The sequence below is a fragment of the Oncorhynchus masou genome, chromosome 7 (genome assembly GCF_036934945.1).
Source record: "Oncorhynchus masou masou isolate Uvic2021 chromosome 7, UVic_Omas_1.1, whole genome shotgun sequence".
NCBI lineage: Eukaryota > Metazoa > Chordata > Actinopteri > Salmoniformes > Salmonidae > Oncorhynchus > Oncorhynchus masou.
Window position 1 is genome coordinate 14,433,535 of NC_088218.1, and position 52,009 is coordinate 14,485,543.

The following is a 52,009-nucleotide window of genomic DNA, read 5'->3' on the forward strand; positions in this document are numbered from 1 at the left end:
AGATTTGGAGCCATCATATAAATGGGATAAATGAGGCAGATAATCGTGTTGAGGTGACGAGTCCTACACTCCAACATGTGTGTCTATGTACCTGCAAATGGCTGGAGGTTGATCTTTAATGAGATCTGACTGGCATCCGTGCCAAGTGTGGAGAAGTGTGAAAAAATGAATATGCACATTAATCTTCCTGTTACACAAAAACATGCCATAGAAATATAGATAGCGATCTCCACAGGGTGAAAGTTCAGATTGGATCTAACTGATCTGACGAAGTACCAAAATCAGACAGTTATGCAGCCCTTGTTACATGTGCATGGAATGTGCTGCTTCACATGCACATGTGCAGAGACACACACACACTCACAGTCTCACTACAATACACACTCACTGTCTCAATACAATACACACTCACAGTCTCACTACAATACACACTCACTGTCTCAATACAATACACTCTCACTGTCTCAATACAATACATACAATACACACTCACTGTCTCAATACGATACACACTCACTGTCTCACTACAATACACACTCACTGTCTCAATACGATACACACTCAGTCTCACTACAATACACACTCACTGTCTCAATACGATTCACACTCACAGTGTCAATACGATACACACTCAGTCTCACTACAATACACACTCACTGTCTCAATACAATACACACTCACTGTCTCAATACAATACACACTCACTGTCTCAATACGATACACACTCACAGTCTCACTACAATACATACTCACTGTCTCAATACAATACACACTCACAGTCTCACTACAATACACACTCACAGTCTCAATACGATACACACTCAGTCTCACTACAATACACACTCACTGTCTCAATACGATTCACACTCACAGTCTCACTACAATACACACTCACAGTCTCAATACGATACACACTCAGTCTCAATACGATACACACTCACTGTCTCACTACAATACCCACTCACAGTCTCAATACAATACACACTCACAGTCTCACTACAATACACACTCACTGTCTCACTACAATACACACTCACTGTCTCAATACAATACACACTCACTGTCTCAATACAATACACACTCACTGTCTCAATACGGTACACACTCACTGTCTCAAAACGGTACACACTCACTGTCTCAATACAATACACACTCACTGTCTCAATACGGTACACACTCACTGTCTCAATACAATACACACTCACTGTCTCAATACGGTACACACTCACTGTCTCAAAACGGTACACACTCACTGTCTCAATACAATACACACAGTCTAAATACTATACACGCTTTCTCAGATGAGCAAATCACATCTGGCTGAGGAGGACATTACCAGTTATCATCACTCTGGTTGTGTCTCTTGTTATGCAGCACCAGACCCCAGTGTCAACTCACCTCATTGGTAAACAGAACTGTTGTTGTCACCAAAAGGAGCCACACAAAGCCATGCCTGTACTCACTACCCACCCCACCTCAGCCCTTTCGAGTCCTGTACCCCCTCCTTCCTCTGCCCTCACCAGGGTTTGTGACCAGTGCTCACCCTTCAGCTCCTCTGCTCTGTCCACACCCAATCTACCATTGGGCATCCGCCCCCAATCCCCAAGAAATAGGAGACAACCGTGTGTGTGTGTGTGTGTGTGTGTGTGTGTGTGTGTGTGTGTGTGTGTGTGTGTGTGTGTGTGTGTGTGTGTGTCCTCACTGTGCCCTGCTGTTATCCTGGTGGGGCAGGATGGGGGTGATTAGAGAAACCCAATCTGGTGGGAGCAGTTTGGTAGTGAGGGATGAAGGGAGGGAAGAACAGAGTAGGGAACAGAGAGATGAATAGAAAGGAAAGTGTTTCACCTCGTCCACTGAGCCATTCAGACAGAAGGGGAGTGTTTGGGATGGAATACTGTACACTGCTACAATGCAGTTCAACCAAGGTGCATGAACAAACTGGATCTTGCAAGCACCTGGATGGGGGTGGGATGGGGTAGGGTTCAATGTTTATTTATTTTATTTTATTTCACCTTTATTTAACCAGGTAGGCTAGTTGAGAACAAATTCTCATTTACAACTGCGACCTGGTCAAGATAAAGCATAGCAGTGTGAACAGACAACAACACAGAGTTACACATGGAGTAAACAATTAACAAGTCAATAACACAGTAGAACAAAGAGTCTATATACATTGTGTGCAAAAGGCATGAGGAGGTAGGCAATAAATAGGTCATAGGAGTGAATAATTACAATTTAGCAGATTAACACTGGAGTGATAAATGATCAGATGATCATGTACAGGTAGAGATACTGGTGTGCAAAAGAGCAGAAAAGTAAATAAATAAAAACAGTATGGGGATGAGGTAGGTAAATTGGGTGGGCTATTTACCGATGGACTATGTGCAGCTGCAGCGAACGGTTAGCTGCTCAGATAACAGATGTTTAAAGTTGGTGAGGGAGATAAAAGTCTCCAACTTCAGTGATTTTTGCAATTCGTTCCAGTCACAGGCAGCAGAGAACTGGAAGGAAAGGCGGCCAAATGAGGTGTTGGCTTTAGGGATGATCAGTGAGATAAACCTGCTGGAGCGTGTGCTACGGGTGGGTGTTGCCATCGTGACCAGTGAAGTGAGATGTGTTTTGTGGAGTGTTTAAGTGTAGTTTTAGCAAAAAATTCAGATTGTGTTAAACATTCCCCGAGGTCAACATTTTGACCACATTTGAGTGTAAAGACATCAAGACCTAGTTTGTGCATCCACACACCCAAAAAAAAGTATAATCACCCAATGTGGGATTCGCTGTTTGGTTAGAACCACAAGAAAGCAAAACAAAACCTCTTTTGATAAACTGACTGAATGAACTCCTCCTCAGTCAGTATATATATACACACACACACACACACATAAATATATTTGAGCGAAGCAGAGAAGGATGCAGATCAGCACAACATCTATGGCTTGTGTGTTTCTTATACATAGGAACATCCGCTCAAGACTCACTCAAACTGCACTTGTTGTCACTCCAGATTTAAGCTCCGCACCGATACTGACGTCACGTAGGTGAATCCACAAGTCCAGGTGTGTCTCTGAGAGCGCTCAGAGCACATCAGTTCTAGTCAGCGTCTCACCCTAAAGGCCTCTCCCTGGAGCTCTGTTGGATCTGACTATGGCAGAGTGAACCAAGCAGCCGAAAGTGGGGGTACATGGAGCCTCCCTGACACTCAGGAGAGAAAAGGTGAGGAAGACAGGCTGATGTGTTGTTCTGTTCTCTGTCAGCTGACTTCTTTTTCTCTGTTTATTTCATTAGATGAAACATTTTAAAAACTTTGGAGACATGTTATGTAAAATGTATTTTTGTTATCACATGATGAAAGTATTGTGGGGTTGAAAATAATAATTTCATGCACAATGTCTTGTATTTACCTATCATAATAATAATAGATGTATTTTATATAGGGCTTTTCATTACACATTGAATCTCAAAGTCACTTTTAAAAACAACTTATGAAGTGAATAAAAAAAAGAACACTTCAACTTATTGATATTTGATTACTATAGCATGTAAACCCCATTGATGTGAATATTGTCTTCGAGAGGTGAATGTAACGTGCAGTTATAGTGCAGTTATAAAACTTAGTCGGCTATATAGCTCAACTGTCCTCTTAGGGGGAACCTAAAAGGGTTCTTCGGCTGTCCCCATAGGAGAAACCTTTGTAGAACCCTTTTTGGTTCTAGGTAGAACTCTTTCGGGTTCCATGAAGAACCCTTTCCAGGGCTTGACCTGGAACCAAAAAGGGTTCTACCTGGAACCAAAAACTGCTCTCTTATGGGGAAAGACAAAGAACCCCTTTTTTCGAAGAGTGAAGTACATTAGAAATGTTGGCTGGATCAATAGTGCATTATAACATTGGCACTGGTCTAGCCAAGCAACTGTATTCAGTTCTCTTTCTCTGTCTCTCTCTCCTCCTCCTCTCCTCTCCTCTCATCTCATTCTTATTCTCCTCCCTCTCTATTTATTTTTTTAACCTCAACTTTCACCTCCCTTCTCCTCTCCTCTCTCCCTAGAGTAGAGTGGATTGTTCCTGGGCAGCAGAGGAACGATGAGCTTGGGGACCCTGTACCTAATGTTTTTATTATTTATATTTTTTGATTTTACCCCCTTTTCTCCCCAATTTCGTGGTATCCAATTGTTAGTAGTTACTATCTTGTCTCATCGCTATAACTTCCGTACGGGCTCGGGAGAGACGAAGGTCAAAAGCCATGCATCCTCCGAAACACAACCCAACCAAGCCGCACTGCTTCTTAACACAGCGTGCATCCAACTCGGAAGCCAGCCACACCAATGTGTCGGAGGAAACACTGTGCACCTGGCAACCTGGTTAGGGTGCACTGCGCCCGGCCCACCACAGGAGTCGCTAGTGCGCGATGAGACAAGGATATCCCTACGGGCCAAACCCTCCCTAACCCGGACAACGCTAGGCCAATTGTGCGTCGCCCCATGGACCTCCCAGTCGCAGCCGGCTGCGACAGAGCCTGGGCTCAAACCCAGAGTCTCTGGTGGCACAGCTAGCACTGTGATGCAGTGACCACTGCGCCACCCGGGAGGCAACTAATGATTTCTTATCTCCTCCTTCCTCTAACTTCCCTCCAACTCTACCTACTTCGATCCAGCTCTCACCCCCTCTCTCCTCTGGTCTCTCCCCAGGGTAGAGGTGTGTGTTCTGGGCCAGAGGAGCAGGAGAGATGACCTGGGGGACCCTGTACACCCAGCTGGCTGGTGTGAACCGCCACTCCACCAGCCTGGGGAAGGTGTGGCTGTCTGTCCTCTTCATCTTCCGTGTCACCGTGCTGGTCCTGGCAGCCGAAAGCGTCTGGGGGGACGAACAGAGTGACTTTGTCTGCAACACCCTGCAGCCGGGCTGCGAGAACGTCTGCTACGACCACTTCTTCCCCGTGTCCCACATCAGGCTCTGGTGTCTGCAGCTTGTCTTCGTCTCCACGCCTGCTCTCCTCGTCGCCATGTACGTGGCCTACCGTAATCACGGCGACAAACGCCAGGTCCTGCAGCAGGGTTCAGTCGGGGGGCGTTGCCGCAGCGACAAGGCCCAGGCGGCCCAGGAGGCTGAGCTAGAGAGTCTGAGGAGGCGGAGGCTGCCAATCGCCGGGCCGCTGTGGTGGACGTACGCCTGTAGTCTGGTCTTCCGCCTGCTGTTCGAGGGAGGCTTCATGTACGTACTGTGTTGGCTCACTGAGCAAAGCCTAACAAGTCTTTATTTCAAACCGACAAGTTACTTGAGTGTAGCTCAATGAACCACCTCCATTACATACAAACGCTTAAGAATAAGATGTCGATACACTTCCTCAAGATTCATGACATCCCCATGTACAAGTGTAGGATCTTAATTTGATCACCCTGTTGCAGGAGAATGTTCCCGCAATGCAGGAAATGTAAATCTTGTAGTGTATTTGAGGTTAAAAAGGCTTCTGAAGTTTGTAATTTCCACTTTAAAATGTCAGACATGATTTTCCCTTTACGAAAAATATATCAACCCCTACAAAAATGTCCATTAATTATAATCAACAAAATTCACATTTCCTGTTGCTGTAGGATTATTTACCCGCTGTTGCAAACTGGCTGAAATAAAGATGCTACATCTGTAGTTCTAAGCCTTTATCTTCACCTTCGTTCTCCAGGTATGCTCTATACGTGTTGTACGACGGCTTCCAGATGCCCAGGCTGGTCCAGTGTGACCAGTGGCCCTGTCCCAATGTGGTGGACTGCTTTGTCTCCCGCCCCACAGAAAAAACTGTCTTCACCGTTTTCATGGCCGCCTCCTCCTGCGTCTGTATGGCTCTCAACATGGCCGAACTGGCCTACCTGGTGGCCAAGGCTATCGCTCGGTGCCCGTCATCACGGCGCAGAGGGGGAAAACAGAAAGGGAAGGGTGCAAACTGTTCCTCAACCTCTTCCAAAGACAAGACTCTGCAGCAGAACAAGAAGAATGAGAAGTTGTTGTCGTCCTCTTCGTCTGGGTCCACCTGCAGCAAGGCGGTGTGAGGACGGGGGAGCTATAGACATAGCGTACATATGCACACACAGACGTGCAAAACATAAGTAGCCTACAGTACACACACAAACACACTGAATCATAAATATGTGTAAACACTGTGAAGTCCACTCCAGACATGCACAGATCTCCTTCCCCGTTTCAGTCATTGGAGTCACTACGCCATCTAGTGGCCAATATTCACACATGGCCACTGACCACTCACAGACAGACAGACAGACAGACAGACAGACAGACAGACAGACAGACAGACAGACAGACAGACAGACAGACAGTTTGTATTGCTCCTATGGAATTGTGATGTTGGTAATGAAGAGATAACATTGTAAATACACTGACAATGGCATTCACAGAATCACAGTAGAGTACTATGAGTAAAGGCTTACACAATGATCTACAGAGGATGTGTGTGTTTTAAAAACGTGTGAAATAAAAACATTAGATATTTGATATACTGTCTGATCATTGAGACACATTTTAGCAAAGCTACATTTCACAATTTGGGTGATGGTGGGTTGTCAGATGTTTGTAAATCATGTGGTTGTGTTAGTGGGCCTGAGGAAGCACATCCCAGCACTTACTTAATCATGAGATGTGATGTATTATATATATTATTTTCAGATAGCACAAATGTAAAATAGAGTACTACAAAAAATATACAAATTACACAAAGAAGATGTTCAGATAGTACAGATAATATGGGAGAGGAACATCCAGTCCTGTACTATAACTCATCTATATGCATTTATGCCTACTCTCAAACATAGTCAAGGCCATCATTTCCCCCCTGCGCGCAGAGACGCCATGCACAATTTTGGAGTCCTGGTGTGGAATTTCGGAAGAGCAGGGTGGCAGGGTGGGATGGGAGGTGACGGGGGGTTGACGGGTGGGCGACGCCGCCCCCACCCTCCCCCACGCGTGCACTCATGGATGGTCACACAATGTGACAGTGGCGATGGTTGGGCACGGGACGCAGCCGCTGCGCTTTGCGGGACCCAATCTCCAGGTTCCACACGCGCCCTTAGACTAGCATCGCTTTGCTCACCCTCACGCTGTCTCTCTCTCTCTCTCTTGTTCGCTCTCTTTCTCTCCCGCACGCCTGGCCTCGAACCCCGCGGGAGAAAATAAGAGAACGCAGATCGCGACGTTTCCGGGAAAAGTTTTTGGCCGGCCGCTGTCAAAGGAGATTGGTAAGCTGTCAGGGATGGGGAGTGAGGGGGAAGGGGAGGGATCTTTCTACCTGGGAAGGTCTGTAGGATTTTCCAACCCTTTCATTTGGATAGCTTCAGTGACCACCGGATATTGCTTCAAGTGGCCAAGGCTTGGGGAGTCTATCCATGCACCCCGTCCTTATGCTTATTTGGGAACGCCAAGTAGACACTTTTACGCTCACCAATTCCAATGCGAGTGATGTTGACTTGACTTAGCCTGCAATAAATTACTGTATCAATAGGTATTCTGTTAGGATATCTACTGCCTAAGGTTAATATATTTAAATAACTTGGGTCTGTGTGGTCAAATAGTTAAATGGTGCGGCCGCTGGAACACAATGCCGCTGATCCCCGTCAATAGCCAGTGCCAAGGAGCACAATGCGCGTCTGGCAGCTTCTCTATTGTCACAGGTGACAGACGGTATTTCATCAAAACCTCAAAAGGATCAACACATATACTGTGCAGCTCGACACATACTGTCATTATAGAGGGGTATTGCACCACTTTGATACCAGCGCGTTATTGAGTAGGCTAGGCCAGGCATAACGACCATGGAGTCATCTATTGAAATTAATATTGAACTGTAGAAGGCCAATGATTTGAGTTGAGCTAGTATGGGCTACAATCAGCAACAATGCAACACCAATCGATAGATTGGGATACTGTGGTAATCATAGTGATCATAGATTTTACAGTAACAGCCTGCCTGTGTTTTAACATGGGGAAAATAGGTCCTTGTTTTCAAAGTTTGTAAAACCACATCATGTCCAAACAGGAGTTTGTAACAGGTGGAGTAATGCAGCTGGGATCTGTTTTTGTTGTTGTTGTATCTATGTATTGGTGATATAAAGCCCTCTGTAAATGCATATCAGTCGATCCGGGGCAAATATTTCCCCTGATCAGCAGTTGTGTGTTCTGATGATCCGAGCATTCCTCCCAGGCTGTTATGTACTCATCAGACTGCCACAGATGGCCAGCCATTGTAACCCGCTTGCCCAGCAACACACAGACAGGCCTATGGATGGATTGTGTACATTCCTCAATTAAATCTGCCTTTCAAAACAAAACACATATGTCTATCAATTCTGTAGCATTCAAAGGGTTCATGGTTCCATGTAGTCTGTCCAATTAGAAACACCAGTCACCTATTTCAGAGAAATAGACATTTTGGGGGAAGATAATGGAGGTTTTTGACTTTGAAGACATGATACATTTTTATTGGGGGCCAGTAGGCTTGTAGCCAGTCTAAAAAGATTAGAGTTTTCCACTCATCTCCGAAGTGTCTATATCGTAAGTTGCATGGACAATAGGCATAAGAATGGTTAATTAGGGTATTTGGGTAATGTGAGCATATTTAAATGACATTCTAATTGTAATTCATAACTGATATGATTTGTTTTTTGCTTCCAGGTATTGTATTTCTTTTGCACCACTAGTTGATGGATTTATCACTGACAATACAACAACATTTTAGTAAGTCCACCGTCTGTCACTACTTTAGGTGCTTTTTTGTGTCATTGGACATCTGGTCCTTTTTTCATCTGCTTTGCAATGTGTTTAAAAGTTGCCGTGGGCACTTGATTCTCAATTGTAGCTGATTTGAAATTACAATACAACTGTACAATGTCAGCACCGGGAAAAACGTTCCTTTGAATTGCTGCTAATGATTCTAGTAGGCCTGTAAGAAGCACAATGGTGGTGCTCAGGATTTGTTATTGGCAAGTTTAACCTCAGTCTCCAGTACTGTGATTAGAGAATGTATTAAAAGAAGTATGTGGCCGGTCGAGAGGGAAAGTGATCAAGGCAGCTTGTTAGTCCCGTATGACTGACTCGATGGCGTCCATCCTGTGTCTGAGGGTGGTTGTTCGGTGGTCTCCACAGCTGTTCTGGGCTGTGCTGAGTGGGATGCCACATTACAGAACCTCCAGATAGAAATATATTACAACAGATATGTATCATTTACGTAGAACAAGGAATCATGCCGCCTCCTAAATGCAACCCTGCTGCCTCCTTCAGTGCCAAACGCATTGGCTTTGACTGAGAAATTGTGTGACTTCACTGAGTGATGTCGGGAGCAGAAAGTGCATAGGATGGATACAATGCGTGTGTATAATATGAAAGTAATATTTTGTAATATTATGGCTTCAAATCAGAGGTCAACTCCACCAATGTTTGTTTTGGTTTCTGAACCTGTACATTTTCATTCAAAGTTTTTATTCCCCTCTTCTCTCATGTCCCCCTCTCTCATTTCCCCACCTCCCTTTCCTGTTTTCTAATCCTCTCAGTTGTTACTCACCCGTGCCTGTGCTCCCCCTCTCCCTGGCCTATGCTCTCTCATTCTGTGTGTGTTCTCTCCCCACCTCTCTCTTCCCTCTCATCCCCAGTCGGTGCCTACACAGCCCTATTCCCTCTCTGTTGCTCCCACCTCTCTCCAGCTTTCCCCCACCTCTCTATCTGCACCTCTCTCCAGCTTTCCCCCACCTCTCTATCTGCACCTCTCTATCTGCACCTCTCTCCAGCTTTCCCCCACTTCTCTATCTGCACCTATCTCCAGCTTTCCCCCACCTCTCTATCTGCACCTCTCTCCAGCTTTCCCCCACCTCTCTATCTGCACCTCTCTCCAGCTTTCCCCCACCTCTCTATCTGCACCTCTCTCCAGCTTTCCCCCACCTCTCTATCTGCACCTCTCTCCAGCTTTCCCCCACCTCTCTAGCTGCGCCTCTCTTCTGCTTCACCCAACCTCTCTTCTGCCTCTCCTCCAGCCCCTCCCCTCCTCTCTCCCCCAGCTTCTCCCCACCCCTCTCCCCCAGCCGTTCCCCACCTCTCTCCCCCAGCCATTCCCCCCCAGCCTCTCCCCACCCAGGCCTCGCCCAGTTGCTACTCATCCCAGGCTGTGCTCTCTCTCCCCAGGCTAGAAATCGTGTGAAGCATGGGTGACTGGAGCTTTCTGGGGCGGCTGCTGGAGAACGCTCAAGAACACTCCACCGTGATTGGCAAGGTGCCTGATTGATCGATTGATACATTTATACAGTTATTTGATTGATTTACCCTTTTATTCCTGTGGTATATAGCCCCTTATGCCCTCTTATGTGGCGTTATGTCCCTTGTGTTCAGGTGTGGCTGACAGTCCTCTTCATCTTTCGTATCCTGGTCCTGGGGGCGGCTGCGGAGGAAGTGTGGGGTGACGAGCAGTCGGACTTCACCTGCAACACGCAGCAGCCCGGTTGCGAGAACGTGTGCTACGATGAAGCCTTCCCCATCTCGCACATCCGCTTCTGGGTGCTGCAGATTATCTTCGTGTCCACGCCCACCTTGATCTACCTGGGACACGTGCTGCACATTGTCCGCATGGAGGAGAAACACCGGGAGAAGGAGGAGGAGCAGCGGAAGGCCAGCCGGCACCAGGAGGAGAGAGACGCTCTGTACAGGAACGGAGGAGGAGGAGGGAAAAAGGAGAAGCCCCCAATCAGAGACGAGCACGGTAAAATCCGCATCCGGGGGGCTCTCCTGCGCACATACGTGTTCAACATCATCTTCAAGACGCTGTTCGAAGTGGGCTTCATCCTGGGTCAGTACTTCCTGTATGGCTTCCAGCTCAGCCCCCTGTATAAGTGTGGTCGCTGGCCCTGCCCCAACACGGTTGACTGCTTCATCTCACGCCCCACAGAGAAGACCATCTTCATCATCTTCATGCTGGTGGTAGCCTGCGTCTCCCTGCTACTCAACCTTCTGGAGATATACCACCTGGGATGGAAGAAGGTGAAGCAGGGGGTCAGCAACGAGTTTGCGCCCGACCGAATGGCGCTCCCCCTGGCCAGAGACGAGGCGGTGGAGTCCAACATGATCCAGGAGGGGATCGCCCACCCGGCCCTCAACTGCCTGCCCACGTACGGTGGCGTGAACGTGGTGTACCTGCACAACGAGCAGGCAAACGCCACGTCCGCTTTATCCGAGCAGCAGGCAGCGGCGGCAGAACTCAAGATGGACCCTTTCCATGAAGACTTCCTGCTGGAGGCTCCTCCCACGTCCTTCTACGGCAGCGAGGGCAGTGGCCAGCAGCAGTCCGTGGAGCAGAACTGGGCCAACATGGCCATGGAGCTGCAGACTCTGGACGCTGCCAAGTCTTCCTCCTACCCTCCTCCTCCCTCCTCCCCTTCTCCGCCACCCTCCTCCTCCTCCCACACCTCCTCTGACCAAGAGCAGTCACCCACTCCACCGGACACTGCCCCTCTTATCCCCGACTCCCGCTCCTCCACCCTCCCGCTGGGGGAATCGAGAAGGAGTGAGGAGCACCAGCAGCAGGAAGAAGAGGAAACTGAGGCGGCGCTGCCGCTGACGCACGTTGATGATGTCACGGTGACCCGGGTGGAGATGCACGAGCCGCCCGTTTTCATAGCGGCGGACGCCCGCAGGCTGAGCAGGGCCAGCAAGACCAGCAGTGTCCGAGCCCGGCCCGACGACCTTGCCGTGTAACACATACACACACACACACTCTCACACACCTTCACACAATCACATACAAACACATGCAGACCCCTATCCACCACCGCACCCCAACGCCTCTGGGTTCTATACATTATATATCTTTGAGGCTCAGGTGTCAAATGTTGTGTGAAATACAGAGGCGATGTGGGAGGGGCTCTGGAGTTGAGATGCTCCTGACATGACTCTCTACAAAAGTTGCGTTATCTGGAGATGCATTCGGTGAGGTGAGGCATAGCTTAGTGCTTCAACGTTATGAGGTGCCAACACGTGTGTGGAGAGGGAACACACACATTCACTGTTTGCAGCTCAGATGCCATGAAAGGATTAGAGATATTGGACTAACTCGTTTGGGACATTAGCAACATTTGGGATGAATATAATTCTGCTGTTTTCTTTATTCTTTGATGGTAGACATCAGAAGAGGGTTTGCGCTTTCGTTAATTTTTTTCTCTCCCCCTTTCTCTTTTCTTTTCTTGTGATGGACCCTTTAAGATGAAGCCGATGTGTCCTACTGTCTCTTCCTGGTGTCTGTCTGTCTGCCTCGTAGCTAGCCGTCTGTCTGTTCCATGCTCACCCTTCCTATTAAGCTGAATGAAGAGAGGGACGCTCTGACAGTATGGTGGAGTGGAGAAAGACAGGGATAGGGTACCTGGGTGGCACTTTATTCAAAATGACTTGCTATTTACTTACAAATAAGATGTTAATCACACACGACTAGGCACATTTTGGTACCAGGTAGTTAACAATGAAGTACCCTCTGATAAAATGTAATGTACCAGTAAATACCAGGTTAATACCAGTGCATAAGGTAACGTCCTACTGGTTACTGTCGTGTGTAGCCATACTAGTGTGAAGCGTCAACCTATGTCACCACCGCGAACCCAACCTGAGGCTTGGTCTTTAGGATTCACAGGCTTTGTGTGTGTGTGTTTCTGTGTATGTGTTTCTGGCTGTGTGTGTGTGTGTGTGTGTGTGTGTGTGTGTGTGTGTGTGTGTGTGTGTGTGTGTGTGTGTGTGTGTGTGTGTGTGTGTGTGTGTGTGTGTGTGTGTGTGCGCGCGCAATAGATATATTATAGAGTCTTGTTTCAATGTCTACAACAACATTTAGGCAGTTACATCAGGGTAAATAATATATATATGTAAATATATTACATAGTACATAAAGGGTATATTATACATATAGAATTATGACTTATAAAGAACCCATACTGACGCTTGTGTTTGCAGTGTGTTAAAGAAGTGTGTGTCCTTATCGTAAAGAAATTCAGCAGATTTAATACTGTAGGCCCCCACTGGTAGTCAGTATGGGAAGTTTCAGTATAGTGCTTAGAGAGAGTAGGCAATAGAATTGCTAGAAGATAGATAGATACGGAGTATTATTTAAGGCAAAGACATTTCTTTATTTGTTACTAAGTCATAATAGCAAAATCAATAGGAATGTGCATTTGCGTATCATTTTCTTAAACTCCTGCCAGTTTTTTAAATCAGAAAATGGCTCTTAACATGCAGTTGTATTTCTTTTAAGCTTCCTGTTTTTTTTCTCTCCAGATTAATTCATTTTATTGTCATCTAACATTCAGGAAAAAAATCATAGTTATCGAACAATGTTTTGGACAAATCTCTTTTGCATTTTGTACCTCTTTATGTTTTGAACAACGGTATATTCTGTTACTGTGAAACTACAACTCACTACTACTGACTCCCTCAAGCACTTGACCTTTGACCTTGTTATGATGAAATCATATGTTATCATTCCACCACCACCTGGGGTTATTACCATAAAGCAACAAGAAGCAGGGGGCACTTCAATTTTGCCACTTAAAGTAAGAACAGAAAGTTGTGATTCTTACAGTACATTTCAACAATGTAGATAGGCTGTTTGTTCCCATTTCTCTCTCTATCTCCCCCTCCCTTACCCTCACACTCGTCCTTCTTTTCTCTCTTTCTTTTATTCTTTCTCTCTCTCACACACACACACACACACACACACACACACACACACACACACACACACACACACACACACACACACACACACACACACACACACACACAAACTGTACATTGGGGTATATCTTGGAGTAGAGGGTTTAGACCGAGACTGTGAATGGGCTGTTGCTGTGCTCTGCTGTATGATGTGTTAAAATGCTTAGAGAATCAGGTCTGCTGCTTGTTGCATTGCCACACACACAGAATCCAAGTGCCTCACAAATCGTTTACATACCATACACATATACAGTATGTTAAAAAAAATCCACCAGGTGATGGGATCGAGCTGTGACATTGTAATCCAAAAAAAACGAAGAGCAGGTCAGCTGTCCACCAAAGAGAGAAAATCTAAAATGGCCACCAATAGAACTCTGTTAAGAGTTGTTGAAAACAGGTTACGGTTCTGTTAACTCATAATTTCTGTTTATAACCTTGTAATTTCGATTGTTTAAAGTTGACACTTTAGCATGTAGATAATGATCTGGACAGTTAAGACAGAATGGTGTTCTAAGATAAAATAACAAAGGACATCTCAAAAAGAGGATGTCTCAATATTTTAGAAAGTATTTATATTTATGAGAGAATTACCAGATTACCAAATACAAAAAAAGTTGATTTTGAAAAAAAGATTGCATCTTTGTTGACTTTTTTGTCGAAAAAATACTGGAGAGGTGTTTGGCTAGGTTAAAGTTATACTCCATTGTTGTGTCAGGCACCCCCCCCCCCCATCAGAAAACTGACATTTGTTGGACTTTTGGAATCTCTGGCGTGGAGTGAGATTTCATTGGCCAGTGAGGCAGGGAAGGAGATTTAGATATCCTCAGACCAGATACCCCATTGTGAATTCACTGTCTATGAAGAGAAGTGCCTTACGTCTGAACTTTTGTAAGAACATGTTGATGTAAATGTTAATTTACCTCAAATGTTTACAAAACTGTTACTGAATAAACTTTTTGTACCGTATCTAACTTGTCGCCTGGGGGTTTTGTTTGGTGAAATAAAATAAGTACTTTGGCTTCCCACAATGCAGAAAGAGATAGTAGTTATGCTTTTTGAGGACATGGGGGTATGAAGGGAGGGGGAGACAAAGTGAGAGGAAAGGAAGGGGTGGGGGAGATAGGAGAAGGGAGTGAGAGGTTGGGAAGACACACAGGCACACGGTTTTCACACTGTGATGAGGAACGTCCATCAAAATGTAATTTAGTTTCCTTTATAACATGCAACTGTAGCCTATCTGACAGGCTGTAACCAACACCAATGGGGAACAGTTGGGTGTGATAGTGAAAGTCAAGATATCTCAGTCACTTTCAGTACTTAGCCCTTACTGGTTCAGTATTCACAGAGATAAAAAAATACAATTTGGGGAGGGGCCTGAGGGAAGTGTAGGGGTGAAATGGATCACAATCTTGGAGAATTGGGGACGTCTGGAGTGAATTTGGTGGATTGAAGAAAAGATAGTGGGCGAAGTCTTGGACTAGGAGAGGAAGATTTTAGTCCTTGGAAGAGTACAGACAGCATATTCCATCCTTAGCTCTCCCTATTTTGCTCTACATACATCTCTCCTACTCTTCCTGTCTCTCTCTGTCCCCCAAACCCCATCGTGTAGTGTGCTCTCTCCCGCTACATACCTCCCCTCCCTCCACATCTCCCACTCCCCCGCCTCTCTCACTCTCACTCTGACCCCAAAACCCCACCCTATACTGTGCTCTCTCCCTCTACTTACCTCACCTCCCTCCACATCTCCCACTCCCCCGCCTCTCTCACTCTCACTCTGACCCCCAAACCCCACCTTATACTGTGCTCTCTCCCCTACTTACCTCCCCTCCCTCCACATCTCCCACTCCCCCCGCCTCTCTCACTCTCACTCTGACCCCCAAACCCCACCCTATACTGTGCTCTCTCCTTCTACTTACCTCCCCTCCCTCCACATCTCCCACTCCCCCGCCTCTCTCACTCTCACTCTGACCCCCAAACCCCACCCTATACTGTGCTCTCTCCTTCTACTTACCTCCCCTCCCTCCACATCTCCCACTCCCCCGCCTCTCTCACTCTCACTCTGACCCCCAAACCCCACCCTATACTGTGCTCTCTCCCTCTACTTACCTCCCCTCCCTCCACATCTCCCACTCCCCCGCCTCTCTCACTCTCACTCTGACCCCCAAACCCCACCCTATACTGTGCTCTTTCCCTCTACTTACCTCCCCTCCCTCCACATCTCCCACTCCCCCGCCTCTCTCACTCTCACCCCCAAACCCCACCCTATACTGTGCTCTCTCCCGCTACATACCTCCCCTCCCTCCACATCTCCCACTCCCCCGCCTCTCTCACTCTCACTCTGACCCCCAAACCCCACCCTATACTGTGCTCTCTCCCTCTACTTACCTCCCCTCCCCTCCCCCACATCTCCCTCTCCCCTGCCTCTCAATTCAGTTAAATTCAAGGGGCTTTATTGGCATGGGAAACATATGTTAACATTGCCAAAGAAAGTGAAGTAGATAATATACAAAAGTTAAATAAACAATAAAAATTAACAGTAAATATTACACTCACAGAAGTTACAAAAGAATAAAGACATTACAAATGTCATAGTATGTACTATATATATATACAGTGTTGTAACAATGTGCAAATGGTTAAAGTACAAAAGGGAAAATAAATAAGCATAAATATGGGTAGTATTTACAATGGCATTTGCTCTTCACTGGTTGACCTTTTCCTGTGGCAACAGGGCACAAATCTTGCTGCTGTGAAGGCACACTGTGGTATTTCACCCAGCAGATATGGGAGTTTATCAACATCGGGTTTATTTTCGAATTCTTTGTGGATATGTGTAATCTGAGGAAAATATGTTTCTAATATGGTCATACATTGGGCAGGAAGTTAGGAAGTGCAGCTCAGTTTCCACCTCATTTTGTGGGCGGTGTGCACATAGCCTGTCTTCTCTTGACAACCAGGTCTGCCTACGGCGGCCTTTCTCAATAGCAAGGCTATGCTCACTGAGTCTGTATAAAGTCAAAGCTTTCCTTAAGTTTGGGTCAGTCACGGTGGTCAGGTATTCTACCACTGTGACTCTCTGTTTAGGGCCAAATAGCATTCTAGTTTGCTTTGTTTTTTTGTTAATTATTTCCAATGTGTCAAGTAGTTATCTTTTTGTTTTCTCATGATTTGGTTGGATCTAATTGTGTTGCTGTCCTGGGGCTCTGTGGGGTGTGTTTGTGTTTGTGAACAGAGCCCCAGGACCAGCTTGCTTAGGGGACTCGCAGGTGATAGGTGTAGGAATCGCTTCCTTTTAGGTGGTCTCTCTCTCTCCCTCTCCCCACTGTTGTTTTTTCATTGCCACACTAGTTCATATCATGTGATTGGCAGAGGATTGCCTAGTTAATCTCTGGCTATAATTCCCCCTTCGCCACTGGCGTGCCTCTGCAGACCTAGCCCACTGACCATGCTGAGAGCAGCACTTCCTTTATGCCCCCGAAAACACAGGGGATTGAGCCCTAACAACAAAAACTAATCACTCTCCTCCCCTCTCTTTCTATCGCCCGGCCACTAGCCTGGCAATGTGTGTGTGTGTGTGTGTGTGTGTGTGTGTGTGTGTGTGTGTGTGTGTGTGTGTGTGTGTGTGTGTGTGTGTGTGTGTGTGTGTGTGTGTGTGTGTGTTTTCATGTGACACACATCAGTCATGTGAAGGTTAGCTGCCAAACTTTTCTCTGTGACCCTTTCCAGGAATCTGGGAAGACTATCGTTGCTATGCAAACATTAGCACACAGACGATAAATTGAGTGTATCAGGCATCTGCCTGACAACTTTGGTAAAGAGACACCAGATGCTGGGTGCATTATTTTGTCACTGAGCTTGTCCAGGTAGAAATGGACCTTTGGCATAGATCTAGAACCAGTTTACCATCACCTTAATAACCATTAAGGGGGAACACAAAACTGACTTAAGATCATTCATCTGCAATGAGGATAGAATACCAGCTGTCATAAACAGGAATGACAGCTTATGTCAGCTTATAACCAGTTTATGTGGGCTCAGTTCAACTATGCAGGGAATAGGGGTTTTATTTTACAATCAGCTACCTGTCGTTTTTAGAAATTATACAATACATAGGGAATAGCGTATTATACTGCCAGGCATCTGTGTCTGTCTGGCGTCTTTTGTCATCACAATGGGCAAAAATGTGGCTACAGGGCCATTTAGTTGTGTGGAGGTCCCTGAATGCCATCGTTGTCACATGACCAGTCTCAGCCATCGTTGTCACATGACCAGTCTCAGCCATCGTTGTCACATGACCAGTCTCAGCCATCGTTGTCACATGACCAGTCTCAGCCATCGTTGTCACATGACCAGTCTCAGACATCTGGCACAAAGAGACCAACCATCCCTTTTATCACCACATGAACCCCTTCCCTCCACTTTACCCCCATAGGATGCATGTGTGTGTGTGTGTGCATAAACTTTGGACCATAGACAGAGTGACTGAGTATGAAATCTGCCCCAGGCCTAAATGGCATTAATGATTATATAAGCAATAAGCATAGTGAGCCTACCAGTACCACTGCCAAGTGGAGTAATACTCCTATTGGCATAGTGTTCCCACCTTGGGAAGGGAACCAACATGCTGCTGTTACGAATATCAATAATTTAGATAGTAAAGTGTCAGGGGCAGCACACTGAATCTTCCCATGACATTGACCTTGAACATGTGTGAGTGAACATGTTGAACAAAGTGGACACCAACATCAGCATCAGCATGCCACCGTGCCATGCAAAAACTTCCCGACATCCCTGAGCTTGTGAAAGTCTTCGTATACCACCTAGTGGCCAAGGGGAAAACCACAGCCACGTTGAAGACCTTGTGTCAACGGTGCGCGCGCAGTCATCGCCATTTTGAATTACAGCCGCACTTCGCTGGCTGTTGACTGAAAGGAGGCACGATTTCTTCGTTTCTGAAACATTTCTGCGCATTCAAAGCTATACTTACTGGATACATATTGTGAGAGATTTACTTCGCTCTAAGTATGGCTCACCGAAATCTTAAACAGATCAACATTCAAAACAACGCACCGTCGCCGAAACCACCGCAGCAGCAGCAGTACCACCAGCAGTACCACCAGCAGCAGCACACAAAGCGCAACATGGACTCTCCAGGCATGGAGCGAAGGCCGAATGTTGCGGATGGGAAAACCCCACCACCAAAGCCGCCGACGGCTGCCAGCCCTGCTGCAGAGGGGGAGGGTGGAGCCGGAGAGTCGCAGGAGATGACGCTGGATATAAAGAGTTTCAGGAGACCCGGGGAGAAAACCTTCACGCAGCGTTGTAGGTTGTTCATCGGTAACCTCCCGACAGACCTCACGGAGGATGATTTCAAAAAGCTGTTTTCCAAGTATGGCGAGGCTAACGAGGTGTTTATCAACCGAGACCGAGGATTCGGCTTCATTCGACTGGTAAGACTGCGTTTTAGAGTAACGTTAATCTGTAATATCTAACTCCGTGGTGAAGGAAGCTCCTTTTGAATGTTGGAGTTTAGGTCGCATTAGTATCGATAGCCATCTGTTTCCCCTAGTTAGTTAACTTCGATTTATTACTCAGGCGGATGGGTTTGCCTGACTAGTTGTTAAGCCTACTCCGCCACCCGAAACCATTCATTACTTGATACATCGGGTCCCTTTGAAACATACTTGACTAGAGTTTATGGTAACACTATCTAGGTGGAAATTCTCATTAATCAACCAAGACTGTATAAAAAAACGTTTGAAAGTTTGCTATCAATAGAGTCTAACCTTTGACCTGGTATTCTAGGAAACCAGGACACTAGCAGAGATTGCCAAGGCAGAGTTGGACGGCACAGTGCTGGGGAACCGACCTATTCGGATCCGCTTCGCCACGCACGGCTCTGCCCTCACGGTGCGGAACCTTTCCCCCGTGGTCTCCAACGAGCTCCTTGAGGAGGCCTTCTCCGAGTTCGGCCCCGTGGAAAGGGCTATCGTTGTGGTGGACGACCGCGGAAGGCCCACTGGGAAGGGCTTCGTGGAGTTTGCCAACAAACCTTGTGCTCGTAAAGCCCTGGATCGTTGTGCTGACGGGGCGCTGCTGCTCACCACGTAAGACAACCAACGACTGCATTTACTTAGTTACCTGGTTTACGAAATAACCCAAACACGCCAAATCAATTCCAAGCAGTGTAAGTGATCACTCCCATCTCACCATCTTGTCTCCAGGTCTCCTCGGCCTGCCATAGTGGAACCCACTGAGCAGCTGGATGAAGAAGATGGACTCCCAGAGAAATTGCTTGTGAAATCTGTACACTACCACAAGTACGTTATACACACGATCTCCTATTGGGAATTTTACACTCTGTACCAGTCTTGACAACTGGAGTTCTTTATCATAACCAGTATGAATTTGTTGATTTATTCACTTGCCTGTTGTGTGTGTGTGCACCGTTCCACTTTCCTCATGGTCTCCCTGCAGGTCTTAGTTCAGCCACTAACCCCTCTCCTCCCTGTCTCTCCAGGGAGAGGGAGCACCCCCCGCGGTTTGCCCAGCCGGGGACATTTGAGTTTGAGTACTCGTCCCGCTGGAAGGCCCTGGACGAGATGGAAAAGCAGCAGAGAGACCAGGTTGAGCGCAACATCCGAGAGGCAAAGGAGAAGCTGGAGCAAGAGATGGAGGCCGCCAAGCACGAGCATCAGCTCATGATGATGAGACAAGGTACACACACTCAGAGGAACCTCTCACACACACTGAGGAAGACGCTCACTTCTCAAGGACAAAGTTAACATGTTACCTTTTGTGTTGTGCGCATATTCAACATTTGCAGACATAGCCATAGGCCTACTTCAAGTGTTGTCAGAAACTGTCACATGTGAATACAAAAAAACATTAATACCAAGCCAACCCCGTTCTCTCAGACCTGATGTAATACCAAGCCAACCCCGTTCTCTCAGACCTGATGTAATACCAAGCCAGCCCCTTTCTCTCAGACCTGATGTAATACCAAGCCAGCCCCTTTCTCTCAGACCTGTTGTAATACCAAGCCAACCCCGTTCTCTCAGACCTGATGTAATACCAAGCCAACCCCTTTCTCTCAGACCTGTTGTAATACCAAGCCAACCCCGTTCTCTCAGACCTGATGTAATACCAAGCCAGCCCCTTTCTCTCAGACCTGATGTAATACCAAGCCAGCCCCTTTCTCTCAGACCTGTTGTAATACCAAGCCAACCCCTTTCTCTCAGACCTGTTGTAATACCAAGCCAACCCCGTTCTCTCAGACCTGATGTAATACCAAGCCAACCCCGTTCTCTCAGACCTGATGTAATACCAAGCCAACCCCTTTCTCTCAGACCTGATGTAATACCAAGCCAACCCCTTTCTCTCAGACCTGTTGTAATACCAAGCCAACCCATATTTCTCTCATCTCTTCTTTCTCAGACCTGATGAGGCGTCAAGAGGAGCTGAGACGTCTGGAGGAGCTTCGCAACCAGGAGCTGCAGAAACGCAAGAATATAGAGATGAGGTATGTGTGTGTACCTCCCACTCTATTTTCTTCTCGTCAGAAGTGGGTGTGTTAAACGTTCTCTCCTGTTTGTAGACATGAGGAGAGGCGTAGGCAGGAGGAGGAGATGATGCAGCGCCATCGAGAGCAGGAGGAGTTGAGACGCCAACCGGACGGCTTCAAGCCAAACTATGCAGACACCGTGAGTTCACCGGACAGACACACAATCATGCACACACAAAGGTCAGACCGGTTCAAGCCTAACTTCATGAAGAGTGTGAATATACTTGGAGAACACACACACAGCCAACATAGACATTCACATCAGTACAGTCAGTATCACTCATTTCTAGATTTCTGAATACACAAACTATCACACTTTTCTTCTTCAATTCAGAGAACCAGTGTTCACACACGTTCATTCACATGATTCTGCTGAGGGTCTGCGTTTTATATGGGGATTTTGAGAACATTCTTGGATATGATGTGGATTTTTCGGGTCCATCGATCATGTTGGGTGCTGAGAAGAGATGCCTAACAGTCCTACTGCTCTACGTCACACCGATGATGATCAAGCATACTAGGGACAGGCACGGTTAATTAAATACCCAGATATCTGACCGAATGTTAGTATTCAATTACCTGAGTGTTAATTTTTTTAGATACATATTTATTTAGACTTATTTTAACGATGAAAAATCTTTGTCTATGTTACGTCATCCTTGTGATATTTTTATCTACAAAGAAATACCAGGACATTTGAAATTCTTAATTAAATTACAAATCTTTAGTTTCTATAGCGGTGCGTTGGGCTACTGCTGGATATTTAGCCCTCCAGGCTGCCCCGACTCGTTATGCCATTTCCCCCACTTCAAATAGCAATGACAGGCACTCCCTTGACAGAGTTTCCACTATACCCGACACAGATCAATGCAAAACACTCACCAGAAAACCTTTTTCGTAGCAGAATCAGTTCTATCTCCTCTGTTTACCTCTGCCATGTGCATGTGCATTTTTTGACTATCCGGATATCTGGAAAATATAAGTGATGATATTATTTGAATGGTAAAATAATTTTGAATAGCCATTCCTAAAGCATCCCAGAATGCTGCCTTTTTCTTTTCAAATAGTGTCCCATATCACTATAGGAGCATATCTTTTCTAGGTAACTACAGATGAACATAGTGTCCCATATCACTATAGGAGCATATCTTTTCTAGGTAACTACAGATGAACATAGTGTCCCATATCACTATAGGAGCATATCTTTTCTAGGTAACTACAGATGAACATAGTGTCCCATATCACTATAGGAGCATATCTTTTCTAGGTAACTACAGATGAACATAGTGTCCCATATCACTATAGGAGCATATCTTTTCTAGGTAACTACAGATGAACATAGTGTCCCATATCACTATAGGAGCATATCTTTTCTAGGTAACTACAGATGAACATAGTGTCCCATATCACTATAGGAGCATATCTTTTCTAGGTAACTACAGATGAACATAGTGTCCCATATCACTATAGGAGCATATCTTTTCTAGGTAACTACAGATGAACATAGTGTCCCATATCACTATAGGAGCATATCTTTTCTAGGTAACTACAGATGAACAGTGTACCGTAGTCCTGTGAGTGAAAGTCTAATAAAAATGTATTTTGGGTTGGTCTAGTTTAGGGTAGCCTACTACCTATTTAGTGCTATTTCTTATGTAAGTAGCATGTCACAATACCAACAGGGCTCTAGGTTTGGTTTTGGTATCTTCCAAAGACTTTCGCTTGGAAGACGCAACCCTGATCTGAAATTGACCTCAAGCCACTATTCATTCTCCTTCTTACGGGACTGATAGGTGTAAGTAGTGCAGCGATTGCTCAACCCAACCCTCCAATGGGCTTAGGGTAGCAGCTGACAGCCACCATCTTGTTTACACCCATCTGGTTTCTTCAGATCTGCTAAAACCAAAAGTGAAAGGCCGAGGTTTTTTTATATTGGTTCATCGTTGTTTTACTGTGGTTTTCAGGGCGTATTTTTCTCACCAAACTGATGTCAAGCAGTAGCAGCCCTTCTAAGCCGTGTATCCACAATACTATCCTCACAGCCAGCGACATAAAACACCATGTAGCTGTCCCACGTTATACGTATGTCATCAATTCAAATGTCTGTTGTATTTACCTGGGTTTTCAACACCTATTTTACTAAAGTAGTATGGGTGAGGGACACCTGCTAGAACAAAATACTGCTCTATCTCTGCTGAGTTGTCTGAAGTCATTTAGATCCTGTAACTGACAGCTTGGCTTTCTTGTGGGAACGTTAAGAGGGGAGAGGCTAATGATTGACAGACCCTTTCACCACAATGCTCATTTGTCATGCTTGAGTGTGTTCCAGATGAGAGTAACTTCACTTCCAGAGAGAGTCCTCAGAATAGTTAGTTTTTCCATGAAGGCGATAGGGTAACTTGAATGTCAATCTGTTAAAATTTGAATGGCATGTCTAGAAATGGCCACTGTGCAAATGCTGTGTCCTTTGGTATCTTTATCTAATCACTTGACAAAAACACAGGCAGAGTGTGAGGAATCTGTCATCGGCTTTTTTGGGGTGGATTTTAATCTTTCATTTCAGGCCTAAGTCTTGGTCCCAATTTTCAGAATTTCAACAGTCTCCAGTCAACTTTTTCATCATTGCAACTCTGTGATCATGGGTTGGGAAACATACTGACATTCTCAGGAAACATGTGTCTATCTACCTAGCCCTTGGTGCACTTGTATTACTGCATGCCTGTGGATGTGATGTGTCTTATGATGTTGATGCATAATAACTTTTCTTCTCTGTTTCTATTGTGTGTTGAGAGGCCGTAGAGAAAGAGGACCAGCTGGAAATATCGTACAAAGCACCCTCTGCTGTTACAGCCACCCTTACACTACTCCTAGCATGTAACTGTTGCATTAGAGCAAGAGTTCAACTCCTACAGCTTAACCTAAAACAACCCGCACAAGGATTAACTTAGATCTATTGTCGTTACCCTTTACCATTAGTCTTGGGGGGTGGGGGCAATCTCAGAACATGTTCGTAAGTGTGTGTGAGGCTTGCGAGCAACACGTATACCTAACACACTTTTTGGCTCCCTCTTACATTTTAGTAATTAGGCAGACACTCTCATCCAGAGCGACTTAGTTAGTGCATTCATCGTAAGAAAGCTAGGTGAGACAACCACATCAGTCGTAGTAAGTACATTTTTCCTCAATTAAAGTAGTGATCAGCAATGTCAGTGCTAGTAGGAAAAGACGAGTGCAAGTTAAAAAAATAAAATGATGCTCCATCACCGAACAATGTGCTATCGACCGAGGAATGAAACCCAAAAGGGGTGGTTGAATAGAAGTCCACAAGACAAAGCTGAACTACAACTTAGAAGTCAGAAGTGTCTGGCAATAATAGAACTTTTAAAGATCTATCAATTGGGCGCCACTTTGTATTCAATGTGTCCCGTCATCCAGAGTGCCAAAGTTGTGCTCATGTAAAACATACACAGGATTACAGTATATGTAGGCCTACTATTATTAGTGGCACTAGCAACAGTCTTCGCTTTAAATATTGTTTAAAAAAAAGTTTAAAAACACACCAATTAAAAAACAGACTTATTGTTATGTAGCAGCACACTACTCCTCTAACACTTTTTCAGATAGAAATACCGTTCAAATGTAAAAATGTGTAGACTGGTCTGGATTAAGTTGCTTGCATGCAGGTTTTTTCATGGCATATATACCAATTTTTAAAAGTTTTTTTTTACCCCCCCCCCCCCCCCCCATTTTCTCCCCAATTTTGATCTTGTCTCATTGCTGCAACTCCCCAACGGGCTCCGGAGGCGAAGGTCGAGTCATGTGTCGTCTGAAACATGACCTGCCAAACCACGCTTCTTAACCCCCAACAGCTTCATCCGGAAGCCAGGCGCACCAATGTGAGGAAACACTGTTCACCTGACGACCGAGGTCAGCCTGCAGGCGCCCGGCCCGCCGCAAGTAGTCGCTAGAGTGCGAATAGCCAAATGAAGTTCCCCCGGTCAAACACTCCCCCTAACCCGTATGACGCTGGCCAATTGTGCACCGCCCTATGGGATTTCCGATCACGACCGGTTATGTGATACAGCCCGGGATTAAACCAGGGTCTGTAGTGACACCTCTGGCACTACGATGCAGTGCCTTAGACCGCTGCGCCACTCGGGAAGCCCTGCATATAAACTTTTTAAATTATTCAACTTTTTGTCCTTTGTAAATCAAGGTGACTTTTTACACATCAGCTACTTGAACACTTTCCCAACAATTTAGACAAAACGTAGAGGATATTAAATATTGGTCTTCTCTGCTATTCAAATCTGAAGTTGGGAACGGAATTATCTTCTAACAATCAAACTATACAGCTGTTTTAGGAACCGCATCAACTATCTCTTCAATTTTACAAACTTTTGACTACTTTCATAACTTAGTGTATGAACACTAACAAACATCTAAACTTCTACCACTAGGTGTAACATATTCATCACCCCTAATTATAGCCTACAATTTTTCTAATTCCTTATGAGTAAAAATGTTGTAGTCTGAGTGTATTTACTGTATTTGTGATGAACTATGTGCTCTAACTCCCCCACACGCCAAAGTAATAAGGTTTTTATAGTTGTCTATCATAGTATGGGCTTATCAGACTAGATATTTTATCATTTAACTTTGGCTATAATTCTTCACTTCAGTAAGATGTCTTATATTTCCTCAACTACCACAAAAATACTTTCAATGACCTAAAGCAAGTCCCACAATGTTTGATAATTGATAATTACCTTCTAGTTCTAAAAATGTTTAGTAGTAGTGCATACTGTACTTTAGGGATTTTTTATCCATAAACATTTGTGGAAATTGTTCCCGGCAAAAGACCTATATCAGATATTCTGATCAACACTCAAGATTTAATTCCAACAAATGCTGTATGTTTTGTTTCTCGTTTAACAGTTCTCATTCTTTTTCCTTTAAAGTTTCTTGCATTTAATTATTTCAACATTATAGATGACAAACTTTTGTAATACTGTCACGTCGTGTTAATTAACATGACATTTTAATATCCCATACTGCACTTACCTCTGTACTCAACAGAGACGAGAGAGAGTGTGTGTGAGAATTTGTTGCCGTGTGTGTTTGTCTGTGATTTGAATTTGTTTCTGTGTGTGTACTTAAACTACTTAATGTGCTTGTCTGGAGGGAGTGTTGTGTGCAAGTATGTGTGATGGAAGTGTTCGATCTTCAATGTGGAACATTTGCATTTTATTCCGGGTAAGTATATTCAGGTGGAGCTGTAACTATATAACTAGAACACAATTTGTCCCACTACAGATGAGTGAATGCAACCGGTGAAGGATTTCATTTTTACTGTCCATCCCTCATTAACTATTGAAATGTAACATGATTTGAAATATAGTATATTAATATGGAAAATATAATATATGTACTATTTACCCATGTTTACTTTGTTTTAGCTGGCCAGTTTAAAATTCACAGGAAACTCAGATTTTACAACATATCTTAAGACATTTTGGACCAGGAGGTGTATCCTGTGGTTCTGCAATGTTTAGAATGTTGCTGGTAGAAATGCAATGTGTAGAGCTGACACTGTTCCCTATTACATGTGACAGAGCATGTCTGCTCTAAACAATGCTTTTCTATCTGTAACGCTTTGACTTTCACAATATAACGTAGCACACAGGACTATACTGTATGTGTATCATATTTGTATGATGGTGTGAGTGAGCGAGTTAGGAGGATGTTGAGTGTACTTGCATATATTATTTGTGTCTGTGCGAGTGTGTTGGGGGGGGGGGTTGAGTTGGGTGATAATATTGTGTACTTACAGGTGTGTGTGAGAGAGTGAGTGGGGGCATGTTTATTGCATGTCCTTTATGATAAGATATTTTATGTGAGTGTGTGAGGGGAGGTCAGTGTTGATAATGTGTGCTTTGTAGAGCTTCATTTGTGCGTTTGTGTAGAGTACATATATATTTGTGTGTACTAATGTTTGGGTTGTCTGAACAACAATGTGTGGAGGGGATTTATCTACTTCTCTATCTTTTCTCTTGCATATTTATCAGTAACCCTTATTCCTCTATTAGGCTGAAATCACCACAACAAGGTCACTTCAGTCAACTTTGGACTAAATCCATGTTATATTTTGGCTTGGCCCATATTAGGTTATATGCTCATCACATACAGACTGATATTGACCTTTTTAGATGGACCTTGAGAATCCATACTGGACACATAGGTAACTTGTTAAGCAAACCTAGGAACTCAGATGATCATTTCGTATGTGCTCCTCTCTCACTAAATTCTTACATATCCAATACAGTATCATTCCACACACAGCTTTTGTAACTCCTCCTTCGGGACTTTTTCTATCACAGTTGGGAGAACATTATTAACCTTATTCCCTGGCTGTTGCTTATACAGTGGGGCAAAAAAGTATTTAGTCATCAACCAATTGTGCAAGTTCTCCCACTTAAAAAGATGAGAGGCCTGTAGTTTTCATCATAGGTACACTTCAACTATGACAGACAAAATGAGAAGAAAAATCCAGAAAATCACATTGTTGGATTTTTAATGAATTTATTTGCAAATTATGGTGGAAAACTTTTGTTATTGACCAAATACTTATTTATCTCAATACTTTGTTATATACCCTTTGTTGGCAATGACAGAGGTCAAATGTTTTCTGTAAGTCTTCACAAGGTTTTCACACACTGTTGCTGGTATTTTGGCTCATTCCTCCATGCAGATCTCCTCTAGAGCAGTGATGTTTTGGGGCCGTTGCTGGGCAACACGAACTTTCAACTCCCTCCAAAGATTTTCTATGGGGTTGAGATCTGGAGACTGGCTAGGCCACTCCAGGACCTTGAAATGCTTCTTACAAAGCCACTCCTTTGCTGCCCGGGCGGTGTGTTTGGGATCATTGTCATGCTGAAAGACCCAGCCACGGTTCATCTTCAATGCCCTTGCTGGTGGAAGGAGGTTTTCACTCAAAATCTTGCGATACATGGCCCCATTCATTCTTTCCTTTACACGGATCAGTCGTCCTGGGCCCTTTGCAGAAAAACAGCCGCAAAGCATGATGTTTCCACCCCCATGCTTCACAGTAGGTATGGTGTTCTTTGGATGCAACTCAGCATTCTTTGTCCTCCAAACACGAAGAGTTGAGTTTTTACCAAAAGGTTATATTTTGGTTTCATCTGACCATATGACATTCTCCCAATCTTCTTCTGGATCATCCAAATGCTCTCTAGCAAACTTCAGACGGGCCTGGACATGTACTGGCTTAAGCAGGGGGACACGTCTGGCACTGCAGGATTTGAGTCCCTGGCGGCGTAGTGTGTTACTGATGGTAGGCTTTGTTACTTTGGTCCCAGCTCTCTGCAGGTCATTCACTAGGTCCCCCTCTGTGGTTCTGGGATTTTTGCTCACTGTTCTTGTGATCATTTTGACCCTGCGGGGTGAGATCTTGCGTGGAGCCCCAGATCGAGGGAGATTATCAGTGGTCTTGTATGTCTTCCATTTCCTAATAATTGCTCCCACAGTTGATTTCTTCAAACCAAGCTGCTTAACTATTGCAGATTCAGTCATCCCAGCCTGGTGCAGGTCTACAATTTTGTTTCTGGTGTCCTTTGACAGCTCTTTGGTCTTGGCCATAGTGGAGTTTGGAGTGTGACTGTTTGAGGTTGTGGACAGGTGTCTTTTATACTGATAACAAGTTCAAACAGGTGCCATTAATACAGGTAACGAATGGAGGACAGAGGGGCCTCTTAAAGAAGTTGTTACAGGTCTGTGAGAGACAGAAATCTTGCTTGTTTGTAGGTGACCAAATACTTATTTTCCACCATAATTTGCAAATAAATTCATAAAAAATCCTAAAATGTGTTTTTCTGGATTTTTTTTCTTCATTTTTCTGTCATAGTTGAAGTGTACCTATGATGAAAGTTACAGGCCTCATCTTTTTAAGTTGGAGAACTTGCACAATTGGTGGTTGACTAAATACTTTTTTGCCCCACTGTATATCTGTGTGAGTGTTGTGATGTGTGAGGAATCATCCTACACATGTCCTAATGGTCCTAGTAGTTATTGTCCACAAGGTTTACGGGTGCACCACTCTTCTTCACTTCTTCCAGAGAGAACAGGAAATGAGAATGGGTGAACTGGGCCCTCGTGGAGCCATTAATATGGGAGGTAGGGTCATAACGATGACTCAGCACTGACTGGTCCATAAACAACCATGAACTACCCCCTCCCCCTTTTGGTGTCTACAGATCTAAAGGAACTGGGAAGGTGTTGGCCATATGGCTAGGTTTGTGAAATTCTGGTAACTTTCTCAATTCCCAGGGACTGGGATTCCTGGAAAGCCTGGGAATTTGAGGAAAGTTACTGGAGTTTTGCCGCCTCAGCCAGAAGTTCCCCCTAAGAAGGCTAGGTGGAGCCTCCGCCATATTGTGTGCACCTGGCTAGTTCCTTCAGGTCGGCAGACATTAAAGGGCTCGGAGCAGGGCTAAAGACATTGTGAGGCTCTGAACGGGATGGGCTGTGTGAGGCTCATGGTGGCTCCTTCACCACTTCCTGATTGTAACCCGGGGCTGCACATCACCTACATACTGTGTGTACTGAAGTACTAATACTACTGGGGGAAATATGCTCATGTGGCGTAGTCCGAGAACATGCTAATTCATGTTTTTGTGTCAGTGATTAGATCTGTGAGTGAGAGTGACTAGGTTGTAAGTGTGTTTTGGGGGATTGTGAGACTAAAATAATCTTGGAGGGGTTAAAGTTGTCGATCACTTTGCAGTAATCCTTTGCAGTGATCGATAACTTTAACCCCTCCACGATTATTTCAGATATATATATATATATATATATGACTAAATGGTGTAACTCAGTTTTAATACATGTACAAAACTATCCTCTTTCCTGACAAGAAATGATGGTCAGGCCTTTTCTATTTTCATGAAAAGTTTTGCAGTTTTGCAGTTGAACTGAAATTGACTTAAATCCCATGACTGAAATGTATTTTGTTTTTACCCCTGATTTGTGTGGAGAAACTGAGTACATCAATTCGTAGTAAGTCACATCTACCTTTTTTAGTGTGAATTTTACATGATGACTTCACTACTTATGATCTTTTCGTTATCAGGTCATTTGTTATTTAGTCAACTGGTTGAAGGAAACCATTGTTTTCTTTCGTCCTTAATGTTTTATGCAACTTCACTTTTGCCCTTTCTACAGACCTACTTATTTATAGGTTACCTGATTCGAACAATAGATGAGGCCCAAACTGAATAAACATTTCTAGCTTGAGGGTTTTTAGCAAACATTTTGTATCAGCAGTAGCCACCAATCCCAACACTTGGTAAACGTTCTTAGAATAAACCTATCCCTTTGTTTGTATTTACATTTAATGTGTGTGTATGTTTACTACTTACAAACATAATGGCGTGCGTGGATTATTTTTATGGGGGGGGGGGTTGCAGTATCATTTCTGTGTACATATACCATCTAGGAAATAGTTCCAGCAGTGTGTGTGGGTGGGTGGAGTCAATTCATAACTAATACAGCTGTCTCATTTAGTACCTAGAAAGCATAATGAACTCTTTACTCGTGTTTCCATTAGTAGTTGATGCAACATTTTCTTTCTTCTTAATTTAAAAAAAAATGTATTTATTAAATGACTTGTCATCCTACTGATGATTTTGAATGGGGTTTTGGGTCCGGGGTTGAGTATTTGGCAACGGTGATGTGCAGTCACGGCTTTTAACCAAGAAGCAGAACTGGGTGATGGTGTTCTTTTGCCTGAAGTCTGGATGAATTTCCGATTATCTGAGGGCCTCTCACAGCTTGTCCCACATTGCTATTTTACTGTAATGGAACTCTTGCTCTGTTGATTTAATGGTATGATACACTGCTCCTGTTCCCAATGACCTGTAAATAGTCTGTTGTAGGCATCTATATGCTAACGTTGGTTTTTGGTTGTTCAGCTTATATATTAATACAACTTGACCAATTTTAAGTCATAGCCTAATTATTACAGGTGCTGTAGACTGTTAACCTGCCATATGAAATCATCAACAAATGATGTATGTTTTTAAAAGGGTTATATATATATATATATATATATTAAACAAAAGATAAATGTAACATGCAAAAAATTTCAAATATTTCACTGAGTTACAGTTCATAGAAGGAAATCAGTCAATTGAAAAATTCATCAGGCCCCCCAGCTCATGTAACATGGGACCAACATTTTACATGTTGCATTTAATTTTTGGTTCAGTGTACACATCGATATGGATATCTCACCACAGACTAAAAACATTTGATATGTTTTCAATTGTGTACCACCGGGCTTAATATTGACTTTTTCCCTATCAAACTAGGAAACGAAAATTTGACACCTACATAATTGGCATTGCTTGTGTGACCAACAACCAACGTTAGCTAGCTCTGTCAGCCCTGAGAGATTTTTTACACCACTCTACAACAACAAACAGTGCACACGGGGTGTGATGGGTGGGGTTTACTTCCAGTGTGACCAAACGATGCTACGTTGTTTTGCGTGTAGATGGGTTTAATCCCGCCTCTGTTGCCGGGGCCAGTGTAAACCAGGGACCCCCTCAAATGGTGGGCATAGGCATGAGCGGAAGGGCCGGAGCCATGGGCCCCGAGGGAACTCCAAACATGGGCGCGCCAAACATGATGCCAGACAATGGAGCCATGGTAATGTATGCGCTAAGATGGGCGCTTACTCTCAACCTGTTTTCAATTTCTCTCTCAATAACTCGCTCTCTGTAACCTGCTCAACCCTTGGTGTTGAATAGAAACTGCAGTGTATTGTTTTCAGGTTTGAACCAGTGGTGAGAGGAGATGCCAGAGACTATTTAGATGCTGCTTATGGATATTACATTCCAAGGTGTTTTGCCAGTGACTTTGATTTGAATAGTTTATGGTACAGATATCTCATCCAGCTGGTCTTTTCTGGCATCTTTTCCCCTACCATTGTGATATCTTTAATCGTGATATCATAGTATCCCTTGGTGGTGATTAGCAAATTGAGGTTAATAATAACATTTACTCCACTGATTTCACTGTTCACATCATGAGGTTAGTGCGGTTTAGGAAAGGGATTCTCATAGCTTATATCAGCTCTGCACCCATAACTAATGGACTGATTCCTCTCTCCCTCTTCTGACTGCCCGGAACTCCTCTGCTTGCCTACTTTGACGTTCGGAACGCCTTCTCATTGCCTCGCCAAAACGAACATTGTTATTGAATATCCCTCCCATCTGATTCTTCTGCATCTGGACTTCTCATAATATCTCCAACAACCCTATCCCTTTATATTGTAGCTGCGCAACGATAGGTTCCCCCAGGGGGCTCCTAATCAGATTGGTTCATCCCCTATGAGTGGCCGTCCAGGTGTCGAGTCCCCTCAGCAGCAACAGGCAGTGGGAGCAGGGCTTATGGGGGCAGGGCCTGGACCTGCAGTGGGGGGGCCAGCAGGCTTCGGGAGGGGAATCCCTGTTGTGGGAAACTATGAAGGGCCTAACAACAAACGTCGCAGATACTGATTGTGTTGTGTTGACATTTTTTCAACGGTGTACCCCAAGGCTCAATATTTGGATCTCTTGCTTTCCCTTTCTCATTATGTAAAATAACTGATTTATTTTCTCGTCAAATGTTTGTTTTTGTTCTTTTAATTTGGGCTGATTATTTCCCTCAGCTTCTTCATGTGTCCCGAATGTTGACTGAGGAAAAAAATATATATAATTCTATCACAAGCCAGGCCCAATGTTGATGCAAAAACACAAATCTTCAATGTTGGCCGCCAAAGGCCAATATCAACTGCGATGTATCTTGATGTAGTCAGGTCTGTAGGTAAGGTTTAGGCCAATATTAACTGTGATGTATCTTGATGTAGGCAGGTCTGTAGATGGCTTATAAACTTCTGTATGATGTTGTTTCTTGCTTTTTGCTATCAGTATCCTATCCTCCTGTTATTGTTGTTTTCAGTAGTTCCTCGTAACAATAAGTGAAGACCTGCATTGCCACTGCAATGGTTAGCTTACTTTGATTTCCTCCCGTCCATGGAATGTATTTCCGGTACATTGCATCCTGTAGTAGTTGTTTGACTAACTGCAATAAAACTGTGAAATGCCAATTTGTGAATACTAAGTTGATTGAAGTAAAAAAAAAAAAAAACTTTTGTAGCCAACCTAGATATTTTGAGATTTTCTCACCCTCATCCTTGTTTCAAGTATTGTGAACTCAAACTAATCTCTTAATTTTTCAGAGCAGAGAGCCAAAATGATGTCCGTGTAAAACATACACAGCCTTATGTTGTCACCCAGAGTCACATTTGTTTAGCTATAGCACACAATATTTTACAAAGCTAGGTTTTAAAGGACCATAGAGTTTAGTTTGCTTCGTGTTTCTTTTTTGCCAAGGAAAATCTGGTATCGTAGTATTGCGATACTGGAATAGGTACAACACTATTGGGTGTATTGATCCTCAAGCAGGCAGAATACCCATATCGGATACTCTGATCAATACACTGGAGTTTAATTTGAACCAATAAGCAACTCAACATTTTGTTAGTAATTTCTCATTCTTTTTCTGTATATTTAAAGTTTCTTGTATTTTAATTAACTCAACATTATAGACAAACTTTTGTAATATCATGTTAATTAACATGACATTTGAATATCCCATACTCGTGCACTTACCTCTGTACTCGAGCAAGAGAATTTGTGTTGCCGTGTGTGTGAAGAATCATGTGCTTGTCTTGAGTGAGTGTTGTGTGCGAGCATGTGTGAAGAAAGTCTTTGATGTATAACCACATTTGCATTATATTTCAGTTAAGTATATTCAGGTGGAGCTGTAACTACACTACATGCCAAAGTATGTGGACACCTCATTGAACATCTCATTCCAAAATCATGGGCATTTAATATGGAGTTGGTCCCCCTTTGCTGCTATAACAGCTTCTAGGAAGGCTTTCCACTAGATTTTGGAACATTGCTGTGGGGACTTGCATCCATTCAGCCATGAGCATTTGTGAGGTGGGTCACTGATATTGGGCGATTAGGCCTGGCTCGCAGTCGGCGTTCCAATTCATCCCAAGGTGTTTGATGGGATTGAGGTCAGGGCTCTGCAGGCCTGTCAAGTTCTTCACACCGATCTCGACAAACCATTTATGTATGGACCTCGCTTCATGCACAGGGACATTGTCATGCTGAAACAGGAAAGGGCCTTCCTCAAATGTATTTATTTTTATTGAATATCCAAAACATACAATATACTTGCAGTGAAGCCGCTCAACAACTTCACCACACCAGTCATCCAACAGACTCCCATTCAGGATGACACAGGGTCAACGCCCTGCTCAAGGGCACGTCAACAGATGCATTTTCAGCCATTCCTGAACCTGAGACCAGAAACGGGCTTCCTGAGGGCAATACCCAAATAAATTGTCTATTGATTCTGTATCCTCACAACAAAATCTGCAGAGCTTCAATGATTTTATGCCCCAAATATTCAACGTTTTGTTGGTGGCAAGAATTCTGTATAATAATTTTTGCTGTCAAGCTTGAAGTCTTGAATCTTGCGTCGTTTTAAAAATCAAGTTAAACACCCTGTACCATGGTATCGGTATATCAAAAAATGTCCCAACTATTTTGCAATCTGTATGGCACAGTTGTCAACAACCTGGTCCTCAAATGAAACTGGTATACTTTCCTATTTGTTCTGTTTTTATTCTTCTGCCAGTTTTTATATTGGGCAGACAGATAAGTTTCCTACCACCTCCCGCTGCCACCCGCCTTCTCCGTTTTTGGGGTAACGCTGTAATCAGTTGCTTGTACTCTTGGATTGAGCAGACCTTCTTATACAATTCTGATAACTCCATGAAAGACACAACTACCATTCCAATTTACAATATACTTTAAGAACAAAATACAATTTTCCCATAAATACAGGTATTTTGACAACCAGCACATTTTAGTTCAGCCATAATATTTGTTCTAACAAATATTACATATTTTCAGGGGGATGAAATTGTAGTCAGCTCTGCAATGCTTGTTTGAAAAAGAGAGATTTAGAAAAAAAAAGAGACATGGCTATCTGCAAAAAGGCTTTTTAAATATTGGATGAGCTTGTCTTAATCTACTTGAGAACCATTTTAGGGTTCAAGTAAAACTTTTGAACAGGTGAAGCTTTTAGAGTGGTTTAGTGATTTTATATTTAATAATCTCAACCCACCCTATTAATTATATGCTTTATTTTGTCTGGTTTAGCGTCCCAGATAAAGCAAAATATTTTTTGCTCATATGATTTGAAAAACCAATCATCAGGAGTAGGCAGCGCCGTAAGTGAGTAAACAGAGTTAATCAGGGCAATTCTTCCAGAAATAGACAGGTATTTTCCTCTCCATGGTTGCAGGATCTTGTCTATTTTTTTTTACAAGTTTTCTATTGAAATTCATTGTGGAGGGCTCATATCTTTTGTCATATGAATACCAAGTATGTCAACTTCACCGTCAGCCAATTTTATAGGTAAACTGCAGGGTAATGTAAAAGTTGTATTTTTGAAAATGTAATATTGTACACAGTTAGGTTTTAGTCCAGAAAAATTTAGCTTGCGGACTTAATATAAAACTTGAGTCATTGGCACCTTTGTTTTTAAGCCTTGGATTTCTAATCCCCTAATGTTGTTATTGGATCTGATTTTAATAGCAAGCATTTCGATGGCCATAACTAATAGATATGGTGACAGCAAACACCCTTGTTTAACTTCTCTTGGCAATTCAAAACTCTCGTAAGTAGCCACTATTTACTATTTTACACCTGGTGTTACTATACATTACTTTTACCCATTTTATAAGAGAATCACCGAAATTTAAAAAATCCAGTCTTTATGAAAGGCCTTTTCAAAATCCGCTAGAAATACCAGGCCTGGTTTCTTAGATATTTCATGATGTTCTATTATTTCTAGTAGTTGTCGTATATTATCTCCAATGTATCGTCCATGTAAAAATAAAAAATAAACCTGCCTGATCAGGCTGAGCAATACCTGGTAAAGCCTCATTAATTCTGAGTGCTATGCATTTCGCTAGTATTTTTGCATCACAACATTTAAGTGTAAGGGGCCTACAGTCTAAAAAAACTGAATCTTTATATTTCCCATCTCGGTCTTGTTTTAGTAATTAGTGAAATCAGACCTTCCTGCTGAGTACCTGACAGACTACCATTTCTATAGGAGTAGTTAAAACAATCTAACAATGGAGCTTTTAGTATATATACAGTGGGGAGAACAAGTATTTGATACACTACCGATTTTGCAGGTTTTCCTACTTACAGAGCATGTAGAGATCTGTACTTTTTATCATAGGTACACTTCAACTGTGAGAGACGGAATCTAAATCTCACATTGTATGATTTAAGTAATTAATTAGCATTTTATTGCATGACATACAGTGGGGCAAAAATGTATTTAGTCAGCCACCAATTGCGCAAGTTCTCCCACTTAAAAAGATGAGAGGCCTGTAATTTTCATCATAGGTACACTTCAACTATGACAGACAAAATGAGAAGAAAAATCCAGAAAATCACATTGTAGGATTTTTAATTTATTTATTTGCCAATTATGGTGGAAAATAAGTATTTGGTCAATAACAAAAGTTTCTCAATACTTTGTCATTGCCAACAAAGGTATATAACAGAGGTCAAAGGTTTTCACACACTGTTGCTGGTATTTTGGCCCATTCCTCCATGCAGATCTCTAGAGCAGTGATGTTTTGGGGCTGTTGCTGGGCAACACGGACTTTCAACTCCCTCCAAAGATGTTCTATTGGGTTGAGATCTGGAGACTGGCTAGGCCACTCCAGGACCTTGAAATGCTTCTTACGAAGCCACTCCTTCGTTGCCCGGGCGGTGTGTTTGGGATCATTGTCATGCTGAAAGACCCAGCCACGGTTCATCTTCAATGCCCTTGCTGATGGAAGTAGGTTTTCACTCAAAATCTCACGATACATGGCCCCATTCATTCTTTCCTTTACACGGATCAGTCGTCCTGGTCCCTTTGCAGAAAAACAGCCACAAAGCATGATATTTCCACACCCATGCTTCACAGTAGGTATGGTGTTCTTTGGATGCAACTCAGCATTCTGTGTCCTCCAAACACGATGAGTTGAGTTTTTACCAAAAAGTTATATTTTGGTTTCATCTGACCATATGACATTCTCCCAATCTTCTTCTGGATCATCCAAATGCTCTCTAGCGAACTTCAGACGGGCCTGGACATGTACTGGCATAAGCAGGGGGCACGTCTGGCACTACAGGATTTGAGTCCCTGGCGGCGTAGTGTGTTACTGATGGTAGGCTTTGTTACTTTGGTCCCAGCTCTCTGCGGGTCATTCACTAGGTCCCCCCGTGTGGTTCTGGGATTTATGCTCACCGTTCTTGTGATCATTTTGACCCCACGGGGTGAGATCTTGCGTGGAGGGAGATTATCAGTGGTCTTGTATGTCTTCCATTTCCTAATAATTGCTCCCACAGTTGATTTCTTCAAACCAAGCTGCTTACCTACTGCAGATTCAGTCTTCCCAGCCTGGTGCAGGTCTAAAATGTTGTTTCTGGTGTCCTTTGACAGCTCTTTGGTCTTGGCCATAGTGGAGTTTGGAGTGTGACTGTTTGAGGTTGAGGACAGGTGTCTTTTATACTGATAACAAGTTCAAGTAGGTGCCATTAATACAGGTAATGAGTGGGGGACAGAGGAGCCTCTTAAAGAAGAAGTTACAGGTCTGTGAGAGACATTAATATTCCTTGTTTGTAGGTGACCAAATACTTGTTTTCCACCATAATTTGCAAATAAATTCATAAAAATCCTACAATGTGATTTTCTGGATTTTTTTTTTTTTTTTTCATTTTGTCTGTCATAGTTGAAGTGTACCTATGATGAAAATTACAGGCCTCATCTTTTTAAGTGGGAGAACTTGCACAATTGGTGGCTGACTAAATACTTTTTTTGGCCCACTAAGTATTTGATACATCAGAAAAGCAGAACTTAATATTTTGTACAGAAACCTTTGTTTGCAATTAGAGATCATACGTTTGCTGTAGTTCTTGACCAGGTTTGCACACACTGCAGCAGGGATTTTGGCCGACTCTTCCATACAGACCTTCTCCAGATCCTTCAGGTTTCGGGGCTGTTGCTGGGCAATACGGACTTTCAGCTCCCTCCAAAGATTTTCTATTTGGTTCAGGTCTGGAGACTGGCTAGGCCACTCCAGGACCTTAAGATGCTTCTTATGGCGCCACACCTTAGTTGCCCTGGCTGTGTGTTTCGGGTCGTTGTCATGCTGGAAGACCCAGCCACGACCCATCTTCAATGCTCTTACTGAGGGAAGGAGGTTGTTGGCCAAGATCTCGCGATACATGGCCCCATCCATCTTCCACTTAATACAGTGCAGTCGTCCTGTCCCCTTTGCAGAAAAGCATCCCCAAAGAATGATGTTTCCACCTCCATGCTTCACGGTTGGGATGGTATTCTTGGGGTTGTACTCATCCTTCTTCCTCCAAACACAGCGAGTGGAGTTTTGACCAAAAAGCTCTATTTTTGTCTCGTCAGACCACATGACCTTCTCCCATTCCTCCTCTGGTTCATCCAGATGGTCAACTTCAGACGGGCCTGGACATGCCCTGGCTTGAGCAGGGGGACCTTGCATGCGCTGCAGGATTTTAATCCATGACGGCGTAGTGTGTTACTAATGGTTTTCTTTAAGACTGTGGTCCCAGCTCTCTTCAGGTCATTGACCAGGTCCTGCCGTGTAGTTCTGGGCTGATCCCTCACCTTACTCATGGTCATTGATGCCCCACGAGTTGAGATCTTGCATGGAGCCCCAGACCGAGGGTGATTGACCGTCATCTTGAACTTCTTCCATTTTCTAATAATTGCGCCAACAGTTGTTGCCTTCTCACCAAGCTGCTTGCCTATTGTCCTGTAGCCCATCCCAGCCTTGTGCAGGTCTACAATTTAGCCCTGATGTCCTTACACAGCTCTCTGCTCTTGGCCATTGTGGAGAGGTTGGAGTCTGTTTGAGTGTGTGGACAGGTGTCTTTTATACAGGTAACGAGTTCAAACAGGTGCAGTTAATACAGGTAATGAGTGGAGAACAGGAGGGCTTCTTAAAGAAAAACTAACAGGTCTGTGAGAGCTGGAATTCTTACTGGTTGGTAGGTGATCAAATACTTATGTCATGCAATAAAATGCAAATTAATTACTTAAAAAATCATACAATGTGATTTTGGATATTTGTTTTAGATTCCGTCTCTCACAGTTGAAGTGTACCTATGATAAAATATTACAGACCTCTACATGCTTTGTAAGTAGGAAACACTACCGATTTTGCAGGTTATCAAATACTTGTTCTCCCCACTGTGTGTGTGTGTGTGTGTGTGTGTGTGTGTGTAATATATATATTTATTTATTTTTCTAAAAAGGCTTGATAGACCTCTACTAGTATGCCATCCCCAAACTGTTGCCATAAAGTTGGAAGCATATAATCGTCTAGAATGTCATTATATGCTGCAGCAATAAGATTTCCCTTCACTGGAAATAAGGAGCCTAGACCGAACCATGCAAAACAGCACCAGACCATTATTCTTAGTCCACCAAACTTTACAGTTGACACTATGCATTGGGGCAGGTAGTGTTCTCCTGACATCCGCCAAACCCAGATTTGTCCGTCGGACTGCCAGATGGTGAAGCGTGATTCATCACTCCAGAGAATGCGTTTCCACTGCTCCAGAGTTCAATGGCGGCGAGCTTTACATCACTCCAGCCAACGCTTGGCATTGCGCATGGTGATCTTAGGCTTTTGTGCGGCTGCTCGTCCATGGAAACCCATTTCATGAAGCTCCCGACGAACAGTTTGGAACTCGGTAGTGAGTGTTGCAACCGAGGACAGACAATTTCTACATGCTTCAGCACTCGGCTGTCCCGTTCTGGGAGCTTGTGTGGCCTACCACTTCGTGGCTGAGCCATTGTTGCTCCTAGACATTTCCACTTCACAATAACAGCACTTACAGTTGACTGGGGCAACTGTAGCAGGGCAGAAATTTGACAAACTAACTTTTTGGAAAGGTGGCATCCTATTACAGTGTCACGTTGAAAGTCACTGAGCTCTTCAGTAAAGCCATTCTACTACCAATATTTGTTTATGGAGATTGCATGGCTGTGTGCTTGATTTTTATACAGCTGTCCGCAATGGGTGTGGCTGAAATAGCCAAATCCACTCATTTGAAGGGGTGTCCACATACTTTTGTGTGTGTAACTATGTATGGGTGTCTAACTAGAACTCAGATAAACCCACCACAGATTAGTGAATGCAACTGGTGAAGGAATTAGTGTCCATCCATCATTAAGTATTTTAATGTAAATCATGATTTAATATAGTATAAATGTTTAATTATGTTAGTTGGCCAGTTTTTTAAATTCAGAGGAAACCCTCATCTTGCAACATCTTAAGACATTAAATTTAGATTTTTGGACTAGGTGTGGTGCTGCAATGTTTAGAATGTTGCTGAAAGAAATGTAATGTGTAGAACTGACACTTCCCTATTACACATTACAGAGCATGTCTGTTCTAAACAATGCTTTTTGATCTGTAACTCTTCTGACTTTGACAATATAACGTAGCATACAGGACTATACTGTGTGTATATTTGTATGATTTGAGCGAGTGGGGAGGATGTGTTGAGTGATAATGACTTGCACTTACACATGTTTGAAAGGGAGTGGGGGCAGATTTAATGGTATGTCCTTCAAAAAGATAATTTGTGATTTTGGTAGTCTTATGTCATGCTTACTGCAGGAATGTCCATAAGAGCTGTTGCCAGAGAATTGAATGTTCATTTCTCTACCATAAGAGGCCTCCGTTTTTGAGAATTTGGCGGTACGTCCAACCGGCCTCACAACCGCAGACCACGTGTGACCACGCTACACCAGGACCTCCACATCCAGCTTCTTCAACTGCAGGATCGTCTGAGACCAGCCACCCAGATAGCCAATAAAAGTGTGTGTTTGCACAACCAAAGAATTTCTGAACAAACTGTCTGCACAGCTCATCTGAATGCTCGTCATCCTCACCAGGGTCTTGACCTGACTGCAGTTCGGCATCGTAACCGACTTCAGTGTCAAATGCTCACCTTCGATGGCCACTGGCACGCTGGAAAAGTGTGCTCTTCACGGATGAATCCCGGTTTCAACTGTACTGGACAGGTGGCAGACAGCATGACGTTGTGTGGGTGAGCAGTTTGCTGATGTCAATGTTGTGAACAGAGTAACCCATGGTGCCGGTGGGGTTATGGTATGGGCAGGCATAAGCTATGGACAATGAACAAAATTGCATTTCATCTATAGCAATTTGCATCCACAGAGATACCGTGACGAGATCCTGAGGCCCATTGTCGTGACATTCATCCACCGCAATCACCTCATGTTTCGGAATGATAATGCACACTCTATGTCACAAGGATATGTACACAATTCCTGGAAGCTGAAAATATCCCAATTCTAAAGTGACCTACCAGACGTGTCACATATTGAGCATGTTTGGGATGCTCTGGAATTCCGGATCAACGTGTACGACAGTCGGTTCCAGTTCCGGCCAATAACCAGCAACTTTGCACAGCCATTGAAGAGAAGTGGGACAACATTCCACAACCACAATCAACGGCCTGATCAACTCTATGCAAAGGAGATGTCACGCTGCATGAGGCAAATTGTGGTCACACCAGATCCTGACTGGTTTTCTGAACCACTCCCCTACATTATTTTTTTAAAGGTATCTGTGACCAATCGATGCATACCTGTATTCCCAGTCATGTGAAATCCATAGATGGGGTGGCAGGGTAGCATAGTGGTTAGAGCATTGGACTAGTAACCGGAAGGTTGCAAGTTCAAATCCCCGAGCTGACAAGGTACAAATCTGTTGTTCTGCCCCTGAACAGGCAGTTAACCCACTGTTCCGAGGCATTGAAAATAAGAATTTGTTCTTAACTGACTTGCCTAGTTAAATAAAGGTAAAATAAAATAAGGTCCTAATGAATTCATTTAAATTAACTGATTTCCTTATATGAACTGTAACTCAAGTCTTTGGAATTGTTGCATGTTGTGTTTTATATTGTTCAGTGTCATTTGGGCCAAAACAAATTTCTCAACAGAAAGAAACAAAACTGGTTTAAAGTTTTGAACAGGCTTATATTGCAGTAATTACCAACAATGGTGGGTGCCTTTTGTAGGCCCACACAATAAAAAAGACCAAACATAATTTAGCCAACAAATGTCTTGGCAAAGAAACAAAACACTATTTGCAATAATAATATACAATACTAAAACAAATTATAATCAGTACGAAAATAATAATTTCACTATACTATATTTTGTTGCTAATGGAGATCCTAATCAAAATCCTCTAACTTTAATTTTACGTCAATGAAAAAGGCCTCCATCTTCGCAATCAATAGTAGCCTAGGCTAGGGCTGTTGTGGTGACTGCGGTCACGAGTCATGAAGGCAGTCTAATTCCACATGACCATTTAGTAAAAGTAATTAGGCTTCTCCAAGCTCTGATAGTGCTGCTGGTCATTAGTAGCCTACCAAACGTGCTAACTGCCTGGTACTCCGCACTCTATTGTCCCTCTAATCACTCTGACATCAATGCAAATGTATTCAAATCGAATAAAACACCTATGAAAGCCCATTCGCTCATGTTGCGCTACCTTGCTATAGGCTATGCAATTGAGTGACAAAACAGAGTGATGGCCGCTAATAAAAAGAGGAGGATCCCATCAGCTTTCTATAGGCTAGGCCTACTATATTTATTTCTCAACTTTCCTAATATTAAGCACATTGCTTCTCTTTACAACAGCAGTATAGTGTACCTGGCTGGAATGAAATAAACCACAGGGAAAAGCGTCCTCCATTCGTTATATTTTTTTCCTGCTGCCCCTGTTTTGATACACATGCATGATAATGGTCCATTCTAAATCCCCAAAAATTCACACATTATTTAGTATATGTAAAGACGAGAATGAATCAAGAATAGTCTGATGGATGACAATATAAGCTTATCAATTTTGAATTATATATTATCACTTGTGAATGATGCCCAGCATATTTCATAGCCCTTAGGCCTATATGTATTGATAAGGTTTGTGTCACAACTAATGTGGCCAAATAACATCTTAAAATGAAGCACATTAATCTGCTTTACAAAGGGTGTAGAGCCTAACTGACATACATAAGCAGCGCGTGAGTTTCAAGTTTGGGGAAGATCATTTTCACCATTAAAAATTCACCTTTTTAACAAAAGCATTACATGCATAATTGCTTTTGCTGTCACTTTTGATAATGGTGTTTTCCACTAATGGAACATTCGTGCTTATAGCCTACTACCATGTGTGCATTGCTGTGCTTATGTGAAGAAATTGCCTAATAGTTAAACATTTTAAGCTAAATGCTTTGATCTGTTGCGTCAGCCACATTGCATGAAAAAATAAATAAAATTGATGCTAGTGGTTGTATTCGTTTAGGATCTATCGCATCCCACAACTGTCCCAGACTGTTTGGAATATTTATTTCTCGCACTGAATAGAATGTCAACTTTTGTACTATGAGGGATAGTAGATTGACATAGGCTATTGCTTTTGCAGTTCATTAGGTCTACTCATCTTGTTGGCTGACGAAAAGTAAATGTGGACAGTTCTTCCAATATCTTCAATATGCACCTCGTAATTAGATACGTCGGGGACGCAACTGCGCACGTCCTTGTCTGTCTTCACTTGTAGCCTGTAAGAAGGACCTGATCATGTGATCGAGAGCCATGTGAGTGAGAGCCGCTTCGGATTGCACAGCACACTCAGAAGGACACATCGCAAAACTTTGGGCTGCAAAAGGCCTGGATTTTTTTAGGGTTCATTATGGCCACAAAGGGGATGCCGCCATGAAATTCGCGGCATTATCAAGTGCTTGTCACATTGTGATTGAGAGACTATTGGAGTGTGTACAGCCTATGCCACAGAATTATAAGCAAATCTTGTCTGCTGAAGGAACTAGTGTAGCCCATAACCATTTGGCATAGCCAGATCAGGACCTAACAAAAGGACAACTCAGAGTATGCTATTCTTTTCTTCTGAAATAGACATTTTCTTCATATCATGCTTCTTTAGACCTGTCTAAAATAAATAATGGATTTATTGTGAAGGTGTAGGCTACATTACATGGATTTGACTTTTTAAAATTGTAGGCTATATGTTGAAAACAGGAGATGCTAAATGTGTTCATGTTAATTAACTGTCAATTACCTTGAGACCGACAGTTATTTGCTTGACAATCACCAGCTGACAAAATTTTGTGACTGTCCTTACCTAGGCCAAGGCTCCTTTCACTCGCTCTCTGTCTCCACATCAGAAGGCACGTGTGAGGTGAGCAGCCGAACCCAGTTTCAGCTATACATAAGCTATACATTTTTATTGAGTTGCAATTGACTGACACATAACAAGCTTGCATAGTTATCATCACCTCACACACACATTAAAGAGGACGGTTCTGGTCAGTAAATCATTTTCAATTGCACGTACCTGAGACCGTGACAATTATCAGATCTGAGTCAAAAGTCTGAATTTAGAACCCGCTCGGGTCTCTGGTCAGATCTCAATATTTCAGGCCTGTTGGACCTGTGAAGACCTCTATATGTTGTCTGTTGACATGCCACTAGTATTGATGAAATAACAGCATTTCTGTAGCTTGTTGGTTGCCTAGCAGCAGGACTGACAAACACTGCTTTAGGGCCATCTGTTCCGTTTAACACAACAGTCCTTACAACATACACCTGTCATTAGTATCCTGAATGAATGTTGTTTCATTGTCCTCTGTGACATGACATACTACCAATCCACTTGGTGGAACCCACTGTGTATTAGTAGAATGAAGGATGAATTAATAAGGGAGTCAATGAATGAAGGATGCTTGTCCTTCAAGTGGATATTACCTGGCGACCATCTCGCACATCTCAAGGCTGCAGCACTGTCTGTCATTCTAAAGGGTGGGTCTGATTTGTCCTGTTTCACTAAAGCATGTAACACATGGAGTTTTGTATTGCATCTGTCTGACACACACACACACACACACAATTTTATCTTATCGATATGTGTTTGTCATCTACAAAACGTGCACCCAGAGGGGGTCCCAGGACCGAGTTTGGGAAACCCTGAACTACTTAGTAAATGAACCTCATCTATCAGTACTCATCATAAGCCAATTGACATATCAATATAACGAGTAATAATGGCCTGTTTTACAGATGGAGGTCTGGTGTTGAAACAACCCCATGGGTGCACAACTATGCTCCTTGAAGGCAGCTGGTTTTCATCCTAGTGTAATATCAGGGGATGTATTCAGTGAGGTGAAACAGTGACCATTTCAGATCAACATCGAAGTTAATGAGAAGAGCTGACATGATTTACTCATCTAATGACAGACAACCATATGTTACATTTGAGTCATTTAGTAGACGCTCTTATCCAGAGCAACTTACAGGAGGAATTAGAGTTAAGTGCCTTGCTCAAGGGCACATTGCTAGGTTTTTCACCTAGTCTCTGGGATTTAAACCAGCAACCTTGTGGTTACTGGCCCAACTCTCTCAGTAGGCTACCTGCTGCCCTGTTCTAATCTATACAATGTATTTCTATCTGTAGAGGATTTCCTGGGTTGGGATAGGTTGACTGGTGTGGAGGTGGTTTTAATCATGTCATTGTCTCCCTCTGTTCCCCAGGTGCACTCGCTCTACATGCTGCAGATATGAGACCAGAAAACTGGTTAAAAACAACAACATAAACATTGCTCTTCAGTGTTACCTCATTCCAACTGTTTTTATTTGGATTCCCTACAGGTAAGTGTTGCTTTTTCCTCCTATTTATTCTTCAACGCAGTGTTATGTCTCTTATTACAGTAAATAAAAAATACAGCTTTCAAAAACCAAGTGTTTGGTGCCTTATTCCTTTATTGATTGATTTCAGAGGTAATGAAAAATGAGTGATTCTCATGCTAGTATTGTTCTGCTTAGAAATTCAGTTCATTTAAACTTGTTCTATGAATTAATCAAGTTGTGTGAAAAAAATACTCACTTAGGACTGTTAGATTTTGATTAGAAAGCAATAAAAAAAAACAGGCCAACTCAACGTTGGTGTCTTGGTCTTGTCTTGGGACCCTCATTGATACTGAAAACAGCTTGTACTGCTCAAAGATCACAATACTGCAAAAATACCATTACTTTTGGAATCGTTGGTAATTTATCCGACGTCTATTCTGTGTCACAGATGCGGCGTTATAGCAAAATAGCTGGAAATTCAGCGTAGAGGAAAGTCTTAAGTTGTTCGATATCCACTTGTAGGCTACTTTTTCGTTTTACAGTGCATTTGGAAAGTATTCAGACCACTTGACGTTTTCCACATTTTGTTACATTACAGCCTTGTTCTAAAATGTATTACATTGTTTTATTTCCCTCAATCTACACAGAATACCCTATAATGACAAAGCAAAAAGTTTTTTAGAAGTTTTTGCAAATGTTAAAATATATTTATCACATTTACATAAGATTCAGACCCCGTTACTCAGTACTTTGTTGAATCACCTTTTGGCGGTGATTAGTGTCAAGTTTTCTTGGGTATGATGCTACAAGCTTTCACACCTGTATTTGGGGAGTTTCTCCCATTCTCCTCTGCAGATCTTCTCAAGCTCTTGTCAGGTTGGATGGGGAGCATCGCTGCACAGCTATATTCAGGTCTCCGGAGATGTTTGATCGGGTTCAAGTCTGGGCTCTGGCTGGGCCACTCAAGGACATTGAGACTTGTCCCGAAGCCACTCCTGCGTTGTCTTGGCTGTGTGCTTAGGGTCGTTGTCTTGTTGGAAGATGAACCTTCGTCCCAGTCTGAGGTCCTGAGTGCTCTGGAGCAGGTTTTCATCAAGGATCTCTGTACATTGCTCCGTTCATCTTTCCCTCGATCCTGACTAGTGTCCCAGTCCATGCTGCTGAAAAACATCCCCACAGCATGATGCTGCCACCACCATGCTTCACTGTAGGGATGGTGCCAGGCCAGAGTTCAATCTTGGTTTAATCAGACCAGAGAATCTTGTTTCCTCATGGTCTGAGTCCTTTAGGTGCCTTTTGGCCAACTCCAAGCGGGCTGTCGTGCCTTTTTACTTAGGAGTGGCTTTGGTTTGGCCACTCTACCATAAAAGCCTGATTGGTGGAGTGCTGCAGAGATGGTGGTCCTTCTGGAAGGTTCTCCCCTCTCCACAGACGAACTCTGTCAGTGACCATCGGGTTCTTGGTCACCTCCCTGACCAAGGCCCTTTTCCCCCGATTGCTCAGTTTGGCCTGGTGGCCAGCACTAAGAAGAGTATTGGTGGTTCCAAACTTCAACTATTCAGAGGAGATTGTGTGAATCAGGCCTTCATGGTTGAATTGCTGCAACAAAACCACTACTAAAGGACACCAATAATAATAATAAGAAGAAGAAGAGACTTGCTTGGGCCAAGAAACATGAGCAATGGACATTAGACTGTTGAAAATGTCCTTTGGTCTGATGAGTGCAAATTTTAGATTTTTGGTTCCAACCGCTGTGTCTTTGTGAGACGCAGAGTAGGTGAACGGATGATCTCTGCATGTATGGTTCTCACTGTGGAGCATGGAGGAGGTGGGGTAGGGTTGGGTTGCTTTGCTGGTGGCACTGTCTGTGATGTATTCAGAATTCAAGGCACACTTAACCAGCATAGCTACCACAGCATTCTGCAGCGATACAACATCCCATCTGGTTTGTGCTTTGTGGGACTATAATGTGTTTTTCAACAGGACAATTACCCAACACATCTCCAGGCTATGGTAAGGGCTATTTGACCAAGAAGGATAGTGATGAAGTGCTGCATCAGATGACCCGGCCTCCACAATCACCTGACATCAACCCAATTGATATGGTTTTGGATGAGTTGGACCGCAGAGTGAAGGAAAAGCAGCCAACAAGTGCTCAGCATATGTGGGACCTCCTTCAAGACTGTTTGAAAAGCATTCTAGGTGAAGCTGGTAGAGAGAATGCCAAGAGTGGGCAAAGCTGTCAAGGCAAATGGTGGCTACTTTGAAGAATATATTTTGATTTGTTTAACACCTTTTTTGGTTACTACATGATTCCATATGTGTTATGTCTTCACTATTTATTATACAATGTAGAAAATAGTAAAAAATAAAAGACAACCCTTCAATGAGTAGGTGTCCAGACTTGACTGGTCCCATATGTAAATAAGGTCTATATATTTTTATTTTTAATACATTTGTAAAAAGGTCTAAAAACCTGTTGTCGCTTTCTCATTATGGGTTATTTTGTGTAGATTGATAATTGTATCCATTTTGGAATACGGCTGTAACATAACAAAATGTGGAAAAGAGGAAGGGGGCTGAATACTTTCCGAATGCACTGTATATATCGAGTCACTCGGTGACTCTGCAACGGTATAGTAGCCTACATAATTGGACAAATAAACTCTGTAAACCATAGCCTAGCTTACCTCATTGCCAATTTGGTTTTCGAAGTGTGTGGCACTTTCCCTCTGGACTGTCTGGAGAACACTGAAGGTGACACAGTCCAGGAGAGACCGACGGATCAGAGCCAAGTTTCCCAGTTGAGGTGTAACTTAAAGGGGCAATCAGCAGTTACTACATACATTGTGTACTTAGAAATATATATGTTCATTCTTGAAAAATGTAACTTAAATGCATCATGCGCTTAGTTCAACTGTCGTTCTCCACCAGAACCCAACATTTACTCCCAACTTTTTCTAGACTTTTTTTTTTAACACGCTATAGTCTCAAAACATGGTTAAAAAAAACATTTTTATATCATGGATGGTCATTCCTTGCATCCGTAGCTCTGAATTTGAGAGTGGTATAATTTATCCAGCCCCATCCCTGAGCGTTACACCAAACCAGGGGTGGGCAGGGCCCGCTTTGTTATTGTTTCTATTGCTGATTGCCGCTTTAGGTATTACGATGGTCGTAACAAATTCGTCGTTATTTACGATCCAACTTTGTAAGTGTTTACCAAACAAGCAGATAGAGTGACAGCTAAAAGCGTCGTTGGGGGAATGTTCGGTTTTTCACATGACTCCGTTGGGGGATCTGTCCATTTTCCTGCTGCTGAAATTGATGCCGCTTGCGTCATAAGCAAAGACGACCAGTAACCCACATGTCATGTGAAACAGGCTAGGCCTATACATTTCGCAGACTTTTTTTGAATGAAAATAAATAACACTATAATCTACAAGTAATTTTGATTGATTTCCTGATTTGAACCCCGGTGGTCTTATTTCCTCCACAGTGCTCTAGCACACTGCACCACAATGTTTTGACTTCTGTGTTATGTCCTGATCAGTTGTAGTTTTTTACTGTAAAATGTATTTATTTGTTCCTGTTTTGTATATGTTTCCATGTCTAGATATTTTAGGTACTACGGATGGAAATGAACTATTCGCTAAATCTGGTGCGACATGTTTGGTGCTCTGAGACAGCCTATGTTTTTGTTGTGCATTGTCCCTGCCAAACAAACGTAATAAAATAAATATCAGTCTGTTTCCTTTTCGCCCACACATATCTACAGTAACTAACCCGCTACTGCACACATTTTGGTTTTTCCCGTATGTTCTGATGACGTGCCCATCCCCAAGGAGCTGGAGAGAACTCCCCACTACGTAAAAACACAATGCTGTTCGATGCTGCACCTCAGCACTCCGCGCAAAATTGCAGTGGGTTGGTTGGCTGAATGAGGGGACACAAGGTCGAGCAGCCTGAGTATCTCCTCTCTTGTATTTCTAATCCATCATTGTGTGTCTGCAACGGGCTCAGGTTGTTGAGAATATGCGCATTACAACAACCGCCTGCGCAGCCGCGGGTTATGTTGGAGAGAAACAATCTGCTGAATAGCAGCCAAAATACATGCTGTATTATTGTTATTTCGCTGAAGCCTGACAATGACTTGGTGTTTATAGTGTTCCAGGTGTTTCCAATTTGAACCAGATTAGTTTTATCCCAAACGGAATCTTATCTTGACAAAATGTTACAAATACATATTTCAAATATTACATTATATATTTTTTACATTACCCAAATGAAACATTTGTCATCGTATGATCATTCCCATTCACACAAAACTCGTATAAATTGTTTTGGAATAATGTCTTGTGAGTTAAGGTAGAAAATTAGCCCAACGGTGCACTTTGGCTGCTCTACATGTGGTCTGGATCACTCGTAGATGTGCAAGGGTTTCAAGAGCCACGTTACTAACGAAGGCTCTCGGAAACACCTCGGCTACTAAATATACGTCGTAAAATGGTTCTAATGCTATACAAAGGCTCTGGGAAAACGATGCCCCGGGCTCCGTTTGCCAAAAGCAGTTTAAAGCTATATTCATCAAGATGATTTTGGGAACTGGGCCCCGGTTTTTACCCACCGTTGCGTGTCAGAGTTTGAAAATACGTGTCATATGCTATAGCTCCGTGGACAGAGCTCTTAAAACAAATATATCATACCTTATTATTTATGTAGATTATAGGCTCATCACAAATGGCCAGATCCTGACATAGGCAAGACTAAACTAACTATTCTCCATAGGTCATGACCACTGTAGATCATTGATCATGACGCGCGAATTTCAACGGGCTGACTGCCCATGTGGTCATGTTGTCTAAACTCGTAGGCACTGAAGCTTGTGGTGACCAGTGGCATGTTATAGAGCCTATACACAATTATGTAGGCTACAGGTTAGTCGTTCAGGTTGTAAACGTTTTGGAAGTTCAAGTGACAGTCTCACTAACCTAGGACAATTTGGACTCAGGACTGGTCACATGACCCACTAAGTTGAGTGTCAATCGTCAAATCATTCGAACGAGAAACTTTTTTCTTTTACAAATAAATATTGTTTGTTTATTCGATTACATATGCAGATTAAACACATGAAGACGCATTTATATTTGCTGTGTTGTCTGTAAGCCACGGCTATTAATTGACCAAAACAAACATACAGTGCACGGATTGAACCAGAACCGATATGTAAAAACAACATTTGAATAATCAAATAATTATTCCGTTTCTCGTTATTTGATATTTAATTTAGACAATAAAAACAACCCGTTTGTTTGATTTCAGATTTAAATCAAATAAAGGAAGAACGACTTTACTATTTTTTATCCTTTCATTTAAACAGGAAATATTTTGCCCTAAAAGTACACCGACCCTGTGTCCAACTTTCATCACGTAAACGCTCCAGTCAGATTTAAACTATGTGTGCAAAAGGGCTTTATTTACAATCATAGCAATCAAACGAGTTAAAACGACATGTATTGATGGAAAATGATCTGGCGAGTTTAATAACGGCAAATTAAGCTTTCTCATTCCTTTATTGCATCACGTTAGCTCACACAAATTATTATTTTGATGAAACCGTGTCAACTCCTCTCTTGCTGCGCAAAACATTTTTGGGGATGGTTTTTAGGCCTTGTCCGTGTGTTTCGAGTGGTCATTGATCTGGAAATGTTATCTCAACCTGGCAACACGAGAAAGAAGCATACTACACAATTGTTGTTTACAAAGGTTGTGGAGTAGAC

At 43.1% G+C, this 52,009-nt stretch overlaps 3 protein-coding genes across 6 annotated transcripts; all 3 read left to right on the forward strand.

Annotated features, from left to right (window-relative positions):
* Window positions 1-4,700: 4,700 nt before the first annotated feature.
* LOC135543019 (gap junction beta-2 protein-like) lies at window positions 4,701-6,036 on the forward strand. The gene is made up of 2 exons (XM_064970123.1): window positions 4,701-5,206; window positions 5,673-6,036. The coding sequence occupies exons 1-2, from the start codon at window positions 4,722-4,724 to the stop codon at window positions 6,034-6,036; spliced, it is 849 nt and encodes a 282-aa protein (XP_064826195.1). The 5' UTR covers window positions 4,701-4,721.
* A 4,151-nt stretch (window positions 6,037-10,187) lies between these two features.
* On the forward strand, window positions 10,188-11,731 carry LOC135543020 (gap junction alpha-3 protein-like). The gene is made up of 2 exons (XM_064970124.1): window positions 10,188-10,256; window positions 10,373-11,731. The coding sequence occupies exons 1-2, from the start codon at window positions 10,188-10,190 to the stop codon at window positions 11,729-11,731; spliced, it is 1,428 nt and encodes a 475-aa protein (XP_064826196.1).
* Window positions 11,732-18,626: 6,895 nt separating this feature from the next.
* Window positions 18,627-46,331, forward strand: LOC135543331 (paraspeckle component 1-like). Of its 4 annotated transcripts, XM_064970511.1 has the most exons (9): window positions 18,627-19,179; window positions 19,535-19,836; window positions 19,954-20,049; window positions 20,250-20,446; window positions 21,167-21,251; window positions 21,327-21,432; window positions 29,429-29,486; window positions 31,867-32,021; window positions 32,651-33,462. In XM_064970511.1, exons 1-9 carry the CDS (start codon window positions 18,754-18,756, stop codon window positions 32,870-32,872), a joined length of 1,647 nt encoding a protein of 548 aa, XP_064826583.1. In that variant the 5' UTR covers window positions 18,627-18,753; the 3' UTR covers window positions 32,873-33,462. The 4 variants fall into 4 exon arrangements, with proteins under 4 accessions (XP_064826583.1, XP_064826584.1, XP_064826587.1 ...); XM_064970512.1 differs by lacking the exons at window positions 29,429-29,486; window positions 31,867-32,021; window positions 32,651-33,462 and adding exons at window positions 44,732-44,784; window positions 46,134-46,331; XM_064970515.1 differs by lacking the exons at window positions 29,429-29,486; window positions 31,867-32,021; window positions 32,651-33,462 and adding an exon at window positions 46,134-46,256.
* The last annotated feature ends 5,678 nt before the right edge of the window (window positions 46,332-52,009 follow it).

What these genes read in the sequence shown, in the direction of transcription:
- LOC135543019 (XM_064970123.1), top strand. Translation starts at nt 4,722, where the DNA reads ATGACCTGGGGGACCCTGTACACCCAGCTGGCTGGTGTGAACCGCCAC. An exon ending in CTGTTCGAGGGAGGCTTCAT is followed by an intron (nt 5,207 to 5,672) that starts GTACGTACTGTG and finishes TTCGTTCTCCAG; the next exon opens with GTATGCTCTATACGTGTTGT.
- LOC135543331 (XM_064970511.1), top strand. Translation starts at nt 18,754, where the DNA reads ATGGCTCACCGAAATCTTAAACAGATCAACATTCAAAACAACGCACCG. An exon ending in AAATCTGTACACTACCACAA is followed by an intron (nt 20,050 to 20,249) that starts GTACGTTATACA and finishes CTGTCTCTCCAG; the next exon opens with GGAGAGGGAGCACCCCCCGC. An exon ending in TGGAGCCATTAATATGGGAG is followed by an intron (nt 29,487 to 31,866) that starts GTAGGGTCATAA and finishes TTTTGCGTGTAG; the next exon opens with ATGGGTTTAATCCCGCCTCT.
- LOC135543020 (XM_064970124.1), top strand. Translation starts at nt 10,188, where the DNA reads ATGGGTGACTGGAGCTTTCTGGGGCGGCTGCTGGAGAACGCTCAAGAA. An exon ending in ACTCCACCGTGATTGGCAAG is followed by an intron (nt 10,257 to 10,372) that starts GTGCCTGATTGA and finishes CCTTGTGTTCAG; the next exon opens with GTGTGGCTGACAGTCCTCTT.